General features: G+C 37.0%; 2 protein-coding genes and 1 long non-coding RNA gene across 4 annotated transcripts; all 3 read right to left on the bottom strand.

Moving 5' to 3' along the window:
* Nucleotides 1-159: 159 nt before the first annotated feature.
* On the bottom strand, nt 160-4,923 carry LOC109053017 (nuclear factor 7, brain-like). Its single transcript, XM_042764431.1, has 6 exons — nt 4,209-4,923; nt 3,742-3,837; nt 3,277-3,507; nt 3,173-3,195; nt 2,971-3,092; nt 160-1,227 (listed from the first exon to the last, which is right to left on the bottom strand). The coding sequence occupies exons 1-6, from the start codon at nt 4,602-4,604 to the stop codon at nt 740-742; spliced, it is 1,356 nt and encodes a 451-aa protein (XP_042620365.1). The 5' UTR covers nt 4,605-4,923; the 3' UTR covers nt 160-739.
* Nucleotides 4,924-30,052: 25,129 nt separating this feature from the next.
* mxra5b (matrix-remodelling associated 5b) lies at nt 30,053-47,789 on the bottom strand. The gene is given in 11 exon segments (XM_042764430.1): nt 30,053-32,858; nt 35,148-36,057; nt 38,995-39,433; nt 39,435-40,579; nt 40,682-41,525; nt 41,527-41,974; nt 41,976-42,963; nt 44,008-44,410; nt 44,597-44,726; nt 46,141-46,364; nt 47,448-47,789. Coding segments are annotated over 10 exon segments (7,386 nt in total). The 5' UTR covers nt 46,317-46,364; nt 47,448-47,789; the 3' UTR covers nt 30,053-30,955.
* A 13,897-nt stretch (nt 47,790-61,686) lies between these two features.
* Nucleotides 61,687-63,133, bottom strand: LOC122146252. 2 transcript variants are annotated; one of them, XR_006160915.1, is made up of 3 exons: nt 62,747-63,133; nt 62,226-62,291; nt 61,687-62,137 (listed from the first exon to the last, which is right to left on the bottom strand). It is a non-coding gene; the product is annotated as an uncharacterized LOC122146252 (long non-coding RNA). The 2 variants fall into 2 exon arrangements; XR_006160914.1 differs by having other exon boundaries at nt 62,770-63,132.
* Nucleotides 63,134-72,089: the final 8,956 nt, after the last annotated feature.

Raw genomic sequence — 72,089 nt, 5'->3', positions numbered from 1 at the left:
CAGCTTTAACTGTACACTGATATTTATTAAGAGATTCCTGTAACATTTCAAAGGAAATTTGTAGTTTGTGTCTCTTCCATCTGCGTTCTGCTTTTCTACAAGCTTGTCTGAGAGCACGTGTCTCATTATTAAACCATGGCTGAGAGAGGGGCTTAGGCATTTTTTGTCTGATTGGAGCAACATCTTTAATAATATCCAGACAAACAGAATTAAAAACATCAGTCAACTCCTCTGTGTCCAAGCGGGGTCCAGAAGCCTCGTTGATAGAGGAAACTGGGCTTTTAACATATGCCTCAGCAGAAAATCCTTAATAAAGTCCTTGTTTTATTTAAGAGGACGATAGATAAGTGCACAATTAACAGTGTAGGTCAGTTCTAATTTAATCAACTGTAATTCAAAAGTTGAATATTTCTCCACTGATACGGGGCTATATTTAAATCTGTCCTTGTAAAGTGTGGCCACACCCCCACCTCGTCCAGTGACTCTGGGGGTATTTAAAACTGTATAGTTCGCAGGCAACAGCTCAGTAAGAAAACATGTATCCACAGGCTCGAGCCAAGTAAATCTCTGATTTACATCAATGAACAAATTTATCATTTAACCTCTATAACTGAAATAAACAATTATTGGTTTAGTCTCAAACTGTTTAAATAATGAAATTGTGATATGGACTGAATATTGGAAATATGATGAGTGTAAAAGATGAAAGCAGGTGGATCCAGAACTACAGGAGTAACATTTACTGACTATTGAACGATAAGATCCTCAGAGAGTCAACACACCAGAAGAAAGGAAAGAGTGTGTGAGTGAAGGTGGTTGTGAATGTGTGTAGATGTGTGTTAGTTACAGGATCAGAGAATGACACTGTTCCTCTGTCATAGTCCAGATACACTCTCACACGCTCAAGATCCTGTTTAACACGAAAACCAAACTGATCAGAATATCTGTGCTGCACACTCCAGACATCAGTGTTAAAGAAACCACATCCCTTCCTCTGGTTTGATGCTGTAGTTACTCCAAGAATCCAGACTGAACTCTCTTTAACCTCCACATCCCAGCAGTGTGTTCCTGAGTTAAAACCCTCTGAACCCAGAACACAAGGCCAAGAGTCAAATCTCTCTGGATTATCAGGAAGAGGTTGTTTGTTCTCGCTGTATCTCACACTGGTCAGATCATCAGACAGGACGAGACATGGATCTGCAGTGTTTGGATCCAGAATCACAGGAGCTGATGAGACACAATCAACAGCTGCTTTTATTCTGATGTTCATATAATGATCAAGAGTGAACCACACACAGATTATTATGAATTATGACCAGTGTTCATTTTGACAGGCATTTCTGATTTAGTCTTAGTCTTTATCTTGAGACCAAAATGTTTAATAGTCTTAGTCACATTTTAGTCATTTGAGTCTTTCATAGTTTTAGTCGACGAAAAGTCATTGCATTTTTGTCAACTTTTAGTCAAACTGCAGTTACCAATATTTATTTTGGGAGCTATTTTATCATTAATTCTTCTCTCTTAACACCAAATCAATTAAGCTTATGAGAAATTTGAATCAAGGATTGAATTTAGAAAAACTTGATGACGATTTTCATTTTTGGGTGAACTATTCCTTTAACAGTAGTGAAAAGGGAGAAACTAATAACAATTATAGTTGTTCATATATAATATAGATTATAAAAAATATATATAATTTATACATTTTGAAAAAGAAGCACAATAAGACAAATACAAAAGAGATACAAATTAAACAAATTTTTCAGATACAGTAGGATTATTTTTTCTATTTTAATATACGATTACGATTTTTAATATTTTGAATTTTTTCACTAACACGTATCAGAACACGCTGCTCACGAGCTCAGTGCAGTGTGTCAGAGAATTAACAATTTACTTGCACTTCATTCGCTCCTCTCAATGGACGTGACGTTTGTGTCTGTCTTATAACGTGACGTCTATCTGTCTGTCTTGAAAATCCTATGAAATCCTTTTTGAATTTTTTACATTTGGGGATAAGTTTGTTTTTATCTTTTACATTTTTAATGTAGCCTACAGCACTTGATGGCCAACCTGTGATGATGGCTGCTAGATCTGAGACTGTTTCTGTAAAATAATAATAAAATACATAGGCTAGAAAAATACATTATGCCTGATTAATGTTCAGTTTTTCAAGCACCTTTCTTCTTTGTTATATTTTACATTTAAAATATAAATTTAAAATAATAAATAATATTATTTTATTATTCATTTATTTTTCCCTTTCTTTTTAAAAAGAAAATGTAAACTTTTATTCAGGAATAATGTTAAATTGATGAGATTTCTATATTTTGAATAATAATCTGCCAGGATTCATCAATCAATCTTGTAAAAATATCACAGAAAAATATTAAGCAGCACAATTGTTTCCGAGGTTGACAATACATTGAAGGATCATGCGTCAAAGAAGACTGGAGTAATGATGCTGAGAATTCAGAAATAAATATAAAGTATATTAAAATAGAAAACCATTATTTTAAATTGTAATGATATTTCACAATATTAACCAGACCCCACCCCCTTCAATAAATAAATGAATAAAACCTTATATAAATATGATTCACCAATTTTATTTTATTTATTATCATTTTTTGTCGTGTCCTCGATCATTATCATTGAGAAAACCTAAGATAAGCTTATTTTAAGCTTCATGATCAGTGAATTATGTGTACCAAACAATCAAACATGAATCAAATAGGCTATATAAGGGTGTGCCATAGAGACAAAAATGATATCTCGATATTTTCTGGGATTTTTAGCCATAACCATAATCAGAGTATATTTTTCTGAGTGTGTTGCGCTGCAGGACTGTCGTGGAGAAGCTGACTCCTGAAGTTATTGATATTCTTCATATTCTGCGTAGTCAGTTCACAGCAGTGATAGAAATTAATATTTTCCAACAAAAGTTATTTTATTTTTCTCCAGACTCACTGTTTTGGACGATGTCCTGCATCTTCTTCCAGACTCTGAAGGGCAGGTTGCCCAAGTAACGCGGCACATGAATCAAAGCTCCAGAAGGCATCTGTGGATCCGGCTGTGATGAGATCTGGAGTCTGGAAGAACATTCGGGATCAGAACTGCAGTGGCTTTGGATCAGAAGCAGAGAGAGCAGAGACACCAGCAGATCACTCACCTTTCCATCGAGACTGGAAACTCCTGCAGAACAAACACACCATTGATCATCAAGAACTCAATCAATCATCAATCAATCAATCAATGGATGATCTGAAATCAGACCTTCAGAAAGCAGACGTCACTGGCTTTCATCATCTCCTCCGTGTCTTTGATTGTGTGTGAAAGAGCTGAGATGTGTGTGTTCATCTCCTCCAGCTTCTCCTTCATCATCTGCTTCTTCTGCTCCTCTTCCTCTCTCAGTGCAGTGATTGTAGCTTCTTCTTCATCTCTGAGAAACTGATGAAGCTTCTCAAACTGCTGTTTAATCTGACGCTCTGTGTGCTCAGCTTGAGACTGAAATCAAATCACATTCACTTCAATCATCTCCATCAACACACATCAACACATCACATCATTCAGATCCCAGAGGAACTCAGACACCAACATATAACAGATCCAGAAGCAGACTGCTGCTCGTCATTTACAAAAATAATCAACTGGAATCATTATATTAAATATAACACATCATAATTGTGTTTAGTTATGCTACAGCTGTACTGAAAATGACTCTTGATTCTGTTTCCTCACCTTGATGTGTTCAGCTGTTTTCTCAAACTCTTCTTTAATGTTTTCATTGTGTTCAAGTTTCTTCTGTAAGGACTTCAGTGCTGTATTGAGCTCCTCCTAGAATTGAATAAAAATACATAAAACACCAGATTACAGTGAAGAGAAGAGAATACAGTGATCACACAGTGCTGTGTGTTTTTGTGTATATCTCACACTAAATTGATTCAGAAATTGAACATAAACATAAAACAAACACAACCTGAGTAAAAACAAAATACACTTTAATAGAAGTTTTTCAACAGTATGAATTTGATCACTTACCCAGTGACTACACTTTAGTACACAAACACAGAACAAATCAGAGCAGAGTTTATGTCATATGAAGTTGAGTAAAACAGCAGAGAGAAATACTGAGTGCATGAATGTGATAATATCTGTGTTTATGACTTATTGTTCTTTATAAATGAAACAAGAGACATTTGTCCTACCTTATATGAAGGAACAACTTCACTGATGGGTCTGAATGTGTGACTGATGTGTTTCTGTGAATCTCTGCACACTAAACACACCGGCTGTTTGTCCTCCAGACAGAAGAGTTTGAGTTTCTCACTGTGTAAACTGCAGATCTCCTCAGATCCTGATGAACGACTCTCATTTCTCTCCTTCAGGAACGACTCACACAAGTTTTGTAATGCTAGATTTGTTGGAGGCACCTCTCTTGAGGATCTTCTCCTGCAGACAGGACACTCCTGAGTTTTCTTGGTTCTCCAGAACTGTTGAAGACACTCTTTACAGACACTGTGACTACATGATAAAATAACAGGAGTCTGGAAGATTTCACAGCACACGGGACAGTTATAGTCATATTCAGCTGATGAAGCCATTTTCACTGTTTGAGCTCCAGCAACCTAAACTTTACTTTCACTTTCTGGACTACGGTTTCAAACATGAATAACCACGAGAATCACAAAGATCTGCTGTCTGTTCAGAAACAAAAACGTCTTCAAAAAATGCTTCTTCAAAGTCTATCTCTTCATTGTCCATTGATGGCTGATTCTTGTTTGCTTTTGTCAAAGAGAAGAAAATCAGTGACAGAAAGGAGAAATAACAAGTCAGTCTCTTCCTGGTAAGTTTTGTAAGAGGGTGGAGTTTCTGATCATCAAACAGTCTGATGACGACAGCAGGATTTCTTCAGTTACATTTCAATAAAATGCATTAAAGATTAACTTGCACTGAAAATTTAAGTATAATGCTAGGAAAACTTAAACCAAAGACAAGAGAACAATGAAAAACACAAATATTGATCATATGTTTTAGTTATTGCTCTATATTTCTCACAGAGTTCTTCCAGGGTCTGTCATGTCAGATGATTTCTTCACATGCTGAGAATTATGGAAGGCCAAAAGGGCCAAAAACTTGAATTTTAACAGATCAACAACACGTTAAATGTGCGTGTTTTACGTGTATTGAATGCGTATTTCATGCGTTAAATACATGTTGCTTGTGGGTGAAAAATCAGTGCATTAGATATGCATATTCAACACGTATATAACGTGTTAAATATGCATTAAAAATCAGTTCGAACGGGTCAGTGTCATTGACTGCTGAAGACTTGGGTCAAATAATTTCTGTGAGTTTAGGGGGTGTACCATTCATAAACTAGGCTACCACCATTTAACATGTTATAGGCAAGGCAAGGCAAGTTTATTTATATAGCACATTTCGTACACAATGGTAATTCAAAGTGCTTTACATAAAAGAAAGTAAAATAATCATGAAGAAAGATAATAACAAAAATAAAACAAGCAATTTTAAAACTTTGGAAATTATTTAAAAATTGACTTATTTAAAATGAATTTAAAACAGTTAAAAATAGAAAATGATTTTACATAAAATACAGTGCAATTAGTTCGGACATCGCACAGTGCTCATTCAATAAATGCACAGCTAAACAGATGATTTTGAGTCTAGATTTAAATGTGACTAATATTTTAGCACATCTGATCTCTTCTGGAAGCTGATTCCAACTGTGTGCAGCATAGTAACTAAAGGCGGACTCGCCTTGTTTTGTGTGAACCCTTGGTATTTCTAACTGACTCGATCCTAATGATCTGAGTGGTCTGTTAGGTTTATATTCATTGAGCATATCTGCAATATATTTTGGTCCGAGGTCATTGAGTGATTTATAAACGAGTAAACGTACTTTAAAATCAATCCTAAATGTAACTGGTAGCCGGTGTAAGGACCTGCGGACTGGTGTGATATGCTCAGATTTTCTGGTTCTAGTCAGAATCCTGGCAGCAGTGTTCTGGATGAGCTGCAGCTGTCTAATGGTCTTCTTGTGAAGGCCGGTGAGGAGACCATTACAATAGTCCACCCTGCTGGTGATAAAAGCATGAACAAGTTTCTCCAAGTCTTGACTGGAAACAAAACATCTAATTCTTGCAATGTTTTTTAGATGATAGTATGCTGATTTAGTTACTGCTTTGACATGACTACTGAAACTAAGTTCTGTCTCCAAAATCACACCAAGATTCCTGACTTGATTTTTAGTTGTTTGTCCTCTAGAGTCAAGGTATGCATTCACCTTGAAAACTTCATCTTTGTTTCCAAATGCAATAACTTCAGTTTTTTTCCTTGTTTAACTGAAGAAAGTTCTGGCACATCCAACTATTAATTTCATCAGTACATTGGCATAGGGAGTCAATGGGGCTGTAGTCATTTGGTGATAAGTCTAGGTAAATCTGTGTATCATCAGCATAGCTGTGATAGGCAATTTGGTTCTTTCTCATTATCTGACTTAGTGGGAGCAAGCATCGCCAGAGGTGCTGAACCGAACGGGAGAAGATTTTCACAAATGCCACCTATACTTCCCGCTCGAAGTGTCAGCAAGAGGGGATATCCAGGTGACCAGGAAGCCCCTCAGTGTGACTTAGCCGGACATCCAGGAAATTTAGCAGTGCCGTGCCGGGGGCCTGAGGATCAAGAAGGCTCCCGCAGAAGCCTATGACCTGGTCACATTATCCAGGAAGCATGAAGCTAGAACCAGGGCTGTCATACCAGCTGGACATAATACTGACGAGTGAAGAAACACTGCAAGTCGAGCACCCGGTTTCTGAATCCAGCCAAGGGGGGTGCTCCAGAAGACATACCTTATTTTTTTTTTTTTATTATGCAAACAGACTATTACAATATTTACAAAAAACAAATGAAATGCAAAAAAACAAATTCAGAGACCAACATAACATACATATCAGTACGATTTGTGTGTGTGTGTATGTGTGCGTGTGTGTTAGTGTAACTGGGTGAGGGAGTAGAAATATATGAGTAAAGGGGCTGTAGGGAAGTACAACAGACTTAACCAGAGAAAAAATAAAAATAAAAATAAAAATTATCAATACACATACATATATACACACATAACAATAGCCATAGTACTAATGATAATGATAATAATAATAATAATAATAATAATAATAATGATGATGAATACAATTAATAAGAAAAGACAAATGGTAATAATAGTATTAGCAGTCGTAGTAAGGATAAACATATATTAACAAATATTTCTTCCAGAATGAGGGGGAGGTTAAAGGATCAGGAAAAGGACAAATAAAATAGTAGTAGTAGTAGTAGAAATAATAATAATAATAATAATAATAATAATAGTAATAATAATATTGACACAGCCATTGAAAGTTATGATAATAGTAGTAGTTGCAATAATAATAATAATAATAATAATATTGATACAACTATTAATGATAAGGTATTGTAAAGCTGCCTCTGACATCCCTCATGGCCATGGCATATGATAGACCCCCGCCAGCGTCAAGTTGCAAAGGGGTTATCAAGGTGAGGTGCTTCGGGGCCCAGGGTCACCAAATCCAAACTCATTCCCAGCCATCCCAGACATGCCACGCTTACCCTGTCTTGTGTTTTTTTTTTTTTTTGCCGTCTTTTTATAAATATGGCTGTTTTCATTGTTATGCTCATGATATGTTTGTCAACTAGTGTGTAATGCATTTAAAAAAAGTATGGCGTGTAACATGGAGCAGCCCAGTACAAAGCCCAAGCTGCCACGCCCACACCACACTTACCCTATGTGTTTTTTTATTTTTTTTTTTGTTTTTTTTATAAATATGGCTGCTTTCATTGTTATACTCATGATATGTTTGTCAACTAGTGTGTGATGCATTTAAAAAAGTATGGCGTGTAACATGGAGCAGCCCAGTACAAAGCCCAAGCTGCCACTCCCACACCACACTTACCCTATGTGTTTTTTTATTTATTTTTTTATAAATATGGCTGCTTTCATTGTTATACTCATGATATGTTTGTCAACTAGTGTGTGATGCATTTAAAAAAGTATGGCGTGTAACATGGAGCAGCCCAGTACAAAGCCCAAGCTGCCACGCTCACACCACACTTACCCTATGTTTTTTTTTTTTTTTTTTTTTGGCTTGTTTTATGGTCCAAATGACTGTGTGTGTACTTCATCTAACATGTGATGTATTAAAACAGCGAGGCAAGTGCTGGTCCAGCCGGAGACGAGAGATCCCAGGTTAAAAAGTACAAGATGGAGGGCGAAAGCCCAAGGGCCCCGGCCCCACATCACACCCACCCACAGCTAATCAAAACCATACATGGTAGGGACCAGTATGCTACAGCAAGCCCGGGTCCAGAAGCAGCAAGAGAGAGAGAGAGAGAGAGAGACAGAAAGAGAAATTTCAATATAATCTTATGAGTATTTTTTATATATTTTATATATATATATATATAGACAGAAAGAGAAATTTCAATATAATCTTATGAGTATTTATATATATATATATATATATATACACATACATATTTAATAGTTGGTGTTGTTACCTCTTCCTGACTTTGCTCCACCCAATCATGTGTGAATATTGATGGTGTATAATTGAAGATGGCTCCAGACAAAGAAGGTCAGTGGATTCATGACTGTTAGGAGATAAGGAGAGATAACCAAGAAGGGTGTAGTTCTAGTATACTATTTTTGAGTGGAGGTAGGTAAGTTTTTTATTGATTTTTAGTATATTAGTAGATTTTTCCAAGTTGTAATGTGTATGGTGTTCCTTGATTTCCAGTTCATGAGGATAGTTTTCTTGGCGATAGTTAGAGCTACTAGGAGTAATTGACTGTTTGTACTGTTTAGATTGATTATGGATATGTCACCTAATATAGGGGGACAGCGGGATGTGACATCCCATAAATTTGGATAGTGAGTTAGTAACATTTTCCCAGAATTGTTTAACTGAGGTGCAATCCCAAATAGCGTGTAAATAGGTGTCTGGAGTGTTTTGTGTGCAATGTGGGCATGTTTCTGCAGTAAAACCCATTTTAAATAATTTCTGCCCAGTAAGGTGAGATCTATGAAGTACTTTGTATTGTATAAGTTGTAAGTTGGCGTTTTTTGTCATGAAGGTGATATTTTTACAGATTTGTGTCCAGAAAGCAGCATTGGGAGTAATGGATAAGTCCGATTCCCATTTAGCACTGGGTAAGCTTAATGTATTGTCTGATTTGGATATTATTTTATATATTTTGGAGAGTAGTTTTTTTGGGGAGGTTATATTAATTAGCTCTGAGATTGGAGGGGGAAGGTCTAGATTAATTGTCTGAGTGTCAATTTTTGATTGAATAGATGATTTGACTTGTAAGTATTCCAAAAAACAATTACTCCCAATGCCGTATTTCTGGACCAAGTGGGAAAATGGTGCCAAGTTATTATTAAGGAGGATGTGTTGAAGTTGTGTGATGCCCTTATCTACCCATGTGCGCAAGTTGAGTGGCTTCTTGTTAACTATGAAATCTGGGTTATTCCAAATCGGGGTGTATTTAGATGGTGCAAGAGGTGTGTTTGTGATTTGATGAAATTTCCACCAGGCTGTCAGAGCTGTGGCTATTGTTGGTGTTTTAAAACAGTTATGCTTTTTGATTGTCTGATTATAGAAGGGTAAATCTGAAATGTTAATGTCCTTAAAACTGACTGTTCCACATCTAGCCATGTGCTTTCTGATGGGTTAGGATGAATCCATTTGTATATATTTTGGAGCTGATTGGCCAAAAAGTAGTGGTATAAATGTGGAGCTTCAAGTCCTCCTTGTGTTTTTGGTTTCTGTAGTGTAGATAATTTAATTCTTGGGGTCTTATTTTTTCCAGTAGAATTTAGTGATGATTGAATCTAGCGATTTAAACCAGGTGAGGGTGGGTAATGCTGGAATCATTGTAAATAAATAGTTTAATTTAGGGAGTATAGTCATTTTAATTACTGATATTCTGCCCATAATGGATAGTGGTAAATTCATCCAGCGATGAAGGTCGTCATTTATTGTTTTAAGTAATGGAGAAAAGTTAGGTCCAAAAAGCTCAGACAGCCTGGGGGAAACATTAATGCCTAAGTATGTGATATAGTTGGTGCACAAAGGAATAGGTGGTGTTTGGGATGTCACATCCATGCTGTTGGAATGTAATGAAAGTATGGCCGATTTACTCCAGTTGATGGAGTATTCAGAGATATTTGAGAATGAATCAATGAGTTTAATTGTTTCTTGTAATGATGATGGGGGGTCAAATGGCCCCCTCAAGGGGGCATGCTTCAGACATGGGTCACGACGAGGCGTTTCCCATAGTGACCCCTAGAGGACGCAGTTCAAAGTTCCCTTGAAAGGGAACTAGCAATGAGATGCAGCCTTGGTCTGACGCAAGAAGCAAGTCATTTGTAATTTTAACAAGTGCACTTTCTGTGCTATGAAATTCTTTATAGAGATCTTTTTTTTTTTTTTCAGCAAGGAGCACAATTGAGCAGACACAACTTTTTATAAAATTTTAGACATAAATGGAAGATTTGAAATGGGTCTGTAATTTGCCAGTTCACTAGGATCTAGTTGTGGTTTCTTAATAAGAGGCTTAATAACCGCCAGCTTGAATGGTTTTGGGACCTGACCTAAAGATAACGACGAGTTAATTATATTGAGAAGTGGTTCTTCTGCTACAGGTAACAACTCTTTCAGTAATTTAGTGGGTACAGGATCTAATAAACATGTTGTTGGTTTAGATACAGTGATGAGTTTATTTAGCTCTTCCTGTCCTATAGTTGTAAAGCACTGCAGTTTATCTTTGGGTGCGATGAATGAAGCTGAAGTACTAGATGCTGTAGAATCTACATTTGTTATCGTATTTCTGATGTTATCTATTTTATCAGTGAAGAAATTCATAAAGTCATTACTATTTAACTGTGAGGGAATATTTAGATCGGGTGGCGTCTGGTTATTTGTTAATCTAGCCACTGTGCTAAATAAAAACCGTGGATTGTTTTGGTTGTTTTCTATGAGTTTGTGGATATGCTCGGCCCTGGCAGTTTTTAGAGCCTGTCTATAGCTGGACTTACTGTTTTTCCACGCAATTCTAAAAACTTCCAAGTTAGTTTTTCTCCATTTGCGCTCAAGACTACGAGTTTCTTTCTTGAGAGCGTGGGTATTACTGTTGTACCATGGCACAGTACGTTTTTCTCTAACCTTTTTCAAATTGATGGGGGCAACAGCTTCTAATGTATTAGAGAAGATAGTGCCCATGTTGCCAGTCATTTTGTCTAGTTCATGTGTATTTATGGGTACACAGAGCAGTTGAGATAAATTAGGCAGGTTATTTGTGAATCTGTCTTTGGTGGCTGGAACAATAGTTCTGCCCGGACGATAACCCAGAGCTATATAGTTAATATCATTAATAGGCAGAATGCACGATACAAGGAAACGGTTACTAACATCATCACTTTGAGGTACGATATCTATATCAGTAAGATCGATTGCATGCGATATAATTAAATCTAGCATATGACTAAAACGATGAATGTTAAAATCTCAGACAATTAGCGCTTTATCAATGGTAACCAACAGGTCTGAGAGGAAATCTGCAAAGATTCAAGATGTAAATCCAGAATTCTTTATACATTGCAAGATTTGCAAGAATTATTATTTTTTTTTTTTATATTTAAACTCAGAATTCTAAAAAACAGCAAGATGTAAACTCAAAAATTCAAAAATTCAAAAAAAAAAAAAAAAAAAAAAACATGCAAGTTGTAAACTCAGAATTCTAAAAGAAAAAAACAAAGCAAGATGTAAACTCAAAAATCTAAAAAAATAAATTGCAAGATGTAAACTTGGAATTGTTAAAACCAACTGAATTGTAAGCAAACTTAGAGTTCTTTAAAAGAATTTGCAAGATGTAAATTCAGAATTGTTAATAAATTGCTAGATTTGCAAGAATTCTTAAGAAATGTAAGATGTAAACTCAGAATTCTAAAGAAAACAAAACAAAACTGAATTTCAAGATTCAAGATGTAAACAGAATCTTTTAAAATAATTTGTAAGACAATTGCAAGATGTAAACTCAAAGAGTTCTGAGAGATCTCAGGTGTCGCACATGATATTCAGGAGAACACTGAGCTTCTGCACTACAGTCACCTACACCTTCTGCTTTGCTGAAGACGATTAAAAGCTCTAAACATCTCCAGATGTGATGCAGCAGTGACCATCGCCGTAGCGTTGATGGATCGTTCACTCTTTCATCTCATGTGAAGTGTGCAGCAGAACAGAAGGTGGACAGGTGAGGCTCGTCTCGTTCACCTCCGATCTCCTCATCTCATCCAGGTGGAACCTCATCTGTGGAGAGTTATATTAATCTAAAACTTTAAAATATTTTTACATTTAAAAATCAAGCCATGGCAACATGTTTTTTTCCATTAATTTAACTAATAAAAATTGTTGAAATTGGTTCAATTACTTTGAAGTTATTCAAGATTGAACTAGGCAAGATTTAAAAAGATTTATTAGAAAAGGCAGCAACTGAACATTTTTTTAAAGTAGGTAAAAAAAATTTTACAGCGTGTAAAAAATTCAATTATTAAATGAATGCATTCTGAATTATTGTTCTTTTCTTGCACACATTGAGCCATTTATAACAGCCTTTATACTGAAAAAGCAGCTCTGATTTCCATCTAGTCTCATGTGAGAAACCTTTAATTTAACATTATTAACTCTATTCCACAATGCACATTATTCTAGTTAAAAACCGCCACTTAGACATGAAACACAAAGTCTGACTGCTTGTTTGGTATTTGCATGCCATTAATGTTAGGTTCATCTTACTACAGTTGATATGACAGCAAACTGTAGAAAAAACACCACAGAAATCCAGTCAACTTCTCAAGAGTCTCTTTCAAAGATTTGACGAATTTCAAAGAGTTTTACTGGCCTTTATGAGCCATCAGATTCCCGCTGAGTTCATGAAGGCCAATCCTTTACATGAGTTATTCAGAGGCAGAAATTCATCTTCTATCAGTCTTTGATTATTGAGGCACATAAGCTCAGTCCATCTGCGCACACATTAAACACTCAGAAAAACAAACACTAAATGTCTGTCCTGTGCTTCTGTAATGAATTTATTTGAGCAGAGTCTATTTTTAAACCTTTAAAGTTTGACTTTTGGGTTTTATTTCTTTTCTTCTGCAATAAAACGGTTGCCTATTAAAATCTGCGAGGAGCTGAAAAATGTCTTTGATATTGTTTCTGTCTGTCTGTCTGTAGACACACAAGATGTGAATGAGGAAAATAACTAATAAAGATAGAAAAAGACTCAAATAAAGCAACTGTTTCAGTGGCATTGACGTTCATAGTTGCTGATAATAATGTTTTTTCATCCTTCTGATCTGACCGGATGGATCTAACAAATATCATAACATATGTAATTCATAACAGCTATGAAATTATTAAAAACGGCCCAGACCTAATACAACCCATTTATTTCAAATGCATTCATTTTTTTTTTTTTACAGTATTTAAGAGTGACTGAATTGTAATTTTGAATTGTAAAAGCAACACAATTTATCTAAAAAACATGTTAAATGTGGTTAAAAGAAACCTGCAATTCTATGCAATTTTGTTTTATAGTACCGAGTTTGTATTAGTTTTTATTTTCAGTTTTATTTTCAGTTTTCATTTTAATTTTAGTCAAAGTTTTAGTAATTTTGTTGTATTTCTGATATTATTATTATTATTATTTAACATGCCTATATAGTTTTTATTTTATCTATATCATTTTAGTTATTTTGTAGTTCTTCAAATTAAACTACATAAAAATGAGACATATTTCCTTGGCAACTAGCTGAAATAAAATAAGCTGAGGTGTTTTTATATCTTTTTATTTTCTTATCTTTTTTTTTTAGTTTTATGGTTTTAGTTTAACTTAACTATAATAATCCTGATTTTATGCAACCAAATCAATATGTGTTTATACAGTAATGAAACCTTTTGGTAACATTTTACTTGAAGTCTTTATATTTAATGCATCATAAAAGTATTTTGAATGCATTTTTTATGCTTTGTAATGCATCTCATGAATAAGAGTTATAATACATTATAATACTTATCTATTCAGTGTTACACATTTAGAAAGTAAATGCATTAAAACACAGCAAGCAACTAGTTTCAGATGTAACAAGGAATCTGCAAATATTATAATGCATTTGGTTATATTCTGGTTACAATAATTTATGAAAAGATATAATTCATTACAATATACAATATAACGCATTATAAAGGTTTCAAGTACATTTATAATACCAAAACAGGTCTCAGAAAGCATCCGATGGAGTTTATTTAGTGATTTTACTGATCCTCTATATATGAGTTGGCCAATAATCAGCATTGATGATCTACAGAATGAGAGGTCAGTCCAAAAATGAGTGGATGACGTTTCCTGAAAACACAAGAGCACTTGGTTTCTCTAAAAGATTTCAGGAACGTGCTTAAAATGATGCGCTGGAGCTTATACTGAAATTAAAATCTGCACTGTGTTTACTAGAATATTTTCCATGACATTGATAAACATCTCCTTTCTCTCCATTTCAAAAGAATGAACAACCCCGACAGAACCAAACTCGATGTGTAATTCAATCAAACACAGTATCACTTCCATACTGCTGAACTTTTGATGAAGCCGTTTGTCACAGTCTTTTGGAAGGAAATGCTCTAGAAGCACAACCATGTGTTTTAGTCACCTATGCTCATTTCACAAAGTCAAATCTGCAACTAATTACATAATAAGAGTAACATCAGCCAATACCGGTCAAACGGTTTTCTCTTCCTCTCACCAAGGCTGCATTTATTCGATCAAAAATACAGGAAAAAAAAAGTGAAATATTTTTACAATTTAAAAAACTGTTTTCTATGTGAATATCTGTTAAAATGTAATTGATTTCTGTGATCAAAGATGAATTTTCAGCATCATTATGCCAGTCTTCAGTGTCACATGATTCTTCAGAAATCAACTCTAAAGGCAGTATCATCAATGTAACACTTATTTAACTATGCATTTTATTGTCTAATGCATCAGATTCAAGCAAGTTCTCTCAGTTTCCCAACACTGCTCTGACCGGACACTGGCCGCCAGCAAATTACAGAGGACAGTTTGAGTCCTCAACCCCTGCACTGTTGACCCTTGACCTTCGACCTTTGGATGGCTTTAACATACTCAGAACAGAAGAGACTCAACCAGCTGAGTGACTGTCCATCTGTCCGTCCTGTCATCATGTCTTCTGTGGAGTTTTAGGACTCAAACCTTCAAACCAGCTGTCAGGCCTTTGAAGCACTAGTTCAGCTAATCGTCATTTACTCACCATCATGTTCTTTCAAGACTGGAGAAGACAAAAGAAGATGTTTAGCAGAATGACTGAGCTGCTGTAGTTCATGAAGACACTGAAAAATCAACTAACTCGTCCTCCATGTAGCAGTGCATAAATATCGCTTAGAAATCACTTTTGTTACCTTGAAGCAAAAACAAGAGAAAACATTTAAGACGAGATCCTAATAAAACAAGACAGAAAACATGATAATGCATGGGTTTTTAAAAACATCTGTACTTTAAGGATCAAATAATGGTAAAGAAGCCTCCAAAGCGTCTCATCACGCTCATGAACATGACCTGCTGCTGTTTCAGAGCCTGTAATCAGGGAAGGTTTCATTAGACATCTGCTTTAAAAAGAAACTTACTTTCAGCAGATGATAATATCAGGAGAAACAACAGCAAACACTTTCTGTGGTGATTAAACATGAATGTTGGAAAGTGACATGATTTACTAATTACTAAATAAAACGATAAAACAGAAAATAAAACATGCAAACTGTGCCACTCCATAAATAATTATCTTTCTGTCTTGTTTTCCAGAACAAATATCTAAACATTCAAGATACATTTACTGGAGATGCAGAATGACTGAAGAAATTCAGTGTTGTTTTCTGAAAATGTTTCAAAATTAAGTGAGTTTTTGCTTAAAACAAGAAAAAATCTGCACAGAAACACACTAAAACACCCCAAAAGAGCTTAACTGCATAGCAACACTCTAGCAACCATCAAAACACCCTGGCAACCAACTGCATAGCAACACTCTAGCAACCACACAAAACACCCTGGTAATTGCACAACAAAACACTAAAAACACCCAAAACAGCTTAACTTGATAGCAACATCCTATCAACCAACCAGAACACACTAGCAACCAAATAGCAACATACTAAAAACAATCAAAGCAGCCTAAATGCATAGTAACACCCTATCAACCACCCACAACACCATGACAACGTTATAAAAACACACTAAAACACTCTCAGCAGCTTAACTGCACAGCAACACCCTAGCAACCACCCAGAACACCCTGGTAACTGCACAGAAACACACACACACACACACACACACACACACACACACACACACACACACACACACACACACACACACACACACACACACACTATACTTATAGAACACCCAGGCAAATGCCTAGGAAAACACTAAAAACACTCAGAGCAGCTTAACTGCATAGCAACACCCTAGCAACCACTCAAAGAACATCCTGGCAACTGCACAGAAAAGCACACAAAAATACTTGGAGAACACCCTGGCAGATGCATACCAAAACACTCAGAGCAGCCTTACTGCATAGCAACAAACTAGCAACCACCCAGAATACCCTGACAACTGGATGGCAACACACTAAAACTCTCAGAGCAGCTTAAATGCATAGTAACACCCTGGCAACTGCTAAGTAACACACTCAAAATACTCTGAGCAGCTTAACTGCATAGCAACACCCTAGCAACCACATAACAATACACTAAAAACACTCAGAACAGCCTAAATACATAGCAAAACCCTAGCATGCACCCAGAATGCCCAGGTAACTGCATAAAACTGCATAAAAACACCCAGACTGCATGGCAACACCTTAGCAACTAGAAATACAGAATCAAAGCACTATGAATATGATATTCTTCATATTTCACATTGTTTTACTCTCATATTTTACCAGCATTGAGCAGATCATTTTGAAACCAGACACTCTTGAAAGAATGCTTCTCTGAGATCCTTCAAAAGTTTAAGAATGAATTAGAAATACAGGTTTGTACAATAATTAGTTAAATCTTTTTGCAAAAAGAGACAAAGCATCAAACCTCAGCAAACTAACAAACTAACTCCTTTTGCTTTAATTACTGCCTCAGTTCGGCGTGGCATGGAGGTGATCAGTTTGTGGCACTGCTGAGGTGGTCTGGAAGCCCAGGTTTCTTTGACAGTGGCCTTCAACACATCTGCATTGTTTGGTCTCTTGTTTCTCATTTTCCTCTTGACAATACCCCATAGATTCTCTCTGGGGTTCAGGTCTGGTGAGTTTGCTGGCCAGTAAAGCACACCAACACCATGGTCATTTAACCAACTCTTGGTGCTTTTGGCAGTGTGGGCAGGTGCCAAATCCTGCTGGAAAATGAAATCAGCATCTTCAAAAAGCTGCTCAGCAGAAAACGGGTAAACAGGTGCAGTGACTTTGGTTTTCAAAAAACACAATGGACCAACACCAGCAGATGACATTGCACCCCAAATCATCACAGACTGTGGAAACTTAACACTGGACTTCAAGCAACTTGGGCTCTGAGCTTCTCCACCCTTCCTCCAGACTCTAGGACCTTGGTTTCCAAATGAAATACAAAACTTACTCTCATCTGAAAAGTGGACTTTGGACCACTGGGCAACAGACCAGTTCTTCTTCTCCTTAGCCCAGGTAAGACACCTCAGGAGTGGCTTAACAAGAGGAATACGACAACTGTAGCCAAATTTCTTGACACATCTGTGTGTGGTGCTCTTGATGCCTTGACCCCAGCCTCAGTCCATTCCTTGTGAAGTTCACTCAAATTCTTGAATCGAGTTTGCTTGACAATCCTCATAAGGCTGCGGTTCTCTCGTTTGGTTGTGCATCTTTTTCCTTCCACTCAACTTTCTGTTAACATGCTTGGATACAGCACTCTGTGAACAGCCAGCTTCTTTGGCAATGAATGTTTGTGGCTTACCCTCCTTGTGAAGCGTGTCAATGATGGTCTTCTGGACCTCTGTCAGATCAGCAGTCCTCCCCATGATTGTGTAGCCTAGTGAACCAAACTAAGAGACTCAGAAAGGCTCAGGAAACCTTTGCAGGTGTTTTGAGTTCATTAGTTGATTTGCATGTCATCATATTCTAATTTGTTGAGAATTGGTGGGTTTTTGTTAAATGTGAGCCAAAATGATCACAATTAAAAGAACCAAAGACTTTTAAGAGATCATCTCCCTGGTACACATCTGAGTTGCGCAAATTGAAGGCATTAGGCAGGCAGTTGGAACGGAAATACAAAAAATCTGGTCTAACAGTTCACAGATTAATGTTTAATCAGCATCAGATTGAGTATCAAAATGCGCTCAAAGCTGCAAAAGGGGCATATTATTCTACTATTATTAGTAGTAACATCTCTAATCCCCGTGTTCTGTTTAGAGCAGTCAATAATCTAATCAAACCTCCTAGTGACTTTAACTGTTCCACCATTGAGCAGTGTAATGCATTTCTCAATTATTTTTCAACTAAAATTGAGAATATCCATAGCGCTATTGCTTGTGAGGTTGCTCCTGAGCTTGTTGAGGTGCCTCCTGCTAATTTCTCTGGTCTTGCTTTTTCAAGTTTTAGTGCTGTTGACTCTGATTTTATTTCTAAACTTGTCTTGTCTATGAACTCTACTACTTGCATACTTGATCCACTCCCTACGACTGTTTTAAAAAATTGTCTGCCTGTCATTTTACCCCACATCACTACCATTGTGAATGCCTCACTCATTACAGGAAATGTCTCTTCTGCTCTAAAAATGGCTGCAGTTACGCCAGTTCTTAAAAAAGCTGGTAGTGATATCACTGACATGTCAAATTATCGACCCATTTCTAACTTACCTTTCCTGGCAAAAGTGCTTGAGCGTGTGGTTGTTGGGCAACTCCATACTCATCTCTGTACGTATAGCCTATTAGAAAGATTTCAATCCGGGTTTAGATCTGGACACAGTACAGAGACTGCTTTGGTCAGGGTTCTGAATGACCTCCTCGTTATAGCTGACTCTGGGGCTTGTGGCATTTTGGTCATGTTAGACCTTAATGCCGCATTCGATACCATATGTCATAGTATTTTATTGGACAGATTGCATAAGTGGACCGGTCTGTCTGGAACGGTGTTAGACTGGTTTGAATCTTACCTCTCAGGTCGTTCACAATTTGTCTACCTGGGTTCAAACAGATCTCAGACTGTTTCTCTGTGTCAGGGTGTCCCTCAGGGGTCAGTCTTGGGTCCTACGTTATTTAGTATTTATATGTTGCCTCTCGGGAAGATCATTCAGAAATATGGCCTGAGCTATCACTGCTATGCCGACGACACCCAGATTTATATCAGCTCTCAGCCTGATCTCAATTTTTCCTCTTCAAACCTGTCTGACTGTTTGATGGAAATTAAAGGGTGGATGAAACTCAACTTTCTTAAACTAAGCTGCTCCAAAACTGAAGTCTTATTAATTGGCACTCCTTTGAATGTCAATAAATGTAAAGATTTTAGAATCTCAGTAGACAACACCCAATTGTCCCCTTCTGGTCAGGTTCGTAATTTGGGGGTTATTTTCGATGCCCAGCTAACATTTAACTCTCATTTTAATAACATAACGAAGGTTGCTTTTTTCCATCTGAGAAACATTGCGCGCATCAGACCGTTTCTCTCTAGGCCTGATGCAGAGAAGCTTATCCATGCTTTCATCACATCAAGGCTTGATTATTGTAACTCTCTCTTTGCGGGTTTACCTGCAAACTCTATTAAGAGGGTTGCAATATATTCAAAACTCTGCCGCACGTGTTTTGACTCACACCTCATCACGTCATCACATCACACCGGTGCTCCAGCAACTGCACTGGCTTCCAGTTCAGTCACGTATTGATTTTAAGGTTCTGATTTTAACTTATAAAGCAGTACATGGGCTGGCTCCAGATTACATCTGTGATTTGGTTACTCCATCCATTCCTGCTCGCTCTCTCCGCTCTGCTGGCTCTCTTTCTCTGTGTCAGCCTCGTTGTAAATTAAAAACTATGGGGGGAAGGGCCTTTTCCTGTAATGCGCCGAAGTTATGGAATACATTACCTGCGTCTATCAGGGATGCTGCTTCTGTGGATTGTTTTAAGAGACTTCTTAAGACACATCTTTTTACTCCAGCTTTTAATTTATAAATTGTGTATTTTTGATACTTATTTTTTTACTGCAATGTTTGTTTGATTGTTTGACTATTTTGTATGTTGTAGCGCTTTGAGCATGTGAAAGGCGCATTATAAATAAAATTTATTATTATTATTATTATTAAACTACTTCAGTCTGTGTGCACTGAATTTATTTAATACCCAAGTTTTAAGAAAGAAAAATCAAACATGATCATGTTTCCCCCAAAAAACTCTTATATCTTAAAAATTGGAGCTTTAAACTACTTCAGTCTTATATATATATATATATATATATATATATATATATATATATATATATATATATATATATATATAAAATAACAAATCTCAGTGATACCAAAATAACACTGATGCAGCAACATTAATATTGTATGCCTGTGGTTGCAAATATTTCTTTCATGAAAATATTTTCTTGAAAAATAACATTTAGGAGTGGTTGCTAATTAATAGCATTCGATTTCATGATTTGAAAAATGAGGCACGTGAGTGCCAGAAACATGATGAAAACCCATGTGAGAGGAACATGAAAATCAAAGAAAATGAGATTAAAAGTGCAATAAAACAGCCAAAAACCGATGTCAAGAAAAGGAAAAGAAAAACTTATTAATGGATGATAAATGGCACTAACGTCATAAATGTCAAGCCCAAGAACTAAACTATTATTATTGATATATTTTGATGTGTTCACAGGGATAAAAACAGCTGCATGGGGAGGAACTTCAGTCAGTGATTCGAAGCCTCTGCTGATGGCTTTGATTAAATGAGCAGCAGGACATCGAGACACTTCAGTCCAGCACAGTCACAGATCTGGTCAACAACTACCATCAACACAACTAATCGTATAATAATATGAGTCCCTCAGCGCTCTTATTTATCTATGTATCAGCTCTGACCATTGTGACGCTGTTCTTCTGCTTCATGTTTTTAGGATCTGGAAACTCCAGGAAGAAATAAATAAAGCAAAATCAAGAAAACAGCCGTTGCTAAAATCTCACTGTGAAGTTTTTCTAAAGCCGCTTTAATCATGCTGGTGTATTTTATATTTTATACTCCTGAACGCGAGCAGCACTGATGTTTCAATGTGAAAATGAAAAGCACGTGTGTCTAATCCTCTCTGTGTTTGACAGAAACCTGAGACGAGTGACCGGCACACAGACCTCAGCAACAAAACAAGAGCATGTTTGTCCAGTTAAGCCTCTTCTGTTTGATTTAACACTGCAGGTGGGCCAGAGTTGTTTTAGTATCGAGATGCTACTTCAGTTATTGTTAAAATTGTGTGAATTAGATCTTGTTTTTTTTATTTTCTGTCGTCAATTTAATTTTGGTTAGTTTTATTTATGTTTTTTTTTTTTTTATTTTTTTTTTTTTTTTTTTTTTTTTTTTTTTTTTTGTTTTTTTTTTTTTTTTTTTTTTTTTATTTTTATTTAGCTTTTTTTTTTTTTTTTATTATTTTATGTTTGTTTTGCTTAGTTTATTTTAAGTTATTTTAGTACTACTTTAGTTAAACTAAACTAAATTCAAGTTAAATGCATTCAAAAGCAGGATTGAATCCCTTTAATTAACCATTTGTGTGTGCACAGATTACAGAAATTGTGTTTCTTTGACAAAAGAAATATTAGCAACTGGAGACATATTAACTTTGCTGCATCAGTGTTATTTTAGTATAAATGAGATAGTATTTTACTGTAATTTTTAATGTTTTGAATTTTTTTTTATTTTAACTGTAATTTTAGTAACTTTTAGTAATTTTGTTGTGCATTTTTGTCATTGTCATTATTATTATTATTATTATTATTATTATTTTAAAAAATATGTCTGTAGTTCCTATACATTCTTATTTCAGTTTTAGATTTAGTTTTTTAGTACATTAAGATAAACTAAATGAAAGTGAGAATGTTGCCTTGGAAAATAGCCAAAATAAAATAAGTAATTTTTTATTTCAGTTATCATTTCAGCTAACTATAATAACTCTGCTTTATGTTTATCATTTTTTATTTCAGTTGAATTAGATTTTTAATCGTCTTATGTTTTATATTAGATTTTAATTTAATATTTTCAGATTTCATTTTAAATTGAAAGTTTTGTATTTTTGTCATTTCTTTAAACTTTTTAATTTTGAATTAGGTCTTGATTTAATATTTTCTGCTTTCATTTTAAATTCAAAGTTTTGGTAACTGTATTCTGTAATTTTTATTTAGACTGAATTAGATTACAATCTTTTTTTTTTATTTGGGATTAGATTTTGTTTCAAAATCTTCTGTTTTAACACTAATTTAGTTAAAATATTTAATTAGCTTTTAATATATTCTGTTTTCACTTTGAATTTAGTTTTAGTAATTTGTGTATTTTTGTCTTTTTTATTTACATTGAATTAAAATTAGATTTTTACATTTTGAATTGATTTTAATTTAGTATTGTCTGTTTTCACTTTAAATTTAGTTAGTTTTACTAATTTTTGTGTATTTCATTTTTGTGTATTTCATTGTCACTTTTATTATTTTGTTTTGCTATGCAGTTATATTTGTCTATATTGTTTTATTAATTTTTATGAATTTTTATTAGTTTATTTAGTTTTATTTTAGTGTGTCAAGATAAATAAAAAAAATTTTGCTTTGGCTTTTTTTCAGTTAACATTATTTTACTTTAAGTAATGTAAATTTAGTTTTTTTTTTTAAGTTTAGTTTAGTTATTATAATAGCAAACAAAAGATACACAGTAAATATTGTTCATTTCATTAACTGGAAACTTCAGTACTATTTACATAAACCATTAGAAAAATAAGTAGCTGAATAGCTGAAAATAAGTACTTAATTTTTTTTTTTTTTTCAAAATAAAAATGTAATTTACTTTTTCTGTTCTACAAATATATAGTTTGACCTAAAAGAAAGAGTTACTGCACGTTTACACTAGTTGCATGATATTTAAATCCATGTCTGTCACTGCCTTCAGGATACATGTCTCTTTCATCCCACACAGAATAAATCCTCCTCCCTCCGTCCAGATGCTGCAGTTCTGCTGCGATTTGACTCCAAACACAGTGATTTAACATCAGCTCGTCTCTTCATGATCTCTAAATGACCTTCAGATATACAGCAGGGTCAACTAAAGTCTCAAACCACACACACGCAAAAACTGTCTTCTATAGAGCTGCTTAACAGATTAAATGACCTTCAGATATACAGCAGGGTTGAATAAAAAATACAATGTTACAAAAAGTAAGGAATATGGAACTGAACTGAATGGCATACTGACTGGAACAGGTATATTATGTCACACTATAACGCTAGGTATGTGCTGTTAGATAATGAGTGTATGTGTCTGTAAACATGTGTTCCACAGTTATTATCAAGTGTTCACTCGCTGCTGCGCATAATGATCACGCACTGAACTGAATCAACACTGGAAACTGAAAACTCCCACACGAATAATGACACACACACACACACTCGCGCGCGCATACACGCACTCACACACAAACTCCCACACGCACACACACACTAGCACGCACACACACACTAGCGCGCACACACATAGACTAGCGCGCACACACTCACGTACACACACACTCACGTACACTCTCTCTCTCTCTCTCTCTCTCTCACACACACACAAACGTACACTAGCGCGCATGCACACAAACTCTCTCACACACATACACTAGTGCGCACAGACCCTCACACATGCAATCGCACACGCACTCTCTCTTTCTCTCTCTCTCTCTCTCTCTCTCTCTCTCTCTCTCTCTCTCACACACACACACACACACACACACACACCATCACACACACACACACACACACACACACACACACACACTCACACACACACACACACACACACACACACACACACACACACACACACACACACACACTCACAGTCTCTCTCTCTTACACACACACATAGTCTCTCTCTCTCTCTCTCTCTCTCTCTCTCTCTCTCTCTCTCTCACACACACACACACACACACACACACACACACAGCTGATGTGTTTGTGGGATCATAAAGCTCTGGGTGTGGTCTTGTTGCTTCAGCTGTCTAGTTCTCGGTCTCTGTCTCAAAACTAGTGCTGAAACTACTTTAAATAACTAGTAGCTTGAAAAACTGCGGTCAGGATGCTCTTCTGAAAAAGCAGTTTGCACTATTATCTACTAACAAAAAGTACTACTGTTGAGCCATATTATTTGGCAAAAAATAGAGTGAAATCACAAATTAAATATTGAATTATAACATTAAATAAAAAGTAATTGTAATATTTTATAATTATTTAAATATTTTACAATTTGATATTTATGAACTACTTGAGCAAAATTTACTCAATTTACTCAAATAAGAGAGATTAGATGTTAAAATTTTTTGTTTAAAAATAAATAAATAAAATAAAAATCTGCTAATGTGTTCAAAAGAAATCAAATTAATTCAAAGGGGAAAACAAGATTATTTTTCTGACCCCATTGGCAGATTTCTATTCTCGTTTTAAGCAAAATCTCACTTCACAAGGCTGAAGATATGAAGTCATATTTTCCTTCTCCAGTAAATATATATATATATATATATATATATATATATGTAACTGATCAGCACATCATTCGAGTTCTTCTGTCTGTCTCGGGGTGTAATTTTGTTCACACGTGATCTGAAAAACCATTAACATTCAGTCCTATAAACCTCATCCCAAAGGCTTGATCTGCCTGGAAAACTATGAATCCCCAGATCACCGTAAGGGAATTTTATATCAACGCTCAATTTACTTCATGTACTTTTTTCTGAATGACTCAGGCTTTCATTTTACTGCTGACCAGGAGATCTTTGAAGTGCGTCTGAGCAACATCTGTATGCTATAAACCCAAAGAGTCTGTTTGAACATCAATTTGATCATTGAGCTTAAACAGACACACGAACGCTTGATCAGGACGGTTACGGGCAGATGCAATGATTTCTAAAAGCTGTTCATGAAGATTAGTCTTTCCACCATCTCTAAAGTCTTGGAGAGATTCACCAGTCTTGTGCTGATCTGGTCTGTCTTTAAGATGCTTCTTGACCTGAAAAGTTGAATTTTGTTGAACAGGCGTTAATGAAGATACACATTCAAAATTAAGCATATAAAGATGATAACAAGGGTTCATATGACATACAGCCCTCATTTCAGCAGATATTCGGTGAGACAAACAATATATTTGCATTACTAACTTCTATAATTAAACATTCTGTCATCATTTCAAGATGGAGAATCAGATTGAAGAGCTGCAAGATTATCATGGATTTATTATTATGTTGTTGAAACAATGGTGATTTGAACTGAATAAACTCATTAATATATTAGTCTTTAAAGGACACAAACCTCTCAGCAGATAGATTTTAATTTAATTTTAATGTACATTTTAGTTTATCTGCATCATATACAAACTACTGTACACTGCAAAAATGTTTTTCTTCCTTAAATCAAGATACGTTTACTTGAGAAGCAAAATGATGCAAGAAGTTTTGCTTTCTAAAAAGACTGATCATAATTAAGTGAATTTATGCTATAAAATGAAGAAAAATAATTGGCAGATATTTTGGTGACACTTTATTAAGTGTTCATAAGTACGTTGCAATGCATTATATCTTTTCATACATAATTGTAACCAAAAATACATTATAATATTCACAGATTTCTTGTAACATCTCTAATTGTTTGCTTGTCATATGTTTTAATATATTATACTTTTTTATTATAATTGGTTAGAAATTATGTTATGAGATAATACAGTGCATAAGTGCATAGTAAATCCAGATTTTTAACGCATTTATATATATATATATATATATATATATAGATATATATATATATATATATATATATACACATTATATCTAAAGTCTTCTTAAATCAAGATGCATTTACTTGAAAAACAAAATGACACAAGGAGTCTTTTTCTCTTAGAAAATGAATCAAAATGAAGTATATGCTATCATTTCTTTTTTTTTAAATCTGGCAATTGTGTTTATTTTTCTTACTCTATTGGCAGATATTTTGGTAACACTTTTACTTGAAGCCTGTATCTATAATGCATTATTAAATGTGTTTATTATGTATGTTGTATTGCATTTATATCTTTTCACTGAAAATTTGTAACCAAAGTTAAAAAATGCAATATAATATTTGCAGATTTCTTGTCACATCTGAAATGGATTGTTTGTCGTGTGAAAAAAGGTGAAACAATGCATTATTACTGTGATTGCAGTTATTCATGATATCATACATTGCACTATAATCAATGTATTAAAATATTTTTATAATGCATGTAAGTGTTCCAAATATTTTTTTTTTCTCAATTCAAGCATAAAATAAGTTTTATTGATACATTCATCAGAAAACGTATCTTAAATTAAAATTGTTTAAATATTTTTAATGGAAAACAATAAAAATGCAAAAGTAAGAAAATCGCTTATTTGCAGTGTAAATGCATGTCTGTTTGCATACGTATTTAGTGATTTTTTCATCCCTAAAAGGTGTTGACTTGAAGGACAAAGATTCACTGTTACATTATTATTATTATTATTTAGCATTATTTATCATGTGACTCTAAAAAATGTAGCTCTCTATTACAATGAAGCCAGTGAGAAGACTTCAGGTCCAGTGAAGGAGACTGAAGCTTAAGCAGCTGTTCTGATGAAGCTAGAAAACCATCTGACGTCCAGAAACTAACAAGAATAAATGACACTTCAGAGATGTGTATGGCAAACTTTAGTGAGGAACGAGACATGAATTTTAGACGTGTGACTCAGAAACAGCTGCTTTTTTTCCACTCGGATTCTCTCTTTCACCTTACCCTCCATAAATCCAGGATTCTGAAACCATCAGAACTCTTTTAGACATGAACCTGTGAGAGGTGTGAGCTAATTTCTTTCTTATAAAATGAGAAATATAAAATCGTGCAAACGTTTTTAGTAAATGTATGTTTTAATGCTCTGCATATGGAAAAGAGATAACCTTATAAACCAGTTACAACAGTCTATAATAAACCTGACAGCTGTTGTCATCGCCATACTACTTCAAGTCAAGGGTCAGCTGTGCTCGAGTGGCTTTTTATAAATCATTAAATATTAAGATAAATGCACTCTGGGAATGGAAAGAGAGAAATAGGTCATAAGCAGGAGGAGTCGAGTCCCTGCAGAGCGTTTGACTGTAAAAATCAAAGGTTCTGCCAGTTTATTACCTTCTCATCCTCCCTCAGTTTGTCCTCAATTGCGAAGACATCTGGAAATAACTCTAAATTAATGAAATACTGGGTAACGCCTTTTGCAGAGCAAAAAACTTATTTCCGCCACTGAAAAAAAAGAAAAGGTAATTGCATTTAATTAATGTAAACTAGCAATTCTGACTTTTTAATTGCACATTGTGACCTTTTCTATCCTGTAATTCAGAGGAAAAAAGAAAAAAAAAATCAGAATTACCTTTTTTTTCCAGTGGAAAAAGGGGCTGTTAACTACGGTTAACTTATACAATACCAACACTGCAAATGGTTTAAACATAACATTATGTAATTTTACAGTCAAAGTATGATTTTTTTGTAAGTAAAAGCTGTGATTTATTTCACATTAACAGATTTGTTTCTTATTTTTGTTTTTAGTAATGCACATTAGGCTGTTTTGTGCTATTTAATGTTTATAGTCTATATATGAGTATCAGCGATGATTTATGGACAAGCCACTTACGATGAACATACAATGATTTATGTGGCTTTCTGTTTTATTACCTATACTCAAAAAAAAAAACAAAAAAAAAAATTACCTTTACATTTAAGATTTATGTATTTGAATTGCATATAAAAATTCCATGCATTTAGATTATACATTTTAACAAACAAATAATATAATTAATGTGATGTATATTTGTCATTCATACATAAATGAAACTGGTCAGATTTCTGCACTTTATTTATCTTTAACTATGCCATATTAACTACGCATATTCTTATGCTTTTTTATTTATTTAAATAATGTCCATTTTTCAAAATGCATTTATTTCAAATAGCTTTGAATCAGCATAAATCTGTTCATTGTAAAAACAATTACATTTATTCGGATAAATGTATGAATATGATTAAAATATGGCTATAGGTGTGGATCAAGCAATAATTAATTAGTTAAAATGTAAGAGATTGAAAGAAATAGAATTTATTGATAATGTATAAACCTGGTTACTGATTAACAAATATGCATCAAAATTAAGTTTACATATTTTGTTTATGTTAAAACAGTATAAACAAAACTGCATGAAATTCAAATACATAATATTTTATTTTAATATCTTATATTTTAAATTTAATTAGTCTAAATAATATTTATGTGCCATTAGTGTGTATTATTATACACTACATTGCATCAGTGTCTCGTCAATGGATGCTCTGCAGTGAATGGGTGCCGTCAGAATAAGAGTCCAAACAGCTGATAAAAACATCACAATAATCAAGTTAAAAATGTCACTTGATGGAGGTGTTTGTTTCATCATCTTTTGTCTTCTCCAGATGTTAACTGATGAACTGGAGTGCTGTGGATTACTTGTGGAATTGTGTGATGTTTTTATCAGCTGTTTGGGACTCTTATTCTGACGGCACCCATTCACTGCAGAGCATCCATTGCTGTGACACTGATGCAGTGCTACATTTCTACAAATCTGATGAAGAAACAAAACTCTTCCTCAATAATAAAGTCATGTGGATTAGTTTTTAGACAAATAATTTATTAAATAAATGAAAGCTATACAGAGAAACAATAAAAAGATTCAAATACAGATTTGTTTTTCTGTGTGAAACCATATTAGTCCATGTATTAAACCAGTTCTTGACACAGGTTTGAGGTGAATACGAGTCACACGGACTTTATTTCACCACAGTTTCTCAACCTCAGAAGTGCAACATCATTGTTAATGTGGCAAAGGAAAAAAAGCTTAATAATGTGCACTGGAAGGAATCCCTGATTTAATTAAAAACAAAACATCTTCACTATATTTTCATGTTAGCCAAGCATAGCTGTTAGTAGCTGTGTGTCTCAAAACCTGATAAAAACATTGTGTGCTTAGATGCAAAGACTACTGAAATCAAAGCTGAGGGAATGATTTAAAAATACTTTCAATACAGAGAAAAGCACCGGTAAGTTCCATTATGTAAAACTGTATTCAATATTATTATATTGAGAGTTTTAGCTTTAGCAGCATGCTAAAATTACAAAAACTGTGAGCACTGATGTCACAATATATCTGTCACACATGCAAGAGAAGCTGTATAAACATCTGTATTCATGCTCTCACTTGCAGCAGAAATTATGATCACATATGCAGTGCAGTGATTTAACCAAACTCCTATTTCATTCAAAAGATGTGCATGAGTGACTTTTAAAGAAGTTACTATTAAAGAACAATTCAATGAGGGACCATTACAGTCAGAATGTTGACTTTTCTATTATTAACATTCTTATTGTTTGAAATGAAAAAGAAAATGACTTAAGTTGTTTTTTATTGTATTTACATTTTCCTAACATTTCAGTCAGTGATTTTAGACAAAAGCATCTGCTAAAGGAATGCATGTAAAATCTAAATGTAATGTGGAGGCAAAAATCTGCAGGATCGTATGAATGAATAGGTAACACTTTGCAAAAAAGTCCCATTAGTTAATGTTAGTTAATGCATTAACTTACAACAAGCAATGCATTTGTTACAGTGTTTATTCATATTTGTTGTTAGTTAATACAATTGTGCACTGTAAGTTCATGTTAGTTCAGGTCCATTAAATAATATTAACAGATATAACTTTTGATTTTAATAATGTATTAGTAAGTTATGAAATTAACTTCAACTAACAATAAAAAAAATAACTTGGTAACACTTTACAATAAGGTTCATTAGTTAACATTAATTAACTGTATTAGTTAACATGAAATAAGCATGAACAATTCTTCTACAACATTTATTGACCTTAATGTTCATTTTAGCATTTACTAATACATTATTAAAATTAAAGGTTGTATTTGTTAACATTAGTTAATGCACTGTGAACTAACAATGAATAACTGTATACCTAACATTATCAAAAATTAATAAATATTGTGCCAAATGTGATTTTCATTGTAAGTTCATTTTAGTTGATACATCAATGTTAACAAATGACACCTTATTGTAAAGTGTTACCAATAATTCTAAATCATATATTAATCTTAGCTGATGCTCACTAATGTAGTTAGCAAACTGAACCTTATTGTAAAGCATCCCCAATTAATTTAATCATGGTAAAATGTGTTAAACGGAGCTAATGCTTCTCGACGACTAAAATCACAATCAAAATAGCCAAAATATTAAATAGACAAACAAGCATGTATAGAGTTTAGTGAATTTTGCAGACAGTTTTATTGGTGCAAATTCCATGTGGGCCTGATTATCGGTTTACTTCCCAAGAGCATTAATGGATATCTGTTAGCGAGTCTCCAGAGTTGCTTCATTTGAAGTGGATTAAAATATCACGCTTTCATATTTACAAGAGTCAGTAGAAAGTGTTCATATTTTTGTATGGACAGTCTAATGCAGTTCTTCGGGCTTGTCCATAAAGTGAGTTTGCATTAAAACACATACACGTAAGTTGATCTGCTGTCGCTACCAACCACATTTTTGGCAGTGCACTTGTAGATGCCATTGTCTCTGCTGGAAGGGTTCTGAATGACCAGTGAACCTTGAGGATGGAGATACTTGTTTCCATAAAGACGCGGCTGGATGCCGACCTTCAGCTGAAGACCATCAGGCATTTCCCAAACCACCTCGGCTTTAGGCGTAGCGAGAGGAATGCAGTTTAACTGAACCGCCACACCTGGACTGGTGTAAGTCACCGGCGAGGGCCCTTTGGTTATACGTGGCGGATACGCAATTACTATTACCGAAACCGACAGGCTGGACGATCCATGTTCATTAGTAGTTTGGCAGAGGTACATCCCTCTATCGTACACAGACGTCCTCTGGACAATAAGAGTGCCGTTGTTTAGGACCGAATATCGTCCGGTTGTCTGCGGCCTGGTTAGGATGACTCCATTCGGTAGAGTCCAGGTAAGTCTGGGCAATGGGTGACCACCGGACAAACAGTTAAGATGCAGATTCTCGCCGTTTATGATGCTGACAAGCGAGCTGTACTTGTTGGTGATTTCTGGTTTTCTGTTGGACTCCAACGTCACGGTTCGCTCTACATATCCGGCACTGTTGCGTCCAATGCAGCGATACCGTCCAACCTCTAAAATCGATGGGTCTCTAATGACCAATGTCCCATCAAGTTGATGATGGAAACGGAAAACACTGGTTCCCCTAAGAAGAGATGTGCCATTGGGGAGAATCCAAGTGATCTCCGGCATTGGTTTTCCTTCTATGGAACAGTTTAGACTTAATATCCCATTGGTGAGTTGGATGGACTCGGTAGGAGAACTTCTTAACCGTGGCTTTTCAACACCTTCAGTCACCTCAAGTTGAACCTGGAGTTTGGCTTCTCCTCCTTCATTGCGTGCAATGCAAAGAAGTGCGACAGAATCGCTTATCCGCACCGCGTGAATGTCCAGTGTGCCATTGCGATGGACCGTAATCCTCGAGCCGTAGTATGGTGCAGGAAGCACAATGTTGTTGGGAAACACCCACATGATCCTTGGAACCGGGTTTCCATTTGCATTGCAGTCTAAAAGCACACGCTGATCCTTCATAACAGTTTTACGGATGACCCCTTGACTCTCTAATCCATTGATGACCGGTGTTGACACAAGGACTTCAATGTGGATAACTTTCTTGTCAATTCCTGCAACGTTCCTGGCTGAGCAAGTATAATTTCCAGAATCAAACCTCTGGATTTTTTGAATGTGCAAAGTGCCATCGTTGGCGATGTGGTACTTGTTGGATAATGGCACTATGGCGCGATGAGCCGGAGATGTCCATGTGATGGTAGGAGTCGGTTCTCCTTTGGCGCTGCAATTGAGGACGACGGTTTCCCCAAAATGAACTTTGACGACACTGTAAACGTTGTTTCGGATGATCGGTGCATCCGCCACCACCTTGATATGAACCTTCATTTCATCTTTCCCAATCCGATTCTCAGCGTAACACGTGTAGTCACCTTCCTCCTTCATTCCAACTTCATTTAAATACAGCGTACCATTATCAAACATCACGTATCTCTTGGTGTGGACCCAGTTGTGATCAGATTGTGGGATGCCATTTACCATGGTACCATCCGGAAGGCTCCACGTGATTTCTGGGTTGGGAAGACCTGAAGCGATGCAGTCCACTTTCAGTTCTCCTCCGTATGACACCTTGTGATCACTCAGTGACTTGTGGTCGATTTTAGCCGCTTTCATCATCACGTTGACTTTAAGGAGAACGTAGTCATCGCCCATTTTGTTTCTGGCCACACAGAGATAGTCACCCTCATCCTTTTCGGTCACTGATGTGATGGTAAGCGTGCCATTGCCGAACACTTTCATTCTGCGATCAAAGCTGAAACAAGCGATAAAGAGAGAGAGGTTACATTCTGTTAACCGTGATAATAGTAAATGCATAATTTATTCAAGGACTCATGTGAGCACTAGGGCTGAAAAGATTAGTCGACATTATTGACAATAAAAAATTGTCGACAATATTTTTGTTGTCGAGTAATCGCTTGATCTCATATGACCTAAAGTAAGAGCCTGCAGTAATGCGCTTTGACCAGTGTGGGGCTGTAGTACAAGACAGTAATTCAGCGATCCCGGATGCAATTCAAGAGAAGAAGACACAGCGCTTCAGTTCAGAGCAAACTGAGCAGTGTGTGAATATGGTGTGTGGCATTTGGGTTAATGTGTAAATATATACTGTGCGCTTTTCTCTCAGTTACGAAATAGAAACAACAAAAACTGACAGTGGTGAGAAAGCAGCAGTTAAGAAAACATCTGATTACAGCAATGTGGATGCTGCACAAGCTTTGCAGTTCAGTACTCCAGTAAAGTCCAGTCATGTTATATAGTACTTATACGTATAGTAAGTACTATATATAGTACATTTATATAGTACTTTATGCAATAGATAGCCTTAAATCAATCAGCTTTACAGAGTCAGTGTTGCTTTCAGTTAAAATTACAACTTGATTTTCTTTTATAAAGCAGCTCTTCAGTGTGGAGCTAGCTAATGGTAAAATCTTTAACCAAACTAGTTATAGTTTGGTTTACTGAGATCAAAGCTTGATCTAGCTCAGGACTGTTTTGATTATCATAAGCTTATAAGGTATTTTAAGAGAGATTTTGTGTGAATAAAATAGTTTATCCAAAAATAAAGCATCTCATCACTTACTTTTATTTTGTTTCTTATCCATATGACTTACAAAAGGAGATGTTAGGCAGAATTGTCAATCAGTTACTTTTTCATATAGCTAATTAAATGGTGGATGAGAGAGTTTCTCTGTCTGTAATCTCATTTTGTGTGCCAAATATATTTTTAGAAATTAATTGTATAATAATTGTAATTACATAATATGATTTTCAAAAGCTGATGTGATTACCTTTATTTGTTTGTTAGAATATATATAACTCGATATTTAATTATTAATCAGCGAAATAATGGACGATTAGTCAATTAATCATTTAATAATCGTCAGATTAATCGATTATCAAAAAAAAAAAGTTTGTAGCAGCCCTAGCGATGAATCAAATTTTCCTTGATCTTTTGAAAATAAAGTTTAAAAAAACAACAACAACAAAAAAAAAAACTTAATTAAAGTGGGAAAAGAAGTAATTATTGAAACGAAAAAGCAAAAATTAATTATTCTGAAATCATTTACATTTTTCAGGGGTTTTTTTTGGCTATTGTCATGGCAAAAAGCATACTTGAGCTATTAAAAGTTGGAATAGAAGTTGGAATAAAAGTTGGAATTTCTCAGCTTTTTCATCAAGACTGATCAAAAGTTGAAGTGTTGATAAAAAAAAAGAATGCATGTAGCTAGATTTTTCTTTTTTAAAGCAGAGGCTCTGTTCTTTTGTCTGATATATTGCATGTTCAGGTATTCATACAACAATACTCTGGGAGCCATGAAAGTTCAGTGAAAATTATCAAAAATGCTGACCATGGCTGGCAACTTTTTCTTAAAAAGTCTAGTGGGGAAAAAGTTAAGGTCCATTCTTTCCTACAAATTATAAAACTAAACTTGTTTGACAGACAACGATCTCTGGTTCATATCATGATAGATGACTAAGAACTAAAAATTTTTCCAGTGAAACTAAACAAAAATGATTCATTCTGAAATCCTTTATTTCTAGTGTCAGAAAGCCCAACTATAAGCAAATGACTAGCCAAATTTACACGTCAACTCAACATCTCTAAAGTTGCACATATATAAAAGAATTTGTTTTACTAGCACCATATGACATTTTCTCTAAGCGTAGCAAAAAATGCAAGTGTGCCAAAATGTTTCCCAAAACATCGTAAGTCAAAGCAGATCATACAGACCACTGGTGTCAATGGTTTCTACAATCAACTATTGCTTATGATGCAAAAAATTGTTGATTCAGAACTAGGTTTCCTTCCTTGCATTTGATTAATGTCCTTTTTGTCTTCCCACTGTATCCATTAATTTTATTCTGATTTGCCTGTCCTCTGTAATTAATTACACTTTATGTTGTCAATCAAACCATGCATTAGATTGTGACTGAAAAGTGAATTTAGATCCATGTTTCTAAACACTCAATAGGCATTGCTGACATTCTAATCAACAAAAACTTGATCTCTTATTAAACAACCCCTTCAATTAACCATTACCTGTAATACGCATCAACCAGTTTTTTGGACGGGGTCCTCCAGATGATCCTGGGATTGGGGCTTCCAGTGGCCGAACAGTTGAGACTCAACTGTCCTCCGTAGCGGACATCAGTACTGTGTGCAGAAGTGGACATGATTCTGGCTGTAGTGGAGCTCCTCTTCACCTGCAGATTCACAGTCCTTTTAGCAACTCCCACCGAATTCACAGCCACGCATTCATAATTCCCAGAATCCTTCACTGTAGGGTTACGAATAAACAGTGTCCCGTTGGGGAAAACTAACAAATTGCCATTGACGAACTGTGAGGGGCGAAGCTGTGCGCCGGTGAACGTGACCCAGCGGATGGTCGGACCGGGAGTGCCTTTAGCGGTGCAGTGTATGAAAGCTGATTGGCCATCATAGATGGTGTGGTTCTCCCGGAGCTGCTCTTGGATTGTGGGAGGCAAGGCTGCAATTTGGAGCCTCACGGAAAGCATGTCGGCTCCAGCGGCGTTGCTCGCTATGCATTTGTAGATGCCTTTGTCCAGGTAATTGGTGTTTTTGACTTGAAGCGTTCCATTGGTGAAGAGCACGACCTTCTGTTGGCTGTTACTAACGGCTCGCACCACAGATCGATCCGGAAGCACCCAGCTGATGTTTGGGACGGGGAGGCCTTGTGCTTGGCATTCCAAGAGTGCACTGTTTCCGAGATATACTGTCATATCTTTATGACGGGAAAGCATCATCTTGGGTGCATGGGCCAAAACCACAAGGGTCACCATCATCTTATCAATGCCGTGTGGATTACGAGCGCTGCACAGATACTGCCCACGGTCCTGAAGCTGGATGTTGTGGATGACAAACGTCCCATTGGACTGGACCTCAAACCGCTGGACTCTGGTATTGGCTGACATGACGGCTCCTGTGGAAAAAGAAAGTATAGGGAAAGAGATGAATTAATTTAAAACCAATGAAAAAGCAGCTTGTAGTGAATCAGACAAGTGTATACAAAGAGAGGAGAATTTTTCAAGAAATTGAAAACAAGACGCGTATCAAATTGATTTCTATATATACAGGTTTATATATGTTTTATAATTTATTATCAGTATTTCAACAGAAACTCACAATTGCAGTTTTATAACTTGCAATTCTGAGGAAAAAAGTGAAATAAGAAGTCAACCCAACTCAATTTATACAGCACCAATAAAAACAAAAATTGTTGGCCAAGGTGCTGTACAATCAATCAAATATCAACAACATTAACACTCAGAACAACATAAATTACAGCACAGAACAGAGCTAACACCGCACAATTGCCTACAGTTAAAAGCTATAGAAAAAAGATGGGTTTTAGTTTGGCTGTAAAAAACTCTTCTGTGCAGAGGGCAGTTCTAAAAGAATTGTTGCTTATATTGACTGTGCATAATTATTAGGTACTTTTAAAGTAGGTACTGTGATGGGGCAGAAAAAAGACTAGCTGAGGCTAGCTGAGGGATCAAAAGTAAGAGAATTTGCCAAATTTTGAAGTGAAACTGGAGAGCTGTGAGGCATTTTGTAAACAATTCTCAAGAAGGGTGGAAGAGGAGAAAGGAGAATTAAAAAGAAAGCAGAATCAGAGGGCTCTACGAGGAATAGAGAGGTAAAGAAAAACCCTCTACAAACCAGTTCAGACATTCACAAGTTGTGGCTTGCCAAATATACCTCAGAGTATTAGATTTAGTGTTGCTTCATGAAGTTTCTGAGGTGAAAAAGGCACAAACCCGGCCTCCTCTGAGAAAGGAGCTAAAAGAAAAGTGTCTTGAATGGGCAAAGAGGTACATGGAGATGTATTTTTGCCAAAGTATTATAGACGGGTGAAATGAGGGTGACTTTAGATGGTCCTGACAGATGGGCTTGAGGCTGGATAGCTTATGGACAGAAGGCTACGACCCAAAATTTAGAAGGCAGCAAGGTGGTGGGGAATTATGATATGGCAGGAATAATCAACAATGAGGTTAGGGGCCTTTTAGAGTAGAAAACAGGATGTAAAAATCAACTCTGAGAACTACTGCCAGTTTCTTAAAAGCACTCTATTTAACACAATGGTACAACCGGAAACCTGCAGCTTTCACGAAAACAATGGTTTTCATGCAGGACAATGCTCCTTCACATGCCTCCTGCTACACAACCACCTGGCTAGCTCAGAAAAGTATTAAGACGACCGCCTCATGTGTTGGCCACCAAACTCACCAGATTTAAATCCAATTGAAAATGTCTGCACTATTTTGAAGTGCCTTGTTTATTCTGAAGGAAAGCAATTCTCAAGTTTGGATGCTCTCTGGAATGCGGTCATCTCAGCACTAAGGTCTATTGACCCTCAGCAGGTGAAGAGTTTGATTGATTCTGTGCATAGAAGATTGATGGCTGTGGTAGAAAGAAAAGGAGTCTATGTGGACAGTGAGGGGGACTAATTTGTTGCTTTTGCAGTTAGCAATGTTTGAAGACATTGTTCATTTACATTTTTCATCTTATTTTATAATTTTCCATTCCAATTCTGCCTTAATTTTGTTGTAATAGTTGTGCTATTATCTCTGTACCTAATAATTCTGTGCACCTCTTCTAAGAAAATTGTGCAATTTTTTTGTTATATAAAAGCAAAGCAATCTTTAACAGTCAATATACAGTAGAAACACAAAAGTAAATTGTCATGCACTTAAGAAAGTCCTGGCTTCATTAAATCGTTTGGTTGCACTTTATATTAAGTGGCCTTAACTACTATGTTCTTACATCACAAATAAGTTCAATGTACTTATTGTGTTCATATTGTATTGCAAAACACTTTTGCTCCTATTGAGGTGGGATACGGGTTAGGTTAGGGATAGGTTTGGTGGTATGGGCAGGTTTAAGGGTGGGTTATGGTGTAAGGAATAGGTTAACAGTGTAATTAAACATGAAACAGAAATTAATTACAGATGTAATTACACGCAGGTATTTTTTAAATATAAGTACAATGTGAAAACATGTATGTACACAATACGTGCATTGTAACAATGTATTAATTTAAATGAAAATACATAGTTGTTAAGTCCACTTAATATAAAATGGGATCAATCTTTTTTTTTTTTTTTTTATAAAAAGCTCAATGCACCTAATAATTCTGTACACACACAGAATGATGAAAACAAATAATAAAATTAAATAAAAAAAATATAGAATTTAGAAATTTGTAGGCACAGAGGTATGTACAAAAACAACAATAACATATTTTTACATAATCTCTGCCTAGTCTCTGAAAAATATATATTTAATATAATAAACATATAATAATTGGGGCAATTGTGACCTAATGGTTTAAGAGTTGGACTTGTATCACAAAGGTTGCAGGTTTGAGTCTCAGGTCCGGCAGGGATTGTAGGTGGGGGGAGTGAATGTACAATGCTCTCTCCCACCTTCAATACAGCAATTTGGCTGCCCACTGCTCCGGGTGTGTGTTCACGGGGTGTGTGTGTTCACTACTGTGTGTGTGCACTTGGATGGGTTAAATGCAGATCACGAATTCTGAGTATGGGTCACCATACTTGGCCAAATCACTTCACTCTCACTTCAATATCTTTAAATTTTTATAATATATTTTTAGATATGTATATATGGTGTATCCCAAGTAGTACAGAGAGAGAGAGAATATATGAACATGAAAACAAAAGTGTCAAATTATATATATATATATATATCGAGAGAGAGAGAGAGAGAGAGAGAGAGAGAGAGAGAAGAAAAAAAACACATTTACAAGATTAGATTCTGTTTATGCATTGAAATTATACTCCAATTCCTGAATATGCTGTAACTGTAAATTCTTGTCATGTCATATGTGAATTTACCTGTGGAGACTTTTTAGTCCAGGTCAGGAGGGGTTTCGGCTCCCCCCACAGAATCACATGGTAACCCGCACATCTGTCCCCAGCATTCACAGTGACTGTGAGGAGTTTGGCAGCAGTGATCCTGGGTCTCATTTGGTGGGCAGGAAGAGTTTGTGGTCCTTGAGAAAGCAGAACTGCACTCGATTGTCTGTTGATTGGTTCATCGATCTGAATTTTGTTGTTTGGCTGCGTGGTGCTTGACGCAGTTGTGTGACTCGAGGTGGCAGATTGAGCAGTCAAAATCTTAGGTGTTGTAGTTGATCTGATGTTGTTGAGATGGTTTAATTCCATAGCTGAAGTGGTGACGTAAGGGGTTCTGATAATATTAGGTCTAATGTTCACAGAGGGATTTTTACGGTGATAGTGCGGATACCTGTGGTTAGTGCTGGGAAATTCCCCTGCGCCTGGAATCAATGTAGTTCGTTCCAGGATCCCTTGAGTAAAATGGGATTCTATTGTCTGGTAAGGGTAAACTGGGTGTTAACTTTAGAGCAGGTGTACTAGTAGTAGCAGCTGTCGACAGTGTAGTAGATGGTGTTGTTGTTCCAATGAGTTGGGTTGTAATGGGAATTATGGCTGTAGTTACTGAAAATGTAATTGTAGGCAGAGTACTCAGTGATGTTGAAGGAACAATCAAAGGTTCATCAAGTTCCTGGACTATCCTTTCTCTTTGGTCTTGCTTAGAAATAGAGTTTGGTTGTAGGAAGTAAATCTCATTGGTTTGAGGTGGTGAACTTGTGGCTGAAGGCTTGGTTTGTGTCCCAACAGATATTATGGATTCTGTAAGAGTCTCTGGTGTTGAGGGAAAAGATAATTGGTTGCGATTGGATTCTTCTTCTTTAAAGCTTTCATTTGGTTGTGAACGTGGGTAGTCTTGGGGTTGTGGCATGGAGGTGACTACAGATTCTTCTGTATAACTTATTTCCAACATATCGTTCTCTCTTTGAACATTGCTAAAGTGTGATTCAGGTAAGTGGAAGACATCCAGCCTGTCTGTGTCCAAAGTGAAGCTGATCTCTGTTGGATGAATCTCTTTGTTGGCCTTTGGTAACGCTGTTGAAAGCTTGCCTGTGAACTCCTGCCGAGCAGCTGTCAGTGGCACTGTTTCAAAGCCAGGTCGAGATGTTGGATCTACACTCGTGGGAACCAAGTACTCATCCATCTCTTCTGCAGGTGCAATGCTTCCGTCCTCTTCCTGCTCAAAATAATGGATGTCTTCATTTTCAAGCCCTGATGTTGTGCTCGTGGGGTGAGACGTGTAGGGGCTTTTGGAGTTTGTCATCTCTTGAATTTGGAAGAAATTGTTTTGCCTTCACTTTGGGGATTTCTGAGTCACAGGGAGGGAGATGGTATCTTCCTCATTGACGGCATTTGGTAAATCCCTTGGCACAGTAGGATTAATGGAAGTAGTACTCGGAAATTCCGACGTGCTTCCAGCTACGGTTGTGGAGTAAATATGAGCAGTTGCTGGGAGAGTTGATTGGACTGACATGCTTTCAGCTGGATTTGAGGAATAAATAAGAGCATTGGTTGTAGAAGTTGAATGGATCAATCTGCCTCTAGATGTGGTTCTGGAGTAAACATGAGCAGTAGTTGGATGGATCATTGGCATCTTCAGCTGGGTTTTGTGGGATCAGCTTTCAAAGTTAATAGTTTGACCGTGAACTCCTACAACTGTAGATGTTGACCATGGTCTTCTTGTAGGAAGCTTTGAGAATGGCCGTCTTAATTTTATTCGTCGTCTACTTTCAAATCTTCGCCTGAATCAGTGATCTTTTGCTCTCGAGCGCGCTGAACTTGTTGGAGCATGCGGGGTAATGCTGCCGGTTGATGTGGTTGCAAACGAAGTGCTGTCAGGGAGTCCAGAACCAAAACCCCCAATCTGCGACTGGACGCCAGTCTTTCCGGAGAAATTAAGCTCATTTTCTTTCTCAGACTCCGGTTTGATGACAGACCGGGAATATACTTGGTTATTTTCTGCACTTATGGTGCTCACATGCCCTCTTTCTATAACGTTCACCTCTGTCATAACATAATGGGGTCCAGATGTGGGATTTGAGATGTAAGGCACCTCGTCTGAGCTAGTTTGTAATTCTGGAGGAGCCGTTAGATACATGTTATTATTTTGCCCCTCAGTATGAGGTGTAATTGCACGCGTATGGTAAACATCCGTTTGGTGTGGAGTGCTGAAAGTGTTTGATTCTTCCTGTGGACCGGAGTCACCAGAAGAACTCTCAATGTTGTCAGTCGACCCTGGATGATCTACATTCATCATCTGTACACTTTTCTCTTCTGTGCCATGCTGGACAATGTTAACTGATGAGTTCTTTGGAGAGGTTTTTTCACGGATTTTGGCCAAAAGAACAGCCCATTTCTGAGGGTCTATTTTTGTTCCTGGTATTACAGTTCTTTGGTTTGTTAAGCCAGTTCTGTTTGGTTGTCCATGCATGCCCTTTCTAAAGGGTCGCCTCTGGCGGCTGTTGCCAAAAGAACGTCCCTTGCGTTGTTCTTGCATTTGGACCCCTCCTTCGATTTAAGCTTCTGTTTGGTACTATTCTTTCATGAGTTTCATCTCCAGAAGCTTCTTCAGCATCCTCCAAAAAGGCTTTTACCTTAGTGGACACTCCTGCGGCAGACTGCGGTCTGAAGGGATACTGTCGAAGAGGTTGGATTCCTTTCCGCCTCATAACAGTTAGTTTAGTAGCCAGTACATCCACACCATGCTGGTTCATGGCGACACATTTGTGATATCCATTATTGTTAAGTTGACTAGACGGAATGAACAAGTCCCATTGTAAAAGACTAAAGCCCTGGACGTATTGGGCTTTGTCATTCAGTACACTGCCATCTGGAAATATCCAATTCACCACAGCATCTGGAGTCGCCGTAGTAAGACAGGGCAAAGATGCAGACTCGCCAACAAACTTTGTTAAAGCAATTCCAACTTCTTCACGGAAGCGGGGTTGAGGACTCTATAACGGATAAACGGAAAGGCAGAACATCGATATCTCCTGCAACCTCAGCAACGCAATAATAAACTCCAGAGTCTCTGTGCTCAACAGATTTAATGTGAAGTTTGCCACTGCTAGAAACAGTCACTCTTTTGTCGGTCGAGCTAAATGCAGCTTTAATCTTTGACCCATCGGGTGCCATCCAGTGAACAGCAGCATTTCCTGAGCTTTGCACACGGCAGTCCATTTCAACCGTACCACCCACAACAGAACTGAAGCTTGTCTGGGTTTTATTGTCATGCTCAATCATGACCCAAGATCTGATGGGCTCCATGTCTGTGGTGGTAGTCAAATGAGTATTAAGAATAAGTCTCACACTCTTAGAAGAGGAATAAGGCCTGTTTAACTTGATGTTCATGAAAGACTGCATGAGCCATGATGGACGGGCTAAAACACTGGCTCGAACACCAGTATAAAAGTAAGCATCCTTTTCAATGTCCTGTCTGTATCTGTAGCTCAGCTCCGGCTCTCTGCTTAGCATGATTTCCCTTCGCAGATGCACAGGCACTTCACTGTAGTATGCAAGAAGCCTCCAAAAGCTTTCATAGTCGTCTCTGTCCACAGGACATTCCAGGTCAAAGAAGAGAGTCACGTTAGCAGCGATCTCCAGAGATTTTGTATAATTCCAACTGATTTTAGGAGAATCTCTTGGTTCAAGTATTTGGCAGATCAAATCCACTTTAGTCCCATGCTCGTCGGATAAACCGAGGGAGAGGTTTCCAAAAGGTGGTTTGATCCTGTCGATGGGCAGAAGTTCACTCATGTTGTCCTCATGTGAGACGTTCTTTCCTGTATAGCTGATAGCTGGTCCAGTGCAGATGAACTTTCTGAGATCTGAGATATCTTGTCCTTTTAGGTGTTTAGGAGATGCACACAGTGGACAGAGCTGACCGCTGGAAAATGATCTGTCCTTTTTGCATTTCATCACCCCTAGGAAATGAAACAAATCCAGACTTAAGAAGTGTTATAAATATTCAAACATATCTAGTTTTGATCTTTTCAAATTTTTTAAAGAAAAAAAAAATGGACAGAGGCCCAAACAGAAACAAAAAGCAGATAGATTTTTACATCTAAAATAATTCTCGTAATATGGCCGATTATCAATGTTGGAAACAGTTGAGATGCGTAATATTTTTTTTGGAAACCGTGACACTTTTTTTTTCAGGGTTCTCTGTTTAATAAAATGTTGAAAAAAAAATAATAATAATAAATTTGATTCAAAATAACATTTATTTTGTAACAATATATATATAGTTAAAGGCTTTACTATAACTTTTTTATCAATTTAACATATATTTGCTGAATAAAAGTATTAATTTCTTTCAAAAAAGAAAGAATAAAATGTACTAACCCCAAAATTGTGAACAGTAGTGAACGACTATAGTTAAAAAAACACTTTCTATTTTGAAGAAATGCTGTTTTTTTTAATTCTTCTTATTCAAAGAATCCTGAAAAAGGTATCACAGGTTCCATAATAATAATATAATAATAATAAGCAGCAAAAAACAGTTTTTTAACATTGATAATAAATCAGCATATAATATTAGAATGCTTTCTGTATAAATAAATAACGCTGAAGACTGGAGTAATGATGCTGAAAATACAGCTTTGATTACAGAAATAAATTACGAATATTTTAAAGTATATTAATATAGAAAAGTGTTATTTTAAATTGCAGTAATATTTCACAATATTACAGTTTTTATGCACACATAAAAAAGATGTATTTTATGATAATAGAAGTTCAGAAGATTTTCTTCTTTATTAAAATTAATTTGTGATCAATTTACATACTGAATGTGATCGGCAGCATTTTATTTGCACAGAACCAAAGACCACAAACTGAACTGCCCTCAAACTTTAACACTATTCAACTACTGCTGCACAAACACTGAGATTTCCTTCAGCAAATTCAGATCTAGGTCATACTGATAAAGCTGTATTGGATAATAATGCGATGATCATTTGAAGCACCTGGATGTCGTGCGCTCCAGTCCTGTAACCAGCTCATCCGGCAGTCGCAGCTCCACGGGTTTCCGTATAAGAAGAGGTTCTCCAGCTGTGGCATGCTCTCCAGCATGTTTCTGGGCATCGAGCTGAGGAGGTTTTCAGAGAGGTACAGATGCTTCAGGGTGGAGACGGGGAAACGCTGCTGCAGCAGCGAGAACGTGCTGAAAGTAGCAGGATGGAGCTTTTGCAGATTGTTGGCCTCTAGATGGAGCAGACTAGTTTCACGCAGTGAGGTCAGCCCACTGAACGCGTCCGGGTGGATGAACTCGATGCGGTTGTGGTCCAGATGGAGTCTAATAAGGGCCGTCAAACCAGAGAAGGTGTGACCGGTAATGACTCTCAGTTTGTTGTAGTTCATTTTTAAAACCTGCAGGACACACAGTGAGTCATTATGACAAAAACAAGCCAACAGAGTCTGTTTAATATTACATCAGTGTATCCTGCAGCTGCATTCTTCTTATATTTACCTAAGTCACTTTTACTTAAGCCAGAGCTCATTAATTAGATCTACATGAAGGACTAGTGTGCTTCACCAGACGACTGCGATTTTAACCTGTAAAGAAACAAGATCCTGAAAAGCAGCATCTGGTATTTTTTCCACGTTGTTGCCGTGCATCATGAGCAGCTCTAGTTTTCCAAGGCCAGCAAAGGAGACGTCTGTGATGTGATTTATAGTGTTAAACCTGTTAGAGAGCAAATTAATTGTTACCAATACTGTTTCCAACATAGACTTGGGATTATTTCTTTATGCTGAAGTGTAAACAGTAAAAAAAAAAAAAAAAAAAATCACCATTGTATATTACAAATATTGTTGGGCTCTTAGACAAATTGTTTTCGCCCCTCTTTTGTAAGTCACTCTGAATAAAACGTCTACTAAATGCGTAAGTCAGAAATCAGAAAGAGCTTTATTACCAAGTTTGCACAATTTTTGGTTTGGTGACAGAAACTTCCGGTACACAGAGACAGCAGATAATTAAAACTAAAGATATATGAATAACATCTGTGTTTGAGAAACAAAAAACTAACAAACTATACAAACCCTGCTGGGAAAAAAATAAAATAAAAAATAAAATAAACAGCCTAAGCTGGTTGGCTGGTTTTAGCTGGTTGTTAGAGGGGTTTTGGCCACTTTTTTAGCTGGTCAGGCTGTGAGACCACCTAAGACCAGCTAACCAGGTTTTTTTTTTTTTTTTTTGCAAACTACAGAGCACCGAGGCAGCCATACACAACACCATATTGAGTAATAAGTATACATATATTATAAATATAAATGCTTAATTTTTATGAACAGGTATATATTATGGAAGGCCGGGGCTAGTTGTCACATGGGGAAGTTTCTCTAGATCTATTATATCTCAGCATTTATAAGATTTTGAGCAGCATCACATGGTACAGACACTTATTTTCTCTCTAACAGTGGTTTTACATGTTGATTATAAACATATAGTTGACAACTGTCTAAATGTATTTTTTTTTAAATCAGGTTTGTAGGACTTATGATTTTTTCATACATGAACAGCACTACCCTTAATTTCTTCAGTAAATCTAATAATTGCTTTATTTTTAAGCTTTGCTGAAAGACTACACTAGACAGTCAAACTGTGACAACTTACCCCATATAGTGTGTCAATGAGTGTTACATTAACTGTATCTATTTTCCTAGTCAATAATAGTGAGCATAGTTTCTGAAATCAAGACATTAATGTCTGAGTCTGTAAAGAAATGGGCTTTTAAATGTTTAAAAAGGTATTTAATAATCAGATGAGAACAAAATCTGAACTGAGCTTGATAATGACACTACTCTTCACAACACTGACAGTTATTGAACTGAATTGAGTTGAATATTGTCTTATGTGGATCTGCTACAATTAGTTTAATAACTGATCAGTTTTACACCATTGACACCATTATTTTCCTGTTCAATCAATCTGTTAAACAATCCGTATTGTATAAAGCGCAATTTAAATAAATGTGACTTAACTGACGGACTCGCTGTAAGAAATATTCACAAATTTGCAAACTCTAATATTTCAGACACATGATCCTATCATAAACTTCCAGTTTCTGCCGTGCATTGGATAATCAGCAGTGACTGACCCAAAGTTGATGCGCTGGACTTGTTTGGAGATGCCTGTGGGAACGGCCACGAGTGAACGGAAGGTGCAGTGCACTTCAGCAGGAACAGAGCAGGCGCACTGCCGCGGACAAACACCGCCGGAGCCCCGAAAACTGACCAGGAGCATCAGCATCAGCCCAACGCACGAAGAGCCCATGATGCCCGCGAGATCACACACTTCTGAAGCCTTCACGTCCCTCTAGCGCTGGAACACAGAATTACACCTCACACACAGCCAACAGGTGTTCACAAAAACATTTACATGCATGCATTTGGCAGACGCGTTTATTCAAAGTAGCTCGAATTGCATTTAAGGTTTACAACTGATCCGTTCATGCATCCACTGGGAATCGAACCCATGCAAGCACATTGCAAGCACACTCAAATACATTTTAATACACTTTCTAGCATAATTTAGAACATCTATGGAATCAATCACTGTCCTGTTGGATAAACTGAACTATATTATGTTTATTTTTTTCACACAGTTCATTCAGCCGGATCTTGTTTGATTTTCAGGATTAGTTCCAAATTATGTTGGAATTCCTTTTGCATTCCTTAAGAATATCTTAAAACTTGTTTCAACAATTCATTAGGAATTAAATTAAGCCAACATGAAGCCAAATAAAAGAGGGCAACAGTCCACATCAATGATTAAAGCCTGAATGCATAAAGAAATGCATAATAATTTAGATATATAATGAGTTCAGAGCAAGCAACTAGCGTAATTTATATATATATATGTGTGTGTGTGTGTGTATGTATGCATGTTATATACACACACACATACATTATATATATATATATATATATATATATATATATATAATATATATATATATATATATATATATATATATATATATATATATATATATATATATATATACACACACATACCTTACAGAGCTGTTTTACCTGACTTAGCCCGTAAAAATTTATTTTGTTGGTATAAATTAATGCATTTAGGTTGATTCAGCAATATTAAATAATATTTTTGACTTGATTACAACTTATTAATTTAGATGTTACCATTTTCAGCATACATTGCAACTGGTTAAAAATGGTAATACATTAAATTAATTGAATTTATGAATAAACATATATAAATAATATGTATTCATATATGCATATTTAAAACTATGATTATATATTATTTTATTGTATATGCAGTACAACAACAGAACCAAGAAAATAAATTTAAAGTTATGTTTTCATGTTAAGTTTTCTCTTCAAACCACTGAGCCATGGATTCTAAGAAAATGAAACGGAATGAAATTAAACTCACCTTGATGTTTTTGTGAATGACTGCCTTTTGAGCCTTCATTTCCTTAAAACAGTTCTCACTTAGATCAGCTTCACATAGAATACACCAGAATCTCACAGCATGCTTCTTTTTAAATGATCACCAGGTTTTCAGACTTCATAAATGCAACAGAACTAAATAGCAGCAAGTAAAATGAAAAAAAAAAAAAAAGAAAGAAAAGAAATCTGAGTGTAAAAGCAGAGAAAAACAGGTTTCTTTTTCAAAGGCTCATGTGATGAATAAACTCCATGATGATCCTGTTAGGTGCTTCACTGTCTGCACAGAAACTCAGAGTAGAGCTGGAAAAAAGTGCCTGTGAAACCCAAGCTTGAGTAAGGAGGAGCTAAACCGAGAGAAACCCCCTCAGATCAGCGGCCCTCCTCTGAAAACACTCGTTCAGCTGCTCAGTTTGATGCCACTGTGTAAAAACATCCATCTACTGCTGCTGCTACTGAGAAATGATCAGTTAAACAACACAGACACAGATCGCACAGGCAAAAATGTTTTCACTTTGAGGAATTTTGGAGTTTGTTTTAAGGCAGTTGCATTGGATCATGATACTCAAATGGAAAAAAATTCATTTTCATGCATAAAATCAAACACATTCAGATATTTGAAGGTAACACTTTAGAAATAAGGTCAGATTGATTAATGCTAGTTAATGCATTAAAAACATTTAAATTGTGCAAGACATTAATTATTCATTTTGAGGAATTTGAGTTTAAGGCAACTGCACTGGATCACTCAGATGGAAACAATTTCATTTTCATGTATAAAATCAAACATATTCATTTAAAACATCAATATGCATAGCCAACAGCTTGATTCGAGTTAGCAACATTGTCATGATTTTAAAGTCTGCTTCACCACAGTCTATTTTAAGTCTGTCTCCTGACCATCTGCAATCCGAGACCATTCTTTACTATAAATAATTATGTTAAAGAATGAACTATTTGTCACTATTTGTTTCAAACACAACAAACATTTGTGCCAATTTTCAAACGGAAGGTCAAAATGTAAGTATGTTCTGTACTGATGCATGAAAAGCTTGATTCTGCTCCACATCTGATCAGCTGTGTGTAATGTGAGGGCTGTAATTGTTTAGTCCGATCAGCGGTTCAGTAAAACGGTCTTGGTGGTCCTGGTCCAGCACTGATTCAAACACGGAGTTAAAAATACCTTGGACTGCTGTTTTTATTGCCTATTTTACACAACAACAACAACAGAGCTGTGTGTTAAATCACTATGCAGCACTGAACTTATACACAAGCCCTTTGTATTGTTTTTATTTGCATTAATTTTCCAAGCAGATAATTCCTTTGCAATGCAACTTATTTTATGAAGAGTTGCATAAGACATTTTCTTCAATTGAGATTCAAGCAATTCACCTTTTATAGTCATATAATGTTTTATTGTCACACATTATATATAAATTATGTTCTGATTGGATGAGCTGCATTTTATATGGATGCTTGTTTCTGCCAGGGAATAAATAAAAATAAATAAATAAATAAAGCTAATTGTGACTTTCTCTTACAATTTGGACTTCTTTCTCACAATTCTGAGATAAGAAATTTTTTTAAGATATAAATTCAGAATTCTGACTTTTTTCCCCTGCAATTCCGAGTTTATATGTTGGAATTCAGTTCTTTTTTTTTTCTTTCAGTTTCTGCCATGGAATAATAATAATAAAAAAAAGTAAATAAATAAATAAAAAAACAGTTTCATCTTGCACTGTTCCCGAGCCAGCTGCTTGACTTACGATGTTTCTCTCTGCACATGTACAGTATTATGTGAAGCATTCGTATAGTCTATATATTTTTCCTTTTCAGTCTATGCATAGGTAAACATTTATATATAGTATATTAATATTCAAAATCTGTCAGTAGGTTAGTTGTGTATAGGTTTATACTGTGTTGCTTCATTGTTGTATGTCTGTATCTATGTAGCACCGTGGTCTATTTCGTTCCACTGTATGTCCACACATGTAGCAGGATGAGAATAAAGCTCAACTTGAACTTGAACATGAAAAGGTAATTGTGACTTTTTAACTCACAATTTTTCCCTGTAATTTTGAGTTATATGTTGACATTCAGTTCTTTTTTTTTCTGCCACAGAATAAAAAATAAAAAAAAACGATAAAGGTAATTTTGACTTTATCTTACAATTCTGAGTTTATATTTCACAGTATTAGTATAGTGGAGTTTTCCATGCTTACTTATGTCCCAGCCTGGAGGCACACGAGGCTGTTTCCTTTGGGTTAGATGACATTTTTAACACTGCAGACGCGCCCATACTGAACTAATGAACGTGTTAGTTTGTGCCAAAAAGCTTAGTATTGAGTGGCCGGACGAACCACGTCTAAGTTTGACAAGCACTTTTTTAGCAGCCCTAATCAGTAGAGCGTTCTCACACCTTCTCAGTGGACCATTTTCTTTGGGGTCCAGCTCGATTCTGTTTCGATGCAGGCCTGTTTTGGCTCCTGCTCAGATTTCTGGTATAAAAACGTGTTTGGCCCACTTCAAGCTAAGGCCATCATGTTTCGGTGAGCACATGTGCCAGACTCCTGGGTCTCATGGCAGCAGGCTGTCTTGTGCTGCCCCTGGGGCTGCTTCATATGAGGCCATTTCTGTGGTGGACAAAGTACTCTTGGCCGGCCCTCCGCCTACTAAGTGTCAGTTTGCTTTTTCGTGCCTTTTGACATAGCGGGGACCCTACTCTCTTTTTTCAGCAGGGGGTCAAGATGCTGTTTGTCGTCGCCAAATGATTACGATGGTTGTTTTCCTAATTGGTTGGGGCGCAGTCTTCGAGGGCAGACAGGCTTGTGGTGTCTGGACAGGAGAGTTTCTGTCATGGTGCATAAACCGCCTAAAGCTGTGATCTGTCTTCCTGGCCCTGGTGCATTTCCTCCCAATTCTGACGGGTTGTCATGCGTTCATCAGAATGGACAACACTGTGGTAGTGTCTCACGGTCACGTACCCTGGACAGGCATGCACGACGCCTCCTTCTTTGGACTCAGTATAGGTTTCTTTCCCCGAGAGCAGTTCACGTTCCCGGGACTCTGAACCTCGCAGCGGACTTCCCATCAAAGCAGAAACTCAGGTTGGGAGACTGGATGGTGAACTGCCAGAAGGTGGCTCAGATCTTGGATCTTTTTCGGCAGGGCAGATGTAGATCTCTCCCGGCACCTCTGGGGATAGATGGTTTCGCTCACCCATGCCCAGATCTGAGGCTGTAGGCGTTACTGCCAATCAAGTTGATTCTGGCAGTCTTGTGCAGAGTGAGGTAGTGTGGATTCCACCTCCTGTTGATAGCCCCATTCTGGCCTTCCCGGACATGGTTCTTGGGGCTGTTCTTGTTTCTAGTGTACTTATAGTGAGAGATTCATGTGAGGTTAGAACTGCTGTCTCAACCCCAGGGCAGGATCTGGCACTCTCGGCCCAAGATTTGGAGGCTATGGGTGTGGCTGATCAAGGGCGATCGCTGTTGATGTTCAGGAAACCACTAGGGCTCCTTCTAGTAGAAGGTTTTTGAGTCGTGGTGTTCGATCCAGTCAGCTGCCCGATTGGTTCAGTGCTGGAGTTTCTGCAGGAGAAGTTTGCGGCAGGAGCAGCTCCTACCACCTTGAGGGTTTATGTTGCAGCTATCGCTGCTCGCAGGGATGTGGACGAAGTCCCCCTTGGTAGACATTGTTTGGTCTCTTCTAGCCTGGTCTATTTTGCATCGGGACAGATATGGCAGTGCTTAGCTTTGAGAGTGTGGTATATCATTCCCATTGCATCATCAGTGCAGAGTAAACCTATGAAAGAGAACTTTGTCTTTGTCTCAGGTTACTTGCGTAACCCATGTTCTCTGAATAGGGTATCAGAGTGGGTGACGTACTGACATTGGGGTGGCACCCGTGCCATTAGTCAATGAACTGGAGTGATTCCATACAGGCTTCAGAAAACTGGCACACCCAAGGGTTCCCATTGCATCATAGTTATGCAGCGTCTCGTTTCCTGTTCAGAGAACATGGGTTACGCGAGTAACCCGAGACGTTTTATAAGTGTTTTTCATTTCAAACCTGATTGTAAAGTGTTACCTTTTTTAATTATTTATTGAACAGTTGCATTTCATTATTTTACTGTTTTCGGATGTTTTACAATAGCAATGAGCCACTTCAAGTTGTGCAGTCAAGCAGGATTTAGTTGGTTCACATTGTGCATAAGAAATGCTAAATGCATGGCATTCAAATATTATATTGAAAATCCTATTATATTAGCACAGGACGCATTTCTGACCGATCATGTCCTTATGGAGGTCCTGAACAAACGCTAACAGACACACCTGCTAGAGGAAAGCAATCATTCAAGATTTCAAGATTCAAGATTCAAGATTTTTTTTTATTTGTCACATACACAATTATATAGAGCATATATAACCAGCAGTGAAATGTGAGTCAGGTACGCTCCATGGACATTGCAATTATTAAAGAATACAACACAGATGAAAATATACATAAATATAGCTATGAAAGAATGAAATAAAAGTAAACAATAAAAATATAAGAATAAAATATAAAATATATAAAGAGATGTATACTGTAGAATTAAATATATAGTGGAAATAATGTGCATGAAAGTAAACTGTAGTCTTAAATAATGAGATACACAGGGATGTACAAGAGGCAAATGTGCAAACAGGTTGACACTTTCAGTATGTCAATGTGAGGTAGTGAATGATGAATATCTTACTGATAAAGTGAATATTAAGTGGAGACATGAAGATGTTTAAGAGGCTGGTTTTGAGTTTAGGAGCCTGATGGCCCGACCTGGGGGAAGAAAATCCTCCTAAGTCTCTCAGTTTTTGACATCAGGCTACGGAAACGCTTACCAGATGGCAGCAAAGTGAAAAGATGGTTACTGGGGTGAATGGAGTCCTTGATTATTTTAACAGCTCTTCTTTTGTAGCGTTTGAGGTAGATGTCCTGCAGAGAGGGGAGAGCAGACCCTGAGATGCGCTCAGCTAAGCGCACAACTCTCTGCAGGGCTTTGCAGTCATGACTGGAGCTGTTCCCATACCACACTGATATACACTGAGTCAATACACTTTCAATGGCCCCTGAATAGAAAGTTTTCAGGATTGCAGGTGAAACCCTGAATTTTTCTCAGCTGTCTCAGATGGTACAGTCTTTGCCTGGCTTTACTTAACCTGTGTTTGAATGTGTGTAGTCCAAGTCAGGTCCTCGGAGATGTTTACACCGAGGTACTTGAAGCTGCTCACCCTCTCCACAGGGGTCCCGCTGATCATTAGAGGAGTATAGGGCTGCTGCTGTCTCTTCCTGAAGTCAACAATCAGCTCTTTAGTTTTGATCACATTCAGAGAGAGACAATTGTCCTGGCACCATGATGTTAATTTCTCTACCTCATCCAAGTATGCGGTCTCATTATTGTTGGAAATGAGGCCCAGAACCACAGTATCATCAGCAAATTTAATAATAGATGTGGAGCTGTGGGAAGACACGCAGTCATGTGTGTAGAGAGAGTAGAGCAGGGGACTCAGGACACAGCCCTGTGGGGCTCCTATGTTCAGGGTGATGGAGTTAGAGGTGAACTGGCCTACTTTCACCACTTGAGGTCTGCCGGTGAGGAAATCAAGAATCCAGTTGCATAGTGAAGAATTCAGGCCGAGGTCCATGAGTTTTAGAAGCTAGCGTGATGGGGACTATAGTATTGAAAGCTGAGCTATAGTCGATAAATAGCAGCCTTACATAGTTCCTGTTATTGCTGTCAATGTGTGTGAGAGAAGAGTGCAGGATGTGAGAGATGGCATCATCAGTGGATCTGTTGGGGCGATAAGCAAACTGAAGAGGGTCCAAAGTATCCGGGATGGAGGAGCTGATGAAGTTTTTAACCAGTCCCTCAAAGACCTTCATGACTATTGATGTGAGGGCAACTGGACGATAGTCATTCAGGCAAGAGGGGTTATTGTTCTTAGGCACAGGGATGATGACAGATTTTTTGAAAGAGGGGGGAACCACCGATGTAGCAAGAGACTCATTAAAAATGGATGTAAACAAACCAGCGAGCTGATCAGCACAGGACCGCAGAATACGGCCAGAAATCCCATCAGGTCCGGCTGCTTTCCTGACATTCACTCGCTTTAGAGCCCTCCGAACCTCGTCCCTCAGACACGGTGATCACATGATTATCGCTGCTCTGACTGCTGTTTCCTGACGCGCTGATCGGCAGACTCGCGCTGCTCAGATTGCTTTCAAAGCGGCCGTAGAAAGTGTTTAGCTCGTCAGCCAGCGACGGATCTGCTCTCACCTCTGCAGAGGATTTATTTCCAAAGGCACAGATGGTTCTTAGTCCTTGCCACATGCGTCGGGAGTCATTGAGCTGGAAATGTGACTCTATTCGTTCCCTGTATCGGAGTTTGGCGGCTCTTACTGCGCGTCGGAGAGCATATCACGATGCTTTGTACTCACATCATGTTTCCCGACAAAAGACCGGCGTTGTAAGCAGCAGTGCGTTTGTTTACTGCTGCACGGATTGTACTGTCCACCCAAGGTTTCTGATTAGAGACAAAAGACCGGCGTTGTAAGCAGCAGTGCGTTTGTTTCTAGCGTGTTTACAAAGCTTAATGCTACATCCGTGAACTCGCTGACGTCAGATGAACTTGCCCGAAACATGTCCCAGTCTACGTCATCAAGAGCCGCCTGTAGCATGGCTTCTGAGTGGGCCGGGACCAGCGCGTCAAGCCACCCTCTGCACCGGGGGTTCTTGAACGAGCTTTGTTTATATTGGTGTGTGGGGAATGTGGGGGTGTTGTGTTTTTTGGAAAGCCGGTAGTGAGCGAGCTTTGTAGGCATGCTTAAACTGAGTGTAGCAGTGATCCATTGTATTCGGTCCTCTGGTTGGACAGGATACATGTTTGATAATAATTAGGCATAACCTGCCTGAGGTTGGCTGAGGTTTTGTTAAAGTCCCCAGCGATGATAACAGCAGCGTCAGGATGTTTGTTGATGTTGCCGCTGAGCGCATCGTGAAGCTCGGACAAAGCCAAACCGGTGTCAGCTTGTGGTGGGATGTAGACAGCAGTAACGATGATCGATGAAAACTCCCCGGGGAAGATAGAATGGGCGGCAAATAATAGATAAATGTTCCAGATGAGGCGAGCAGGAGCGCGACAGAGTGGAGATATTCCTGGGGTCACACCATTTCTTGTTAATCATGAAACACACTCCTCCACCCTTGGATTTACCGGCCTCGGCTGTCCTGTCCATCCGTAAAACAGAGAAGTTTTTCAGACGGCGTTACAGCAGCGTCCGGGACCGAGGGCGTGAGCCATGTTTCAGACAAACAAAAGGAGTTACAGTCCCTAATGTCCCGTTGGAAACTTATCCTGGCTCTAAGATCGTCCATCTTATTCTCCAGAGACTGGACACTGGCGAGCAGAATGCTCAGTAGAGGAGGACTGTGAGCTCTTTTTCTCAGTCTGTTTGCGGACCCCAGCACGTTTCCCGCGGTGTTTCTTGATCCGTCGCCTCGGGTGGTTATTCAGGTGGCCATTGTTCATCTCGGTGTTCCGGAGAATCTCAGATGGCCACGATGGGTTGGAGGATAAAGTGTCCTGGAACAGGTTAGTGAAGCTGTATCCAATGTCCAAAAGTGTTCCTTTGTCGTAAGTGATCAGTCCAGAGGTTATGTGTGCAAAAAGAGAAAGCAAAAGTAGGTAAAAAAAGTTAAATAAAAACACAATCTAAGCGGAGCGACCTGGACGGCGACCGAACTCAGCGCGCCATCTTGTTTCGGTTCGGTTTCATTCAGATTCAGGCCTCGACATCTGATCCTAAATCTACAACATTTCACTGATTCTCCATCCTGTATAACCTGCAGGGTCATTTGTATCCCTGTTTATGTTGAGTAGTTTTATATTTGATGTGGATCGATATTTATGAAGCACGTGTCAGTGTCTCGTCTCATTGGCAGAAGAGCTGAAACCTGCAGATGGCCAACATCTTCTCAGAAGAACTGGAGAGATCTCCAACTAATAAAAACTAATGAGCTGCAGACGATATTAATATCATTACGGAGGCTGTTTTTCTTTCTCAAAACAGACCCTTGGATCCTATTGATTCGTAATGTGATATTAAAACGCTGATGGTTTCTTAATCAAATATGACTGAAAAATTTCCCCATAATCTGACAGCTTCAACCAAAATATAGTCAGAGACAGAAAGAGAAAGCACAGTATCTGATAACAGAAAACAGACTGATATCACGCCACATTTAATACCCGTATTAACATAAGCGGTTATGAAGAGAAAATTGATTAATTTAATTAATATTAATCAGCCCTTGTCAAATGAGATAAACCCGTCTTTGTTCACTATAGTGACCCCTAATTAGGAGAAGATGAAAGAAGTCTAAAAGAACTAAAACTAAATAAGAACTTTTTTATTAATTTTAATTTATTAGTTTAAGTTTATTTTTAGTTTCAGTTCTTTTAGTACTTTAAGTTAAAAGGAAATTTAATAATTATTACATTTTAATAATAATTATTATTTAAAAATAATGTTTTTAACTAAAGTTATTTTAAAATTGAATTTAAGAATTTTATTTCAAGTAAAAAAAAAATAAAAAAAATAAAACTAAACAAAAATGAGAAATGTTGCCTGGGCAACTAGCTGAAATTATTTATTTATTTTATTGAAGTATTGGTTTTAACTTTAGTTAATGATAATAACAACCCTAGTTATTATGTGTTGTGTTGATCTAAACTGGAATGATTGTCATCCTTCACTGAAACACTTGAGCAAAAGAACATAAAGCCTCATAAACACTATATTCCTGCTCACATGACGCTCTGCAAGAGAGAGACACAAATAAGTCATTATTCACTGAAAATCTGCTCTTCCACTGCAGCATACTAACAAAAAGCAGAAATGAAACAATATTTCAAGACTGGCTCTTCATTTCAGACATTAATCAACTTATAACAATATTATCTGTCAGTTTCAAGTTTGTGTAATTAAAATTGGTGGATAACGAGACCGAATCAGTCATCAAAGGCCATTTAGAGTTCATTCTGTAAGTCGTCTTGAGATCCCGGACACCTGCTCATGAGCGAGTCCAAAACAGCTGCATATGTGGAGCATAAAACTATGCTCATATGTCCAACAGTGGCAGGAGATTTTATAATCAGCAGTGAACCGTTCAAGCTGTTAGATCAACCACAGAAGCACAACAGCGGATCACAGATTGTTTAAAGGTCAATTGCTGTGAGAACAATTAAGAGTCCTTTAAAGGAATAGTTCACCCAAAAATGAAAACGTGCTGAAAATGTGCTCATCCCCAGTTCATCCGAGATTAGGATCAGTTTGTTTCTTCATCAGGTTTGTAGAAATGTAACACTGCATCAGTGTCTCATCAATGGATGCTCTGCAGTGAATGGGTGCCGTCAGAATGAGAGTCCAAACAGCTGATAAAAACATCACAATAATCCACAAGTAATCCACAGCACTCCAGTCCATCAGTGAACATCTGGAGAAGACAAAAGATGAAACAAATCCAGCTTTAAGACGCTTTTAACTCAAATACATAGAGTCTATAATCCATAATAACACTTCCTGCAGTGAAAAAGTGTTCTGGTGTGAATCAGGAGAGAAATCTGCACAGATCAAGCACCGTTTAACAAGCCGTTAATTGCTGGACTGGAGTGGTATGGATTACTTGTGGATTATTGTGATGTTTTTATCAGCTGTTTGGACTCTCATTCTGACGGCACCCATTCATTTCCATTGGTGAGACACTGACGCAATGCTACATTTCTCCAAACCTGATGAAGAAACAAGCTCATCCTAATCTCGGATGACCTGAAGGTGAGCACATTTTTATTTCTGAGTGAACTATTCCTTTAATAAACAATAAAATTATTAAATGTGGATTGCAAAATCATTATAAGGTCTGTCCTTATATGCATGAAAAAGAAGTACAATTGCAAAGACACAAAACTGTAAATTGAAGCTGATCAATAGCATATCAAGAATGTGCCGTACAATGCATTTGTATTTTATTTGACCTCAAACTCCAGTCCAAACCCTAAACTCAAGCCTAAAGCAGGGTTTATGAGAGCATGTTGGTGCACATAAACCATACGATCTGCAAAAGATAAAAGCACTCAAGAGTCAAAAGCATCTGAAACTCATTGACCAGCACTAGACACATGGCTTACAGACTTTAAACTTACTGAATTTCCTCAAATCAACCAGTTTTAGGCAGAACGTCTGGGATTTTTTGCTTTATACAACAAACATTGATGGAGATTTTATACTGATCAAGCTTTTAAAAAAATGTCAAAATGGCCAAAAATGACAGCATTACACATCACCATCCACTTTATTGTTTGAGGATCTGTTTTCCATGCATGCGCAACATCACAGCCCAGTTGTTCAAAAGACATTTGATCCGATTTCTGCTTTCAGATGGGATCAAATCATAAAAATGGGTTGTTCAAAAGAAAACAAAAAGAATTATGAAGTTTGATGAGATCATGCAATTCAGTCTTGGTTTTTATCCGGATCAAACCTTCAGCATGTGTGGTTCAAAAGGTTTGGGAGACATTTGATCTATAAATAATTAAATAAATATATCAGGATTATCCTGATCCCACATTTATTTATTTATTTAGCATACACATTTATATCAAACTGCTATAGTGATAAAGTAGAAGAAGGCCTTTCGGTAAAGAAAAAAGATTTTGTCTATATAATCCCTCAGCTGTCAACAGCAAACAAAAATATTATTTAATGTTAGACTGTATATTAATTATGATGACATGTAACAGAGCTGAACCAGTCAAAAGTCCTTTCTGCATGAACACAACAGGCCAAACGTTTACAATAATTAAGATTTTCAATGTTTTTGAAGTCTTTTCTGCTCACAAAGGTTGCATTTACTAGACAAAAAAATACAGTAAAAAGTCTGAAATGTTATTAAAATATAAAACAGCTGTTTTCTCTGTGAATATCTGTTAACATGTAATTTATTTCTGTGATGCGCAGCTGTATTTATATGTAAAATGTTATATCTAAAATGTTTAAAAGACACTGAAATGGAAAATAATGTTTGTATTGTTTTCTGTGCATAAAACACTTAAAATTGAGCATAATCTGGAACAGAAATTGCATTGAAAAACTTGCACGAAATCACCTGATCCTGATATCAAAACATGCAATTTCCAAATGAAACCTTTTGAACATCTGGGCCCCGAATGGTGACTGCATTTTCATTTTCATGTGAACCATCCCTTGAGGTGCTGCGGGTGTGTTTGAGAGGTCAGATGATGTGTGTTTGGGTGTAATTGAGTTTTACAGCTCTGGGAGATTGCGTGTTGGCTGACCTTGCACTTTGACAGACTCATGCAGATGCTGCGAGTCCTGAACATCATCTCGTGTCGACAGACGCTCAGTGTTGGCTGGCCTAGTTTTAAGAGCTGCCGCTCCCCTCGACGAAACAAATAGCCTTCTGAGAAGTTCAGCCGGTTCAGGCAATAATCAAACTGTAGAAGAATCAAACAGTCTTGATCTTTGTAAACAGAAAGAGTTCTGAATATACTGTAACTTTCAGGAGCAAAACACAATGCCGTAAGAGGAACAGTCATATAAAACTAATTTATTCCTCTTTTTGGTGCACAAAACATTCATTGCATAAAATTATTTGTATAACAATTTACCTTATGCATCATATGCATTAATTCTGCTTTGTAATGCACATAATTATGCAACATATAATCTTATGAATAACTGCATAGTTAGAATATCTACTCTTTATTACACCTTAAGAAAATAAAATGCATTAAAACACAATAAACAAACAAATTCAGATGTAACATGAAATCTGTAAGTATTATAATGCATTTTAACTTTATTTACAATTACTTATGAAAAGATATAATGCATTATAACGGGAATTATGGATAGCCTTATAATGCATTATACATAAAGTCTTCAAGTATATTTGTTACCAGTGATTTTTTCAGTCTATTTTGTCTACATTTACTGGAGAAGCAAAATGACTTAATGTTAATTAATCTTGAGTATAAAAGATCACATTTAAATTAGGTTTTGATTAAAACAAGAACAAAATATCTGCCAATGAGGTCAGAAAAATAAATGTAATCCAAAGGAAAAACAAGATTATTTTTTTTTAACCCACTGGCAAAATATATATATATATCTTTTTCTTGTATTAGGCAGAAACTCACTTAATTTTAATACATTTTTCAGAAAACAAGACTCAATATCATAAGTTAGTTTGCTTGTCCAGTAAATGTATCTTGATTCAGGAATGTTTAGATATTTTTACTGGAAAACAAGACAAAATACTGAGGAAGAAAATCATTTTTGCATTGTTATGAAGGGAACACAGGAGGAGAAATGCATTGTGCAATCCTTTATGTCACAGGTCGGAGCGGACCACAGGTGTTGCGAGTCACGCCCCTTCCCGACTTCCACCTCGAGGAGGTCCCAAGATCACCCCAAGGACCAGACACACAAGATAAGTTACACCTAATTTAAAAAACAACTTTATTTAAATTTAAAAAAGGTAATCTAGGAAAGGGGAAAAAGGGGAATCTAAAACTTTGGTTTTCGTCTCTTGACAGGAGGGGACTGGGCCTGAGAACTCTGGAGGTCTTTGGTAAGTAATCACCAGGGGAGGGGGGGGGGCAAGGGCTCTTCCGTCCTTTCCCAGAACTTCCACCAGTCTCCCGACTAATCCTAAGTCCTTCCTTAACTGCTTGATTTCCCGTGGCGCCCTTCTCTTCTCCTGAAGGCAACAAGAAAACACAATGAGTAATGGGGTTAAAACGGAGAATGCCTGGTTCCTAGCTTCTTTGCTCTTTGGGTTGTACTTCACCAGCGTCTGGACAGCTTCCTCCACTCCCATAGACCTCCTAGGTAGATATAAGGTAACACCCAAAATCCCTGAGTGCACAGGAAAGGAACAACTGTAAGGATATAGCAAGGTAACTAGGCCATGCCCCTGGATGTTCCACCGGTATATCAGAAGCGAGTAACTTTTTTACTCGTATCACAGATAGATATTGAGCAAGGTGACTGACTCTTCGCACTAGGCTTACTGAGCGGGTTCCAGAGCAATGGCTTTTAACTCGTGCAGGCGGGTAAGTATTCAACAAGTAGCTGTATCTTCACACTGGGCTTTACAGGGCGTATTCAAGGTCAGTAGCTTTTAGCTCGTACAAACAGGTAAGTATTCAACAAGTGCCTGTATCTTCAGGCTGGGCTTTACCTGCTTTGACCCAGGCATATAATAACAGTGTGCACAGTACTACGGGGTACGCCCCGACTTTCCTCATGTTTGGCAGGCATGTGAGGTTGCCGGTGGATCTGATGCTGGGGGCACCGACGAGGGGAGAAGAGGTGAGCTTAACGGAGTGGGTGGACCGTCACCACCAACATCTGCAGTTTGCATATGGGCAAGTGACAAAGCGGATACAGGCGGCTGCAGATAAAAGTAAGAGGATCTATGATCGTACTGCCAGGGAAGCCCCTCTACTTCCTGGAGAACGAGTCCTGGTGCGGGATAACCGGCGACAGGGCAAGGGCAAGTTGAGCGACCGATGGGAAGCCGCCCCCTTCGTGGTAGTAGGACAGCAGCGGCTGGGCCAACCAGTCTATACCATTCGGCCCGAGGGGAAGGCAGGACCAGAGCGTACAGTCCATCGGAACATGATTCGACCTTGCCCAAATTATCCCAGACCCAGGGAGGAGACTCCGAGGCAGCCTGTGCCTGTGGCACCATGGGTGAGTGGATGGGCTGTAGTCCCAAGAGAATGGGTGAATGTGCCTGCCCAGGTCGATCCTGTGTCCCCGCCCCGTCGGTCCCAACGAGAGAACCGGGGGACGTCCCCCTGCGAGGTACGGGGACTGGACAGGAGAAGGACGTTCTAGGGACTAGAACGGATTGGCGGTGGCGAGGATGTCACAAAGTGACTTTGAGGGCGGAACCAAAAAGTGAGAGGAGAAGTTCCGCCCGGACCGGAAATGTGTAAGCCCTTGTCACTTCCGGAAACCCCGAACGCCTCAAATCAAGGGAAATCTGCAGCAGCTGTGTCCAATGATGTGGCGATTGCAGACAGGGCAGTTCGTGAGTATAAAGAGGGCATCGAGGATACAGGAAGGCGTGTTGTTGTTTGCCTCCCAAGGAACGCCACGAGTGAGACGGAGTGTTTTGGGCGCTGGAGTAGGGCGAAGCAGATGAGAGTAATTGTGGAGTCGCTAAGCGAATTGGAGGATTTGACAGGTCGGAGCGGACCACAGGTGTTGCGAGTCACGCCCCTTCCCGACTTCCACCTCGAGGAGGTCCCAAGATCACCCCAAGGACCAGACACACAAGATAAGTTAAGGGTAATTTAAAACAACTTTATTTAAATTATTTAAAAAGGTAATCTAGGAAAGGAGAAAAGGGGAATCCAAAATTTTGATTTTCGTCTCTTGACAGGAGGGGACTGGGCCTGAGAACTCTGGAGGTCTTTGGTAAGTAATCACCAGGGGAGGGGGGGCAAGGGCTCTTCCGTCCTTTCCCAGAACTTCCACCAGTCTCCCGACTAATCCTAAGTCCTTCCTTAACTGCTTGATTTCCCGTGGCGCCCTTCTCTTCTCCTGAAGGCAACAAGAACACACAATGAGTAATGGGTAAAACGGGGAATGCCTGGTTCCTAGCTTCTTTGCTCCTTGGGTTGTACTTCACCAGCGTCTGGACAGCTCCTCCACTCCCATAGACCTCCTAGGTAGATATAAGGTAACACCCAAATCCCTGAGGGCACAGGTAAGGAACAATGGTAAGGATATAGCAAGGTAACTAGGCCATGCCCCTGGATGTCCACCGGTATATCAGAAGCGAGTAACTTTTTACTCGTATCACAGATAGATATTGAGCAAGGTGACTGACTCTTCGCACTAGGCTTACTGAGCGGGTTCCAGAGCAATGGCTTTTAACTCGTGCAGGCGGGTAAGTATTCAACAAGTAGCTGTATCTTCACACTGGGCTTTACAGGGCGTATTCAAGGTCAGCAGCTTTTAGCTCGTACAAACAGGTAAATATTCAACCAGTAACTGTATCTTCACGCTGGGCTTTACAGGGCGTATTCAAGGGCAATAGCTTTTAGCTCGTACAGAGAGGTAAGTATTCAACAAGTGGCTGTATCTTCACGCTGGGCTTACAGAGCGTATTCAAGGTCAGTAGCTTTAAGCACAATATCTGCACAATACCTTGTTTTGCTTTCACACTTCACCTTCGAGCTGGGTCCGGAGAACGGAGTTATAGGCGGGCGTAGGTGGGATAGGTGGGCACCGCCACGGCAGCCTACGTTCTTTCCAACAGGAACTTTTCTCAGCCTGGAGGGCGAGTACAGACAACAGGGACACGGCACAGCACTGCAAAGCTTTAGTGTACACACGTCAAAGACAGACTCACCCACTGCACTACACACACTTCAGTGATTTTTAAGGTCGGTACTCCACACCCGGTCGATTTCGTCCTGGAGGAATTTGCAGTCGCTGTCACGGTAAGTGCTCCAAACTTTACGGTGTGGCCACAGCCAAATAACATCCATTCACCCACGCTCTACTTCGGCTCGCCCACTCGTCTCGTCCTCCAACGATGGGGCCGCTGAACAAGCTGTTAATCACTCCAAACAGGTATTAGTTATCCATATCCAAGTATGAGCAGTGATATGTAAGCAATCCAATGTACTCACAGTCTTCGTGATACTGATCTTCTCCCGCTCTCTTTCTCATCCAGATATAAGACAACAATCTAAGCAATCCAATGTACTCGCAGTCTTCGTAATACTGATCTTCACCCGCTCTCTTTCTCTCCCCGGCTTCGTGCAGACGCCCAGAGATGTCTTCGTTGTTCCACAATGTCACTATTTCCCTACGGCACCTTCGTACAACAGACACGAGTGAGTACGACTTCTTTCCATAAACTTCACTTTGGCAAACCTGTTCCAGTGGCCGTTTTCAAAATCCTCCAATTCGCTTAGCGACTCCACAATTTACTCTCATCTGCTTCGCCCTACTCCAGCGCCCAAAACACTCCGTCCACTCGTGGCGTTCCTTGGGAGGCAAACAACAACACGCCTTCCTGTATCCTCGATGCCCTCTTTATACTCACGAACTGCCCTGTCTGCAATCGCCACATCATTGGACACACCTGCTGCAGATTTCCCTTGATTTGAGGCGTTCGGGGTTTCCGGAAGTGACAAGGGCTTACACATTTCCGGTCCGGGCGGAACTTCTCCTCTCACTTTTTGGTTCCGCCCTCAAAGTCACTTTGTGACATTTACATCTGTCAGTGTATGTGAATTCTCTCATAATGCAGCAAAGATGATGTGAGATCATGCATTCGAATGTAATCCTAAAAGACGACATGCTGTTTAATGCTGATGCCTGGGTCTTGACTAACGGTCCTATGAAGTAAAGCAATGCAACATACAATATAATCAGTATAAAATCATTATTTACTTTATTTGTCATACAACAAAAACAACAACAAAAGCAATACATTTCTCCTCCGCTCTAGCTTGTTTTCTACTCTAGCATTCTATTATAATATTTTTTCTGGATTATGTTTTTTTCCATGTAAATTTTTCTGTACTTTGTTTTAAAGGTAAAATTATTTTTTTAGTACTCAAAAAGCATGTATAATGAATTTAAATGATGAAACTTATACAGTTTAAAGAAATGTATTAAAAGTTCAACAAAAAATACTTTTAGAGCCACATTAAATTTTTTTTTATTTTTTTGCAAATACAATGTTTTTTTTGTGTGCACTTGACGTTTTTTTTTCAGGATTCCATCTTAACAGAGTTTAATTAAATGTAAATTATTTAAATTAAAACGAATAAAAATTTAATTGTAATCAACAAAACGAATTTCTAATCAACTGAATTCATAAAAACAACTTAATTTATTATTATTATTTATTTTTGCACATCACAGAAATCATAGGGCCCTTAAACATGGCATTATGGATATCGTTGGCCGTGATGAGCTGCTTACGCTCCTTTATTGTAAGTCATTTTGGATTTAAAAAAGGATCTGCTGAATGCACACATGTAAAATGCATAAACATAAATGAGTTTGACAGACATTTCGTGATGATTCTGAGGGGTTTTTGGTCCATTATTACAGAATTAATCTCTAGAGTTGGGGTACTTGGACTCTCAGAAGGCCTAAATCCTCATTTCAGGAACTAATGGAATCTCATCATAACTAACACAAACAGTCCTCACCGGGAATCAAAACAGGTTTGATTTAGAAACATTTTACTGCCATCCCTGTTGAGCAGGTGATGGATAAACCTTAAAAACGGAGAGGCAAACATTCATAGAGCGCGCAGACTAAATGAGGGGGATTTTGAGAAGCTGGCAGTGAGGACAGACTCTGAAATGACAGATAAATATTTACACGGCTTCTGCAGTAGATGTGTCTGAGTCTAGAGGAATGTCTGTGTGTGAGAGCCAAAGACAGAGACCCGAGACACAAAACGCTCGTCAGCTACACAACACGCTTTTAATAAGCCAAGAGCTCACACTAATCAATCACCCACCACTGGATTTCTGAAAGGTCTGTGTTTGTTTAGAACTATTAATCTAACACATTTCTTTCTTTTTTTTACCTGTTATATTAAGAGTAGAAACTTTCTCCCATGCACTTCACCATTCAAATGCCTTTTTGGTGTGTTTTTGGATTTTATTGTTTAATGTATAAAAACATTTGATTGTAATTTTATCCATAGTGCATAAATTAAATATTACATCTACAGTAAAAATGTATGTATTTTTCGAATGACTAAATTTGCAATTTTTTCATTACAAAAGTGCAATTAGATATACATTTAAATACCTGAGGATTTACATTAAAATGTATTTTAGTTTAACATAAATGCTTATCAGTACATTAACCATATTTCAAAGGCAAAACAGATATAATTATGAAATTAATTTCTAATAATTAAGTAAAAAGTTCTACTAACTGCAGTTTAATTTTAATTTAAAGTATAATGCATTTTCATTTATTTTATTTTATTGCTTTGAATCGGTCCCAAATCTTTGTGTGCATTTAAGACGTAATATGAGCCTTCAAAAGACATAAGCAGGGCTCCAGACTGCGACCAAATAAAATCACTATTATAAAATATCAAATCAAGAAATCAGATTTTGTCAGAATTTTACACTTTTTTTGTGTATGAAGTAAGAAAAGTCACAAACTTTTCTTCAATTTGCTACTAAATCACACATAATCGCTGAAGTTGGTCAGTATCATATGCTAGAAGAATAATGGAAAATTTAATAAGATTTAATTCTTCTGTATATAAAAAGCAGATTTTGCACATTTTACTGTTGTTAATAAAAGTAAATTTTGTATGCATTTTAACTCAAGCTTAGTGCTTTATTGTCAAATCTGTATAAACAATAAACAAAAGAAAAATAAACAAGAAACGAACATGAAATATTAATAGTAACTGCACTTATTAATGCAAAACAATAGTAAATCGAGAAGAACTTAGTGGCGCTGGTGCCACTGCTCTCACATTTAGTCTGGAGCCCCGATAAGCCATTTTATTCCAAAATATATGAAATGTAATTTCCACCACACACACAATAAATGGTGATTTTGAATAATGCTCATAATGGTTCTGATTAAAGAAAACTCTGTTAAAGAGAAGCTCAACATCTAGAAAGTCCACAGAGGTTTATAAGTCGATGTGGTTTATAACCCAATTGGCAACAGAAAACAAAACCGCTTCATTCTTTAATTGGGACTTAATGGGAAGCAGCTGCAAGAAAGCAATGGAATCTCAAACCTTTCATACCTTTGACAACAGAAAATTGCAAAATAGTATCAGGATGTGAGGCCTGACAGATAATGACACACATGGTGTTAATTAACTATCAGTGCGGAGGTGATTATCATTAATCATCAGACCTTGAACTTGAACTCGCGGAGCGGAGCGGGAAACAGAGGAGCCACTGGGCTTTATCATGACACGCTTTATACGATTCAGTTACAACACAAATAAACATACAAGGAGCAACAGTGTGACGTAATAGAGTTCCTCTATCAAGAGATGAAAGGGAATCTAATTTATTGATTTAATTAAACCTTTTGAGTTGCAAACATTATTTTGATGAGTTCTGTTGACATAATAATGTTGTGTGTAAATTAAATTATTATTTCTTAAAAAAAAAAAAAAATTAAATAATGGACTAATTAACCTAAATATTTGTTTATGCCACTTAATGTAGTTTGTTGGTTGAACACAATTTCCTTAGATACTTAAAAAAAAAAAAAAAAAAAAAAAGTGTATATGCAGCACAATTTAATTATGGCAAATATGATCAATTCATATTTTTTTTAATAACCTTCATCACTGTGATTGATTGGCAATAAGCTTTAGTTATTTATATTTTAGTTTATTCATATATATTTTACTACATGGTTGTGTTTTCATCTCAATAAGTAATTAACAGAAAACAAACGTCAAAAATAATTCGGTTCCAGTATTTTTCATTTAATGCTCTTGTATTATACTTCAAATCGTATATATATATATATATATATATATATATATATATATAATATATATATATATATATATATATATATATTATATAATATATTAATAAAAACTGTTTCTTGAGATAATATAATGCTAATGAAATAAAAAGTGTACCTAGAGTACGTTTCTTAACACACTTAAGTGCACTTTGTAAAGTCAGATTAAAAGTTGTAAAGTACATTTTTCATGATTTATTGTGCTTTAATTTGTTGACTAACATACTAAAGCACACGTAAAATACTTGATTCTTTTTTATTTTTTGTTTTGTTATTTATTACATCGACAGTAAATACATTTTAAATGTACTAAATTGCAACTTAATTACCAAATGTGCAACTACAAATATATTTAATTACATTTAAAATAAAAATATATTCAAATCTATTATCAAATAAACGACATACAAGATTCAAGAGAAATGACATAAAAGTAGGTTTAATTAATAATAAATTCTTTGTCAGTACATCTGGCAGTACACTTTAATCATATCTCAAAGTAATTATGAAATTATGTATAAAAATGTACTCAAGTCGTCAAAAAAAAGCCATTCAACTAGAAGTTCAACTAACTGCATTTGATATCAATTTAAACTACAATGCATTTTCTTAATTGAAATGGACATGCAGTTAAGTGTCCTGAAAACATTTGCATTGAGTTCACACTTATTTTTCATGAAAAATAAAAATAAATAAGCTTTTTTTTAATCATAGGGAGATCAGATTGAGCACAGGGGAACCAAAGCCTGAATATAATGAACGCTGGCATCAGAAGGGGGTTTGACGACCTCACAAGGTCAAAACACGGCATAACTGACTCCACATGGCCACCAGCGGCCTCCATGAAGCCCTGCCACTGCTGCTGAGTGAAGCTCAGATCCCACGAGAGCATGAGAACATCACTGGATTACTAACCAGGAATACAGCGAAACCAGAGGAAATGTCAACGCACAACACACAAGAAACACATCCCCAGTGTGTGCTTCTCAAGTGTGCAGTTGCTTTAGGGTCTTATTACATGCACCACACGCGCAGATTGAAAACAAGAGCAAGAACTGCAGTAAGTGCAAACTTTTGCATGAGGAAAATGTGATCTAGCTCAGGAGCTAAACTGTAACAGTGATAGAGACCATCTCAAATGCATTTCTTAACAAAACAGACCGCATTTAAAGTTAAATGGTAACACTTTACAATAAGGTCTCATTAGTTGTGCTTTATCAAACATTACAGGAATCATTTAACCAAATGTTCCCCTTTTCAGATTAATGGTTTGTTTCTTCGTCGGATATTGTAGAAATGTAGCATTGCATCATCTCTCAGCAATGATTCACTGCAGATCCAAAAAATAATCGCGGGAAGTTGGTCTTCATTCTGAAATAATGGAAAATTTAATAAGAAAATTTTCTGTATATAAAAAAGCAGATTTTGCACTTTTACTGTGTTAATAAAAAAATTTTGTATGCTTTTTAAATCAAGCTTAGTGCTTTTTTCAAATCTGAAAAACAAAAACAAAAGAAAAATAAACAAAAAACGAACAAAAATTTAAAGTAATGCACTTATTAATCCCCAAAAAAATAAAAATCGGAAAGTGGCGCTGGTCCACGTTTCCCAAAATTGTCTGGACCCCCCGAAAACCCATTTTTTTCCAAAATATAAAATGTAATTTCCAACACACACAAAAAGGGTGTTTTTTGAATAATGCTCAATGGTTTGTTTAAAAAAAAACTCTTTAAAGAAGCTAACATTAAAATCCACGGGTTTAAATCGATGGGTTTTAAAACCCAAATTTGGCAAACGAAAAAAAAAAACCGCTTCATTTTTTAATTGGGCTTAGGGGAAGAGCTCAAGAAACCCAATGGAATCTCAAACCTTTCATCCCTTTGACAACAAAATTGCAAAAAAGTATCGGGATGTGAGGCCGACAGAAATGAACAATGGTGTTAATTAAATCGTGGGAGGTGTTTATCATTAATATCGACCTTAAACTTAACTCGCGGACGGGGGGAAACAGAGGAGCATGGTTTTTCCCATGAAACCTTTAACGTTTCATTTTACAACACAAAAAAACATAAAAGGGAGCAACGTGTGCGAATAAGTTCCTCTAAAAGGATGAAAGGGAATCAAATTTTTTGATTTAATTAAACCTTTGAGTTGCAAAAATTTTTTGGAGTTCTGTGACAAATAAGGTTGGTGTAAATAAATGCGATGTAGTGGTTTTATTGTTGTTTTGTTGTTTTATGTTCTGGTTGTGGTGTTTATTTGTTGTATTTTTTTTTTAAGGTATTTTTTTATTAAAAATAAGTGTTATTAAAAATAAGTGAAAAAAAAAAGTGTTTTGCAGCACAATTTTTAGGAAATTACTTTCATTTTTTTTAAAACCTTCATCACGTGATTGATTGGCAAAAAGCTTTTTTTTTTAATTTTTTAGTTTATTAAATTTTACTATGGGGGTTTTTCATTCAATAAGTTTTAAACAGAAAAAACGTCAAAAATAATGGGTTCCATATTTTCATTTAAAGTCTTTTTTTTAACTTCAAATCGTAAAATTTATATAATATTATATAATTTTATATTATAAAAATAATAAAATTTATAAAAATATATTATATAATATATATATTAAAAACTGTTCTTGGAAATATAATGCTATAAATAAAAGTGTACCTGGGTACGTTTCTTAACACCAAAGTGCATTTTGAAAATTTCAGAAAAAATTTGTAAAGTAATTTTTATGATTTTTGGCTTTAATTTGTTGATAACATACTAAAAAAACACACGTAAAAAAACTTGATTCCAATTTTAAAATTTAGTTTGTTTTTCAATATTTCATCGACGTAATAATTTTAAAAAGTACTAAAGGAAAATTAATCAAATGTCCTAAAATATATTAATACATTTAAAAAAATATATTCAAAAATTATTTTTCAAAATAAACCAAAACAAGATCAAGAAAATGAATAAAATTTTTTAATTAAAAATAAAGCTTTCAGTACATTGGGATACACTTTTTTCATTTCAAAGTAATTTTAAATTTTTGTATAAAAAAGTACTCAAGTCGGCAAAAAAAGCATTCACAGAAGTTTTAAAACGCTTTATACATTTAAACTACAACTTTTCTTTTAAATTAAAATGGGAAAGAGAATGTCTGAAAACATTGCATTGAGTTCACACTAATTTCATAAAAAAAAAAATAAATAAACTTTTTTTTTAAGGGAGTCAGATTTAACAGGGGAACCAAAGCCTAAAAATGAACGTGGCATCAGAAGGGGGTTTGACGCCTTCACAAGGTCCAAAAAAAACGGGAAAACTACTCCCCCCTGGCCCCACGGCCTCCCCTGAAGCCCTGCCCCTGTGTGAGTGAAATCAACCCCAAGATGAGAACACACTGGATCAACCAGGGAAACAGCAAAACCAAAGGGAAAAGTCAAGCCCCAAAACAAAGAAACAACCCCCCGTGTGGCTTCTCAAGTGTGCCTGCTTTAGGGCTTATACTGCCCCCAGCGCAATTGGAAAACCCAAAGCAAGAATGCGTAAGTGCAAAATTTTTCAAAGAGGAAAAAGGTAGTAAAAGTAAGTGAAGAGACCATCTCAAATGCATTCTTAAAAAAAAAAACCCATTTAAAGTTAAATGGTAAAACTTTACAATAAGGTCTATTAGTTTGCTTTATAAAATTAAAGGAACCTTTAACCAAAATTGGTTTTACCTTTTCCCTTAGGATAGTTTTTTTTTCTCGGATTGTAAAAGTGCTGCAAACAGTTTCCCGCAAAGGATTTCCGCAGCCCTTTATTTCTAGCATAAACTCTATAGGTTTGGGTTTAAAAGAAGGGGATAAATGATGAAAGAATTAAATTTTTTGGGGAAAAATCCCTTTAAACGGTTTACTATGTTTTAAAAATTCATGCCCAGATTTCCCTGCTGAGCTAAAGGTTTTATTGTTTTTATAAAGTGGTATTGGTTCCCGGGAAAGGGAAATGGTTTTGGGTTTTTTTCACACACTTTCATCCCCGTTTGGGGTTTTTTGGCCCTGTTTGCTTTGCTGGTTGGTTTATGTGCGCCCCAGGTTACGTCAGGGTCTGACAGAGATTAAAGAGCAGAAATTAAGACATAAATGGGCATGAGGGGTCGTATTTTTTTTCAAGGGAGTAAAAGCGTGGTGGGGGCAGTTATAAAGAAAAAGACTTCCCTCTGCATAATAAACACAGAAAGGACCACAACTTTTAGAGAAAAGCACATGAAATCTCAAAAAGGAAAATACTCCTACTGTCAAAAAAACAATGCACTTTTATTTTTTTTTACTTTATCAACGGAGATCAGTTCCCACATCAAAGTGTTCCTGCATGAAGCAATGAAAACCAGAGACTCTTCAGTCAATGTTGAAATCTGATACACAAGCGATCACCAGAGACACACGGCACCTTAAATGCAACTTTTATTGTGTTTTTGTTTGTTGTGTGTGTGTGTGCGTGTGTGTGTAGTGTGTGTGTGATGTGTGTTTGTGTGGGGAAAGGGGGTTGTGGTCGGGGGTGTGCATGTCACACTCAGTCCTGAGATCAAGGTCGAAAACCTATCTTATGTTTTTGGATGGTTTTCTCAAGATGAGCGGAGAAGCGTTCTTGTGCATTCATGGAAGCTACCGAGGGAAAACCAGGGCCGAACTGTTCATAAAACACCCAGCGGATTAAAAGAGTAGAGCCATGATGTCATGAGTCACATATGACAAATTACACACATACGATTTCAAGCAGACTACACAAACTAATATGATCTCAATGAACAGAAACACAACGGACAGAAGCAGAGATGTGGGTCTGATATGGATCAGTAGAGAAGCCTGTCTATGCTTCTTGTGCTGCAAACAGGCTCACCCTTCAGTTCATCCAAGATGTGAACGAGTTTGTTTCTTCATCAGGTTTGTAGAAATGTAGCACTGCATAAGTTCTCAGAAATGTGGGGGGGGGCGGGGGAGGCTTGCACGTGACAAATGGGTTC

This window comes from Cyprinus carpio, chromosome A9 (assembly GCF_018340385.1).
Source record: "Cyprinus carpio isolate SPL01 chromosome A9, ASM1834038v1, whole genome shotgun sequence".
NCBI classification, from domain to species: Eukaryota; Metazoa; Chordata; class Actinopteri; order Cypriniformes; family Cyprinidae; genus Cyprinus; species Cyprinus carpio.
This window is presented reverse-complemented; position numbering and strand designations above follow the sequence as displayed.

What these genes read in the sequence shown, in the direction of transcription:
- LOC109053017 (XM_042764431.1), bottom strand. Translation starts at nt 4,604, where the DNA reads ATGGCTTCATCAGCTGAATATGACTATAACTGTCCCGTGTGCTGTGAA. An exon ending in AAGTTGTTCCTTCATATAAG is followed by an intron (nt 3,838 to 4,208) that starts GTAGGACAAATG and finishes ATTCAATTCTAG; the next exon opens with GAGGAGCTCAATACAGCACT. An exon ending in AAACAGCTGAACACATCAAG is followed by an intron (nt 3,508 to 3,741) that starts GTGAGGAAACAG and finishes ATTTGATTTCAG; the next exon opens with TCTCAAGCTGAGCACACAGA.